Raw genomic sequence first — 72,089 nt, 5'->3', positions numbered from 1 at the left:
TGCTGTCGTCCTGGTTATACCAGACAGGGACAAATCATGGCAACGTGCTGGGGCTTGGCCTATGCCTACAGAGCCCTGCTCAACACTATCCAGCACCTTCAAAGGGAAAAAAATGGCTCTGGATCTGATGGCAAAGCAACAGACAACGCAGCTATGCCAACTACAAGCACAGCAGCTACTCAAACCCTGACAACAACAGACAACACAGCTACTCCAAGGACAGCAGCTACATCAACCCCAGTGACAAGCACAATAGCTACTCAAACCCTGACCACAACAAACGCAACTACTCCAACTTCAAATACAGCAGCTTCACCAACCCCAGTGACAAGCACAACAGCTACTCAAACCCCGACAGCAACAGACAATGTCGCTACTTCAAGCACCGCAGCCACACCAACCCCAGTGACAAGCACAGTAGCTTCTCAAACCCCGACAGCAACAGACAATATGGCTACTTCAAGCACCGCAGCTACGCCAACCCCAGTGACAAGCACAGTAGCTACTCAAACCCCGACAGCAACAGACAATGCAGCTGTTGGTGTTACTCAACTCCCAAGCACAACAGCTGCCCCAACCCCAGCAACAGACATTGCAACCACTCCAATCCTAGTGGCAGACACTGCAGCCACTCCAACCACAGTGACAAACACTGCAGCTAAACCAAATGTCCAGTTTGTGACAATGTCCGTTGCCCCTGTAAGCAAAAGCAGACGAGAGGCACAAAGCGCAACCCGCGAAGCGAAGAAAGATGAAGACCCAATGCCATTACTACATGCAACAGCATCTGAACAAGAGTTACTACTACGTGGGTCAGAGGAAGAGGAAGAAGAAGAAGAGGTCACTTCTCGACTCCGGACTTCAACCGAACCGCGGAATATGCGAAAAGATTTCACCCGTCTTCCAGGGGAGCACATTGTCACCTGGTTGCTCCGATGCTGGGACAATGGGGCCGACGGTCACGAACTAGAAGGTAGGGAAGCCAAGCAGCTGGGATCACTTGCTAAGGAAGGAGGAATTGACAAAGCAATTGCAAGAGAGAAGCGAGCCCTCAGTCTTTGGAGGCGGCTCCTGGCAGCTGTGGAGGAAAGGTTTCCCTACAAAGACGATATTATGAGTCGCTCAGCCAATTGCGACCACAACAGTGCACCGGCGGCAATATCACACCAACCGAGACTCCTTGATTCCCATCCATAAGCTGATCCGCAGACTGGAGAGCCAAGGAGTGATCAGCAGGACCCGCTCACCCTTTAATAGCCCCATATGGCCAGTGCAAAAGTCTAATGGAGAGTGGAGATTAACAGTAGACTATCGTGGCCTGAACGAAGTCACACCACCATTGAGTGCTGCCGTATTGGACATGCTAGAACTTCAATATGAACTGGAGTCAAAGGCAGCCAAGTGTTATGCCACAATTGACATTGCCAATGCATTTTTCTCAATCCCTTTGGCAGCAGAATGCAGGCCACAGTTTGCTTTCACTTGGAGGGGCGTCCAGTACACTTGGAACCGACTGCCCCAGGGGTGGAAACACAGCCCTACCATCTGCCACGGATTGATCCAGACTGCACTGGAACAGGGGCAAGCTCCAGAACACCTGCAATACATTGATGACATCATTGTGTGGGGTGATACAGCGGAAGAAGTTTTTGAGAAAGGGAGGAAAATAATCCAAATCCTGCTGAAGGCCGGTTTTGCCATAAAACGGAATAAGGTCAAGGGACCTGCACAGGAGATTCAATTTTTGGGAATAAAATGGCAAGATGGACGCCACCAGATCCCCACAGACGTGATCAACAAGATAACAGCAATGTCTCCCCCAACTAACAAGAAAGAAACACAAGCTTTCTTAGGTGTTGTGGGGTTCTGGAGAATGCACATCCCAAATTACAGTCTGATTGTAAGCCCTCTCTACCACGTGACCCGGAAGAAGAATGATTTCAAATGGGGCCCTGAGCAACAACAAGCCTTTGAACAAATTAAACGAGAAATAGTTCATGCAGTAGCCCTTGGACCAGTCCGGGCCGGGCCAGATGTGAAAAATGTGCTCTATACCGCAGCTGGGGAGAATGGTCCTACCTGGAGCCTCTGGCACAAAGCTCCAGGGGAGACTCGAGGTCGACCCCTTGGCTTTTGGAGTCGGGGATATAAAGGATCCGAGGCCAGCTATATTCCCACTGAAAAAGAGATACTGGCAGCCTATGAAGGGGTTCGAGCTGCCTCAGAAGTGATTGGAACTGAAGCGCAGCTCCTCCTGGCACCCCGGTTGCCTGTGCTGGGCTGGATGTTCAAAGGCAGGGTCTCCTCTACACATCATGCAACTGATGCTACATGGAGTAAGTGGCTGCACTAATTACACAACGAGCTCGAATAGGAAATCCCAGTCGTCCAGGAATTCTAGAAGTCACCATAGACTGGCCAGAGGGCAAAGATTTTGGGATGTCACCAGAAGAGGAGGTGACGCGTGCTGAAGAGGCCCCACCATATAATGAACTGTCAGAGAGTGAAAAGCAATATGCCTTGTTTACTGATGGCTCCTGCCATATTGTGGGAAAGCATCGGAGATGGAAGGCAGCTGTGTGGAGTCCCCTGCGACAAGTTGCAGAAACTGCTGAAGGAAAGGGTGAATCGAGTCAGTTTGCAGAGGTGAAAGCCATCCAGCTGGCCTTGGACATTGCTGAACGAGAAAAATGGCCAGTACTTTATCTCTATACTGACTCATGGATGGTGGCAAATGCCCTGTGGGGGTGGTTGCAGCAATGGAAGCAGAGCAACTGGCAACGCAGAAGTAAACCCATCTGGGCTGCTGCATTGTGGCAAGATATCGCTGCTCGGGTGCAGAACCTGGTGGTGAAGGTACGCCACGTAGATGCTCGTGTACCCGAGTCGGGCCACTGAGGAACACCAGAATAACCAGCAAGTGGATAAAGCTGTTAAGATTAAAGTGGCTCAGATGGACTTGGATTGGCAACATAAGGGTGAATTATTTTTAGCCCGGTGGGCCCATGACACCTCAGGCCATCAAGGCAGAGATGCAACATATAGATGGGCTCGTGATCGAGGGGTGGACTTAACGATGGACACTATTGCCCAGGTTATTCACGAATGTGAAACATGTGCTGCAATTAAGCAAGCCAAGAGGTTAAAGCCTCTCTGGTATGGAGGACGATGGCTGAAGTACAAGTATGTGGAGGCCTGGCAGATTGGCTATATCACACTCCCACCAACCCGCCAAGGCAAGCGCTATGTGCTTACCATGGTGGAAGCAACCACCGGCTGGCTGGAAACATACGCTGTGCCCCACGCCACTGCCCGGAACACTATCCTGGGCCTTGAGAAACAAGTCTTGTGGCGACACGGCACCCCAGAGAGAATTGAGTCAGACAATGGGACTCATTTTTGGAACAACCTCATAGACGCTTGGGCCAAAGAGCATGGCATTGAGTGGGTATATCACATCCCCTACCATGCACCAGCCTCTGGGAAAATCGAACGGTACAATGGGCTGTTAAAAACTACACTGAGAGCAATGGGTGGTGGGACTTTCAAACACTGGGATACACATTTACCAAAAGCCACCTGGTTGGTCAACAGTAGGGGATCTGCCAACAGGGCTGGCCCAGCCCTATCAGAACTTTTACGTACTGTAGAGGGGGATAAAGTTCCTGTGGTGCACATAAAGAATTTGTTGGGGAAGACAGTCTGGGTTATTCCTGCTTCAGGTAAAGGCAAACCCACTCGTGGGGTTGCTTTTGCTCAGGGACCTGGATATACTTGGTGGGTAATGCGGGAAGATGGGGAAGTCCGATGTGTACCTCAAGGGGATTTGATTTTGGGGGAAAACAGCCAATGAACTCAATTGTACGCTGTTGCCTGCTCTATAACACTTTTATAGCCCACCAGCTAGATATCTTCAGGTCGCCAGCAATTGACCCTGACTTCCCTCCGATCATTACCTCGACAAAGAATGAATTTTGAGGAAACCAGACGAGCTCAGCAGTGACCAGACAAGGTTGGCCGTAACATCAGCAGGCAACAACCCAACAGTACATACCGTCCCTCCTGCCCTGAAAGACTATTACAAGAGATGGAGCCTGACATCATGGACTGGATGAGTTCAGCAATTTTAGAGGGATTGGTCCATGGACTAGGCAATGATATCTTTCTCTGTGTGTGGGTGTGGGTGTATATATATGTGTATATATGGGACAGGGGTGATGGTGTGTTGAGAGAAGTGGGATCTGAGCATGACATGAATGGTATGGAATAAGAGGTGGATACTGTCCTGGGTTCAGCTATAGCAGTCGTTTTTCTCCTTCTTAGTAGCTGGTGCAGTGCTGTGTTTTTTAACTTTCAGCCTGGGAACAACGCTGATAACACTGATGTTTTCAGTTGTTGCTAAGTAATGTTTATTCCAACCAAGGACTTTTTCAGTCTCATGCTTTGCCAGGGAGGAGGGGAAATCGGGAGGAAGCAAAGACAGGACACCTGACCCAAACTAGCCAAAGGGGTATTCCATACCACAGCGTGTCATGCCCAGTATATAAACCGGGGGGGGGTTACCCGGAAGGCCCAGATCACTGCTCGGGTCGGGCTGGGTATCGGTCGGCGAGTGGTGAGCAATTGTATCCTCTCCCCTTGTTATTTCGCTAATCATTATTATCATTGGTGGTAGCAGTAGTGGTTTTGTATTATACCTTAGTTGTGGGACTGCTCTTATCTCAACCTGTGGGAGTTACATTCTTCCGATTCTCCTCCCCATCCCTCCGGGAGCGAGGGGAGGAAGGTGGGGAGTGAGCGAGCGGCTGTGTGGTTCTGAGTTACCGGCTGGGCTCAAACCACTACATATATGAAAATTAGTATCCCAATTCTACATGTTGTTTTATGTTTCATTGCTGAATAAATCCCATATCTTTATGATTTAGTATAATAAACTCTGTCCAGAATTTTGAATTTAATTATTAAATTAATTTCAGAATAGAGAAAAAAATATTCATTTTTGAGTATAGATATCAGGTGTTAATGATGATGTAAACATTTACTGGGTGTAGGTACATCTTCAACATTTTTTGTCCAAATATTCCTGAACTTTGCAAGGCTTTTGGAGGGTATGATGATTTAAAGCTTTCAGATCTAAGTGTGGGTGCTTTCCACCAGCAAATGTACAAGCACATCAACTTTGTATGCTCTAGCTTAGTGGAGAAAAATTTTGCATTCCTTATTCGTACACAACAATGCATAGACGTATGAAAACTGAAACCTCTATACTATCAGTATTATTTAATTGTCCTAGTCACATATCGTTTCATATCTATGTGATTCAGCTGGGATTAAATTGTCTGTAACAATTCCTACCTTTTACATACACTGTGGCATGAACTAAAGGTCAATGAGTGGTTTATGTGTCTTGAAATGAAAACTTGCCACTGTGTGCTCTTTTGTTATCCTCGGTAACAGAGTTGCTTTGAAAAATTATTTTCCCTACAATTGTGTAACAAACAGTTGTTTCCTTCTTTTGTAAGTGAGGATTTACCCAGATATCTTAAAAGACATGTAAACTGAAAGAGAGCACTACAGCATTGTAGCATCTTCAGATTCTTTTATAAAACTCTCTGCAGTGTTTTTATAGTAAGGGTGTACATTTTAAGATACGATAGGAAAAAAATCTAAAATAAAATTGTCAGAATAAAGTAACATTTCCTGAATGTTTGCCATATTTTTTAATCGATTATTCCCACATTTACACATTCACAAATGATTCACAAATGAAAGTAATTTCACATGTATTTTTTGACAATAAGAAATAATTGTTTTTCCTAAAGTCTCTTGCTGATGTCAACAGACAGATTTATATAGAGTTGGCAAAGTTATCATTCTGTGTTACATTATGAAAACACGGAATTAAATTGAACAGGAAGAGCTTACATTTACTTTTTACAAAGTATATATGCCTAAGTCAGTATTTATGGCTTCAGATTGAAAAAAACTCCATCAACACATAGACGAGTAGGTATGTGTGTCCATTTGACTGAGTTACATGAGTACACAGGTATGTTCTTGGCACAGAGGCACAGAGACTAAGCTGCAAATCCCTAAGTGGAAATCCTTAATTTCCATGTCTTTAATCTTTTCCCAATTTCTATTCTGTGCTGTTACATGTGATCAGGCAGAAACCGCAATTTATTATTATTTTTTTTTTAATCACTCTCCATCCTTTTTTGTTTTAAAGATATATTTCAAAGTAGGTTTTCTTCCCATATTGTCTTTGCATCCTTTTTTTGGTACTTAGAGTATTTGGAGGTTGGAGTCTGACACGGTAGCTATAAAGAAAAAGAAGGAGAAATTAATTAGTAAAACTGACTATTCCCTTGTGTATTTCCTACCAGGTCATATGATGCATCTGATATTTTTTAAAGAGTTTGATGCATAGACTTTTGCAAGATATTTACCTTTCACAAAAATCTAGAGCCAATTAAAAAATAGCGTTGATCAGTCAATCTGGTGAAATGCAATATGCTCTCTCTCATAACCTGCGGTCGTTTTGTAGTGTTCTATCATGAAGACACGTAAGTGGTTATTCTGCTTGCATTAAGTGGAGGACAAGAGTACAAAAAGATTGTGGGTGTTTAAAAGCCAAAAAACAATCAGATACCCAAGTCCAAAGAAGAATCCTGCTGATGCACAGCAACATAAATATTGTTAACTATGGAATACAAAGTGCAAAGTGTAGGGGAGGAAAAAAAAGTTCCATATTTTTAAATTATTTTACTATTATAGCTCACTACATTATCAGTGGCAAAATATGACTATATATGATTTTTCTTATTGCCCATAATGATTACTAGTGTCAGTGCCCTCTTGGCAGCCTCTACCTGGATAGTATTACATCAGTAGAAAAACCTCCTGAGATGTTCTTCCAAAGAATAGATCAAGGTACACTGCTGCTGAAGAAGCTGACATAGACACAAAAAGAAGGAAAAAGAAAAAGGCTTTTTTTAAAATTATTTTTTTCAGAATGTATAGTACTAATAGTGATTGACTCTTATAAAATTTATCCTTTAAATAAATGCAGAGAAGACACACTATACACTGGACACTGAAGGTTGGTTGTGGGGAGGACTACTGTCCTAGCTGTGGTGAGCCCAGAGGAGAGCCATGAAGATGGTCAGAGGTCTGGAGCATCTCTCCTGTGAAGACAGGCTGAGAGAGCTGCGGTTGTTCAGCCTGGAGAAGAAAAGGCTCCAGGAAGACCCTATAGCAGCCTATAGGAGCCTATAGGATGCCTACAAGAAATCTGGAGAGGGACTTTTTACAACGGCATGTCATGATAGTACAAGGAAGAATAACTTTAAACTGAAAGAGCGTAGATTTAGATTAGATATTAGGAAGAAATTTTATACTGTGAGGGTGGTGAGGCACTGGCACAGGTTACCCTGAGAAGTTGTGGCTGCCTCATCCCTGGCAGTGTTCAAGGACAGGTTGGATGGGGCCTTGAGCAACCTGGCCTAGTGGAAGCTGTCCCTGCCCATGGCAGAGGGTTGAAACCAAATGATCCTTAAGGTCCCTTCCAACCCAAACCGTTCTATGATTTATTGTGCCATTAAATCCTGCCCATATTTGTACTTCATTAGATGCTGGCATACAGGAGAACCAACTGTTGATTAGCTTAAATAAAAATAATCTTAATAGTGTTGTGATAGTCTTTACTATAGTCAAAATATTTATTGAATGTGGAAAATGGGTTTCATGATATTGGAATCAATCTGAAGTAGGTATGTCAAATTTCTCCTATTGGGATACATTTCTTTTGTAATTCAAAACTTTGGCAGCTGTTTGAATGAATGTCTCTGCAGATACGCAAGCACTAAATGGGGATTGTCTCTTAGAAAGTAATAATGTTTGACACCTATTCCTCACCAATTACAGGGATGAACATCTCTCTTGAAAAATATCTGTTTCTCAGGGAAGACTCTTTTATTCTTTGTTTCTTGAAGGTTTTCAGTTTCTTAGACTTACTTAGCAGGGGAGCTGATGTCTTCTAACTGTAAAGTGTTGTTTTTTAAAGTAATTTCCCTTAATTATTCAGGAGGTTTTGTACTCTTACTATTGGGAACCCACAGGGTGGGTGTTCATTTTCCCCTGAAAACTGTTTGGAATAATTGTAGTGACTAAGACTGTGACCACATTTAAACTAGAAACACCTGCCTGTATGGCAATACGGCCTAGTTACCTGACTGTTATAAAATCTTTCCCTGGAAGCAACTGTATATTCATTAGGATATCAAATAAATGGCTTTTGCTGCTACAGCTTTCTTCATCTAAGTAGCTAGAATAAACAATACTGGCAAATCAGATCTTCTCACAGTATAAATTACACCTATTTAGAAAGACGTGCTCAATTAACCTCAGATCTTGTCATAGTTGTTTGAGTTCTATAGGCTTTGATTGTTGATGTCTTCATATACAACCAGCAAAGCAAAGGAATAAATCAGTTGAATGCAAAGGATAACAAATTATACATGCTTTGGTAGCACACAAAGGAAAGCTTGTTTTGTATCTATTAGGGTGATTATCTAACTCTGTAGTTCTTTGTAGCAAATGCCTAATTATATAAAAGGCAGATTTTCTTCGATACTTCCGACTAGTGTATTTTTACATGAATATATCAGCAGCTTGCACTGAAGATGAATCAGGATAATCAGAACAGGCAACACACTAGATCAACTTACTTGGAACATTACTGCATCTGACTGAAGCCTCAGGAGGATTTGTATCTCAAAGGTAACAAGGAGGCAGCCAAATAGAGATTGTATTTGCTAAAGTGTGAATGCCATGTTTGTGCCTGATGACCCTTAGAGTATGTTTCTGTTTCTAAGCCTCTGACATGCTGGAAATAATGATAAAAGGCTGAAAGTCATTGTGAGAAATCTACTTTGTTTAAAATACGTAATATTGCAATATTTAGGTTTGCAATAACAGTACTAATTTGTCAGTATAAATCTTTTTTAAACCATATGGCTTACACTAAAAAAGGACAACAGAAAATATACTACAGTTTCAGTTATTTAAACTGCCATGCTAATAGCGAGCATCTGCTATTAGTCATCCTGTGAATTCTGCCTCACTGAACAAGTTCAATTTAATTACCTTTTAAAACTTTTACCAGGTACCTATTGAAATATTTCATTCTGAATCTTCAGATATGCTTTTTAATAGACACTTTTTCTTATGTTTCATTATTACAGGCATTTTTGTGTGTATGCTAATTTTCTTTTTTAGAATTGCGCCCTGAGGAACTCAATTCTAGTAAGAGGCCTGGAGCAGTTCCTGGTTCTTGCTCCTGCTGTTGGCCTGAGAGGACAATTTTCATTCTGCTACACCCTGCTTTGCTCCTGCAAAGGAGACGTTCTTTTTCCATGTTATGCTACAGCAATACAATAGGAAAAAAAATCTTAATCAGATTGTGCAAGCATTCAGTGCAAGCTTCAAACTATTTCACACAGGTCCCTGAGTTGCAAGGCACTTGGCAAATTTTTTTTAAGTTTGTGCCTACACCAGCAGGTGTAGGGTGATTTGAGATGGTTCTGCCTGGACTACTCAAGGAAATGCAGAAATGAGTATGTGCTGGAATACATAGCCTCCCTCTGTGGCTGGAAAGAGTCAGCTGTAGATGAATGAGGTAGCTGGCTGAGCAGTATAGCTGCCCTGCAAAGGCAAGATGTTTTAGCTCAAATGCATTTTCTTCAAATGAACCTGCATTGTTTCTAGATTTGAATTTAGTCCCACAAAGAGCTGCACTATACCATAGAGGTTTGTCATCTACACCTCTTCTAGCTCAGGGACTGCTGATCTTTATTGGGGTTTTTTTTCAGTGCAGATATATTTTACAAGGAATCATGAGTATTTTCTGCTTTTCTCCTTCACAAGCCCAGCTTAAACTTTTGTCAAATACTGTTGTTTCTTTAGAAATGCTGACCTTTTCAATGCACCAGCATGCAAACAGGCACTTACACATCTGTCTGCTTTGAGTAAAGACATGTTTGGTTCAATTTTGAACACCAGCAGACACTTCCTTTCATATTTCATCACCCTAGTTTAAGTTTCCTCTATATGTGGTACATGAGAGGTACTGAGATCATGACAGGCACAGAAGAGGAAGAATGGTATAGAATGATCCTTGTAACAATATCTCTATTGCTTTCACAGTAATATAGGCTATTTACTATTATGTGATGACTTTGCAACCACTGTATCACAGAATTGTATCTAAAGAATTCATAGCTGTCTTTTTTTTTTTTTTTTACCTTTTTCTATCAAGACATTAATGGGGAGTATGAATAAACTTTTATCCTGGCAATCTCTTTACAAGGGATTATTAAAGTGGATTATTTTTTATAGCCTTACTGAAGAAACCACTTCTGGTTTTGTAAAGTTTTGAATATGTGAGATTGCATCCCTCTCGTAGAGAAATAGATGATTTGGTTTTGTTCCCTATCCAGTCATTTTCAATAGCTTCTGCTTTTAAAAGTAAGTCAGTAAAATCTTTGTACAGATTCCCTTTCTTTTTTTTTTAATAAAGCCTTCAACAGCATAACAAATTGGCAAATAGGGTTTAAATGTAATCTGTGGCAGAAGTATTGGAAACTTTCAAAAGGTCAGCATAATGGTGAAAAAAAAAGTAAACAGAAAACTAGTACTTCAAACACCAGGAGCTGAGAAGGAGAATTTAGGACAGAAAAGAAAAGAAGTTGTTTGGACTTTCTTAAGAAAAAAATAAAAATAGAAAAAAAAAATAGAAGAAACCCGACTTCTTGTTTTTCATTATCTTTTCATTATCTTTTTAATTCTTATTGACTCTTCCAGGCAGCAGAAAATTTTTGTCCTTTGTAAATTAAATTCACTGGTGAGTATATGTCAGTCATGAAGCTGAACCAGCCTCAGGAAGAAAAACACAAGGCGGTTGTGTCCTGAAATGTACGTGGTTCCTCCTTCAGATTACATGGGAACTACTGCCTGCTTTGTCACATTTGATGAAATGGCATAGATCTGAAATGAGGAAGAATCTTCTTCTGTGAGAGCCAAATTATATGCCAGAGTAGTGGGGCAGATTCAAAATTATTTTCTTCCCTTTTAAGGGTTCTAGAATCATCTTTTTAAGAAAGGACCATATACATGAACTTGCATCCCAAGCACTGTAAGTGCAGCCTCAAAAAAGATACTATCCTGCATTAATTCCCCCCTTATAGGTTAGTTCTTACATGTGTGCTCTGTCCTTCAATAGACATTCATGCACAGATGCCCTCAACTGGAGTTTTAACTTTCTCTCTTCAAGACGTCTGGAATTTTGTAAGATGTCCATTGCAACCATTAGCTTATTTTCTATATCAAAATAACATTTCAAAGATAGCCAGTTGCTGATTATAGTTTTTGATCTCATCATGACTTCTCTCTTCTGGCAAGTGTATGTATGTCATGTGTTGATGCGTCTTTGTCAAGAATATCAATGATCTAAAGGGCACTGGAGACTACTTCTATTTTCCCTCTTCCTATCTTGGTGTCTGACTCTTGAGTCTTGCAGGAACCAAGTCATAAGGAGGGTTAGAAACTTATTGGTTTAAAGATTTTAGCAGAGAGTTTGCACGTAAGCTTTTTAGTCACATGATGAAAAAATCGTAAGACATCAAAGTACAAAGAAATTGTGAAATCATTTGTCTGATCTTACTTGGAGAGGCAGGAAGAAAAGTTTTTTACAGATTAGCATAATGCATGAACAATTATATAAGCATTGCTGGCCCAGTGGGAATATATATCAATAGGCATTTGTCTTCTCTCTTTTGTTTTCAGTTCCATCTTCTTTTTTTTTTTTTTTTTTTTTTTAATTCCTTCTCAGTTTAATCTTTTGTTTGGTTTTATATCAGTTCTGATTAGGAAATTTTACATTCCTTTATGATTCCATCAAATAACTTTCTATAGAACATAAAATTTCAATGACCGTGGTTTCCTCCAGTAACTGCTACAACAGTGTCTTTGAAAATTGTAGATAGTTGTTAATGTTTTTATGCATTACTTGTCCTCAACTTTGTTATTTACGTTAATTGACTTCATGTCAGGATGATTAGCTATTTAGGTATTCCTTTTTTCTCAGTGAGAGTCAGTGTGTAATTTATAAGAAAATACATACAGCTTTAGTTTATTCTTTAATATTTGTAGTTACATTTTTAAATATAAAATAAGACTAGACTGCATATAGTTAGCCCTTTCCTGAATATCTTTACATCAAGTAATTATTATGCAGCCTCTGCCCTAATTTAGAGCATCTGCTTGACAGATTATTTCTTTTTATGGATATAGGAATCACCGCAAGGGCAAGTAGAGTGATTTGTCCAAGGTGACTAAGCAATCTAGAGCAGCAGAGTCACAAAGATAACAAAAGTCCTCTGAGACACGTGATACTTTATCTATTGATGTGCTCAGCCTTTTTGCTGGAGCAAATTGCTGTTACTTGTGCTTTTTGTTGCTCTACAGAACCAGTGTAGCTCTCAGGGAATGATCCAGGCTTGGTTCCAGCTGGCACATCATCAACCAAATTCCTTACAGCAGTCAGATTGCATGGCCTTTGTGTGAGCCAGAGAAAACCCAGCTTCACTTTCAGAGTCTAGAATGAGTTTGAGAATGGAACAGTTAGAGGGAAATACCACAGCTTTTTTACATTTACACAGAGAACTAAGCAGCTGTAATATGAAAAGCATTGAGAGACAATAAACAAGAAAATCTTCAATTTTTTTTTTTTTTTAATTTTTTTTTGCTTGTTTAATGCAGCCTGTTATCAGGGTAAAACCCCACTTTTAGGATTGTAACAGCCCTGGTCTGACTACATGTACTTATCTCCCCTTTCCAGCCTACTAGCTCCACACATGATAAATGAAATCCTCAAGCTGTCAATGGATACATGCCAAAAAAGCTTTAAAACTCTCTAACTATATTTCTAATAATATTTCACTAAAACAAAGAAAGAAGAAAAACTACAGTCTACTTTTCATAATATCTGTTGTTTACTTAGAGCCAAGCCAAATATTTTTGGAGATAGTTTATCTGACAAATTTAGGTCTTGTGTATCATTCATGGAAAGACTGCATTTTTAATCATTTGTTCACTATTCAGAACTGACTGAACTTTTTGTAAGAGTAAATGCAAAACTGTGGATTACAACAGCTGCCAAGACCAAATGTTCAATGATCTTTTAAATCATGAGGCTTTAAGGTGATGAAAGGGAAGAGCAAAACTTTTTTGTTCTGGTTTTCCTTTTAGTTTTGACTTTTCAGGGTTGACAATAATGATGTTTGTAAAATTTCCTCAAAACTGTAACGATTAAATAAAAAAACATATTTTTTTATACTCTTAGTTATGTATGGATATGAGATATATGTTATTTTACCTAAATATATGTAAATATATTAGGGTAAAAGATCTAAGGAAACACGAGAAAGTTTCATCTCTACTTGTTTGCAAGGTAAGGAATTTAAAACATTAAATACTAAAGTGTTGTAAAAAACCACAGATGTTGGCAATTTAGAGGCCATCATAAAAACTTACATTTATTATTCTCTTATCAGTCATGTCAGTCATTGATCAGCTTAGTGCAATCACAGTTTTTTTTCCAGATATCTGTAAAAACAATAGAGGGCAGCTGTAAGCAGTCGACTGGATTCCAAATAGGGAAGGAAGTGTGGTTTTGGTTTGTTGTTTTTTTCTCTATATTATACATTAAACATCTGTTTGGACATCCCTAGGTCATGTGTCCCCCATCAGACCTGTGTGCTATTGGAAGAAATGAACCAATTTAATCTAGATGGGCTTGGGCAAACACTTATTTTGTCAAACTAGCCAGAATACAGGATATCAAATTTATGTCAACTTCTATGATTTTTATGTTCCATGTGGGAGAACAGACAAAGCTTAATCTGGAATGAAGCTGCTGATAAAAACTTCGTTCATTGGAGTGTTTGAACATATCTGAAATGGCAGAATACAAGTGATGTGGACTGGCACTTCGCATCATTTAACCCCACTATTTTCGATCTGTCACCGGAAGCCAGGCAAGGAGTTTAACATATTGTCACACCATGGCCAGATACAGCTCTGAATGAGATAGTTGGAGGGCTGGAGGCAACCTAGCCAGCTCTGTGCATCTGTACGAGCATCGCGCTGATAACACTATCTCACTTCTGGGCACCCAGTATTTCAGTTTGACACCTCACTGTGCTGTGCGGACATGCAGTATTCTGGGACAACTTGATTTTGGCTGCATGCTAACAAAAGAACATGAGATTTTACTTTGGTCTCTCAGACTATCTTTCCTCATAGCTGGAACACACAGATTTTTGTCATTTTCGGTTTGGGTGCTGTCTTTAGACAGAACATTTTGAGCATACAAAATAAAATTAGGACAAGATCTGCTTTACTTTTTTTCTATTCTCTTCAACCAACGGGTTAGACATTCTACTGTGTTAAAGAAAAATAAAACATCAGAACAACACATTCTTCTTTGTACAACCAAAAAAAAAAAAGCATACTCGTTTTATTAGTGAAATGCTGACAATTAGTTGTCATGAGCAATTGCATTGCTAACAGTTGTAACTGACTTTATATTTCAAATGATCCTCAGAAACTTCACTATCTCTCTGCAGATAGAATAACTAAGCAAAGATAAATAGTGATTATACTTAAAAGCTACAGTTACCCACCAAGGGAAAGGAAATGATACCTGATGTTTCAATGATTTGTCAAAAACCTGAAGTATTTAATACTTACTGGCTGACATAAACAATCAATACCTAATTAAAATCACTTCAGGCAATTTACTGCAGGCATCTGCACAGAACACAATGAACGTTTTTAAAAAAATTGGCTTGAAAACACGTTATAAACAGAAACCTCAAGTTTTATTAGATAATATAGTAACAATTTTTATTTTTTTTTTATCTACTTCTCACTGTGGCTGGAAATTTTATCATATCTGTGAAAAGGGTGGGGAGGAATCACAGCCTCTACCTTACACTTTAACTGTTCATAACTTCATGCACCTAGCGTATTTGGTTACTCATAAAGATCTCTGTAACTCTCCATGGGTGTTTTGTAACACAAATTTGAAGCAATGCTCCTGTTCAGGGCTAAAACCTGGAAGTTAGAGCCGTGAACAAAAAAGGGTAAGGAATACAATAGTCATTCTTTAGATAACATCAGGAGAACAGAGCCTTGGTTTTAACATGCAGCTCATGTATAAATTTACCAACAATCTCTGCCTCATCCTGCTCCGCAATGACTGACTTTCTGGATTTCAATCAGATTAGAAAACCTAGTATAGTGGTCAATAATAGAGTCAGTCACACTTTCTGGTTTTCAAACATTGTATCTTTTCAGAGTGAGCGAGACTTTATGAAACACTGAAACACTCACATCCCATTGAAACATTCCTGCTTCTCCTAAATTGTGAAATGACCATTTATTTGTGTTAAAACACCTCAACATTTTTACTGTATAGGAGAATAACAAAAGTGAGTCTGAAATATGTGCTGCATGTGTCATACAGAAAGTACCAATCATGATAGGATCAATATTTTTTCCCTTCCTGTTCTGACTGCTGTGGAAAAGGTTAATTGACTATTACCCAAAAGCCTAGCTATCTTTCTTTTATACAATGACACAGTATGTATTCTTGTCTTGGCATAGGATTTGATGAATCTCCAGCATCTGGCTTAAATCCCTTCTCTGTGAAATAAAGTATGCATCTACAATGGTGAACCAGTGCTTTCAGTGACACAGCTATTCAACAGCCAGCACATAGTTCTTGTAACTGTAGTTTCTAGAACTTGTTTCTTGCCTTGTTTAGAGAAAGAATTTGGTCAATGTCTAACTGGTTCTCAACAATACACATAATAATTCAATCCAGTTGAGTGCTTCTACATTCTTTGCAATGAAATGCTTCAAAATATGAAACAGATCACTGTGATGTGTTTTGTTTAGATGCTGACATTCTGCCAAGATACTGAAAATGGAAACTTACTTTCAGAAAATAATTGATCTTGAAAGGGGTCAAACTGCTTATTACATTTTGGTATTAGGTTGATTTATTTTGTTATTGCATTTGTGCTGCTTAAACAAATGTTTCAAATAAGCTGGTTTGACTCATAGATGGATGTTTTAATGTTGCACCCCCAACAGGGGTTGCATGGTGCAAATTTCTTACACAAAAATTCATTTACACTCAGCTTAAATACTGTGTGGCGCAGTTTTCTCTGCCGGCTACAGGGTATTATACACGTTTTGTATAACACTGATTTAGAACCAAGGGCTTTATATGCTGACTTTTTGTAACCAAACCTCAAAGTTTCCCATTTGAATGTGATTCAATCTACTCTAAACAAACCTTCAGGGTTTGTGTACATTTATTCAGAGTGCTACCACCACTTAAACAGGTCTCTAACAGTGACCTGTAGAGCATACAAATAGCTCACCACACGGACCAGGAGAGAGGTGGCACATCTGTTCACATACTGCTGTGGCCAAACCACAAGCAGGAAAGCAAATATTTAATGATGCGTTTCATGTTGATGCTTAACAGGAGAGACAAAACTGGTTTCTCTGTTGGAAAAGGAAAGCTAACAGTCAAATTGGTTCAGCTGTATAAACCTGTGAAAGTTTCAACATCTGGCCTGTTAGGTGACTCCTGCATAGGTTTCAGCAATGGCCTTTGGTGTTTGTGGGGAGGCTGTCTGTTCTGCAATGACAGGGTGAAGTGGCAGAGCACAGTCTGGGCATATGACAAGGTACAACAAGCAGGCTTGTTGCTAATTCTATGAAAAACAGCAACATGAAGCCAAAATTAACATATTCCTAGTGAAATGCATATCTTCCGTAATGAGGTGCTTCTGCCTCCATGAGGAGGTTTTGATATGGTTCTAGAAATCTAATTAAAAAATCATTACTTTAATACTAGGGTATGTCCATTAAGACATACTTACTTGCCTTATTAGGGTAGTTTATTATCTATCTACTTGATGCAGAGCAGGGAGCTTAGATTCTGCAGGTTGTATTCTTTGTTACCTTAAATCAATAAATAGAAGCACTTAATTTTGTGCTTCTTATCTGCCTTGGGCTAGGTGAAAAACTTCCTAACTATGTGTAGAGAAAGATTGTCAAGAATAATTGGAACAGGAGAACAAAGTGTTTTCTTTACCTACAGTCACAATATTTGCATATAGTTTATGTATCCTATACGCTGCACATAGTGCATGTAGTTGGATACAAGCATGACGGTGTCATTTCAGTATTAATTTGCAGTAAAGTTGTTAACTACTTTAATGAAATTCTAATGGCTGCTGGAGATGCTTTTGACTATTGAGTAGGTAGCTTTGGGACATGGAAAGAAAAGATAGTTACATAAATCAATGTAGAGAAACTCCAACATGGCTACTAGTATTTTAGAGCTATCGGTAGCTACAACTATAGAATTGAAAAAGTAGTATTTTTGAAAGAAAGGTGTATTTTTTATAGATTTTTTTCGATAACTGTGGTTGTCTTTATCCTGGTAGTGTGGAGGACGAGGTAACGGTATTCAAATTTAAGGTTATTTGGAATGTTTTCATTTTGTGATATTCGTAAAGTTCTTAAGGTAGTCCAGAGGTGGTTCTGCAGATCTTGCTGAACTCAGATCAACATTTGCTTCACTAACTATACTTTTTGTACTGCATACCTACAGTAAAGCAATTTAGAGATAAAGTAAATTAACTTTTAATATTTTTGAATATAAAATAGGTATGTAAAATGTCCACTCACTATAGACCTTTGATTTGCTGTAAGACTCGAGTGAGACAGGAATGTTTTTGCCATGCAAAAATAATTTGACACCACCTGTTTCACAGAGAAGATATTTTTGCTTTATCAGCTCCGTGGGGTAGGTATAGTATTTGTTTCAGTCCATTATCTTCAATCAGTTAAACATTTAACTGTGGTTTAATTACATTAATTTGGTGACTGCTTCACATTTTTCATGAACTAAATATTATTTTCTCATATGAGGAAATCAGGTAAATGCAGCTCTTATATTTTAATTCTGAGTGTGTTTAAAAATTCCTGCTTTTGTAAATAGAAAAGTTATACGTATGACAGTTTAATTTTTATTCCAAAAAATTAATGGATGACATAGCTACAATACAGAAAAGATCTATTTGATTCATTGGAATCAAGTCTCAGTTCATCACAGGTCCTTGATGAAACCTCTAGAATTATACACCTATGATTAATCTGAATTATGCTGTGAAACTTTGGTTTAGAAAACTCTCTACAGAGAAGCATTTTGAAATGAAATATTTGTATATATGCCTTGATATTTCTTAAAAGAATCGATGCTAATCTTGGAAAAACCCAGCTTAACTCAAACCAAACAAAAGAAACAAAAGCCCACTTCATATAAATTGTTCTGGAATCCTGCATGTCTAATAAAAATGAAGAAACAGGCATGCAAATAATAATATTTTCCAAAAGGGAAACAGATAAATGAAAATACCTCCTACATTCATATCTGAAATATTTTTAGTGAATTACCACTTACAATGATACTGTTACAGCTAGGTCTTTCCTAACATATCCTGATTTTTAAAATTGTTATTATTTTTCATTAATACTTTTGATTTTATCGCAGTTCTAAAATAGTATGATCTGTATTAAATTCACGCACAAGCACAAAAATAAAAGTCTATTTAATGCATTAACTCCCATGAAAAATGGTTTAATACAGATGAAGTAGTCATTGGAATCTTTCCTGCAGCCACAAGAAGCTGCTAGCTTATCAACTGGAAACAAAGCAGCATCATAAAACATTTCTCAGCAAAGCCAAGGAGAATGATTTGATACCTAAACTCTCCAGTAATTGAAAACATATAACCCATATACTTCTGAATTATAGCTGTGACTAATCTCTTATGAAATAAGATTTTTCTCCCTTATACTTGCTATACTGTAGAAAAGGTGTCTATGAGTTAGAAGGATGCTTTAAGATATAGCTGTCAATCAGGATAAGCAAAGTTAGTCCCTGAATACTAGTTCACTCCCCTCCCTTCAGCGCCTTGCAAAAGCTAAAAGGCAAATTGGAAACTTACTTACATACAAAATTTCATTTTGTGGTCTTTCTTGTAGTTACATTGTCATTCCTTCAGTTGATTACATTTATGAATACAATAATAAAGAGTCTACTAATACAGTTATGCACATTGTCATCAAACATTTCCTATTTTACGTGAGATAGAGAACATGGTGATACAGGTATAATATTAAAACTTGGTTTAAGGCAAGTCAGTTAAATGTGAAAAGTTAAACGTGATGTGAGGCCTACCCAGATTACAGAAAATACTGTCACAGCTGACAGGATCTGGCAGATGTGATGGACGAACTTCCAAAGACCTACTGTATAGCCATATCCACATAATTAGAAACTTCTCAGAGCTTTCTGAACATCTTAGTGCAGGAACTGGGATGCAAATCTCCTAAAAAGGTTTTTTTAGACATTGGTTTTTGTCAGACATTTCTTTTTATGTAGTATACTTGGAACGATTTTAGGAACATGGGACTAGCAAGGATATCTTGGATCAGACTTTTGTGTCCTTTCTACAACTGGCAACAAACATTTTTTCATATTCCCTTTGTAGCATAAAACTCTATCTCAGATTGCCCGATTCTGTTATGAGTCTTTCAAGACAGTTTCACCACTTCATTCTCAGTAGGACACCATGCTGTAATTTCCAGCACAATTTCCACTGTGTTATATATTACTGTGAAACAAGGCCTTACAATTTTGTATGAAGTATTGTTACTGATTAAGGATAGTTCTAAAACAAATAAAAAAAATATACAACATGTTATGTCATTGTTCGTAACAGGATTCTTTTAGTGTTTTTTATTAGCAGATTAGCATCAGGAGAGATGTTATAGCGTGGGAATTTCTGCTTTCAAAATCTTTTTGAATTCTTTTAAAAAAAGACATATGGCAGACACATTTTTAAAACTCTAAAGCTCAAATATCAAAAGACGAACAGAAATATTCACATAATTAACAGATTTTTAAAAGCCCTGCTTATCCTTGGCTTAATTATTTTTTATTGTGATGTATACAACTCAGGATTTTATGATGTTTCATACTTATAGTTTTATCTTACAAAAACAGTTTCATTCACTAATTTGAAAGCAGTGATTTAATTTTGTTGAAAAATAAGCTTCATAAATATAGTTAATTTATTCATATGCTAATCTTTCAGATAAAGAAATGTAATTATATTGAATTCTGTCTTAAGGAATTTCTTAAATAACCTGTGAAAATGACTGGAAACAAAAAAAAGTAATCCAATACTAGCTCTTTTAACACAAACCAAGGGAAAAATAACACACTAAATTAACTTGTGAGGAAAAGATGGAGCAAAATTTCCAAAGGCAGTAAAATTCTAGAAGGCAAACACAATAATCATTTTTTTTAATCTCCCCAGAATCTACTGTCTTGACATCAGTGAGTTTCCTTAAGGCATATACTGTAGGAAGGATCAGATTTCTGAGCAGATTTTGCAACCAGTTAAGAAGGCACTGCTACAGGCTGGGCAGAGAAGAGATTCAGAGCAGCCCTGCAGAAAAGGACTTGGGGGTATTGGTTGACGAGAAGCTTAACATGAGCCGGCAGTGTGCGCTTGCAGCCCAGAAAGCCAACCGCATCCTGGGCTGCATCAAAAGAAGCGTGACCAGCAGGTCGAAGGAGGTGATCCTGCCCCTCTACTCTGCTCTTGTGAGACCCCACTTGGAGTACTGCATACAGTTCTGGTGTCCTCAACATAAAAAGGACATGGAGCTGCTGGAGCGAGTCCAGAGGAGGGCCACGAGGATGATAAGAGGGCTGGAGCAACTCCCGTATGAAGACAGGCTGAGAAAGTTGGGGCTGTTCAGCCTGGAGAAGAGAAGGCTGCGTGGAAACCTCATAGCAGCCTTCCAGTATCTGAAGGGGGTCTACAAGGATGCTGGGGAGGGACTCTTCCTTAGGGACTGTAGTGGTAGGACAAGGGGTAATGGCTTCAAACTTAAACAGAGGAAGTTTAGATTAGATATAAGGAAGAAGTTCTTTACAGTGAGGGTGGTGAAGCACTGGAATGGGTTGCCCAGGGAGGTTGTGGATGCTCCATCCCTGGCGGTGTTCAAGGCCAGGTTGGACAGAGCCTTGAGCCACGTGGTTTAGGGCAAGGTGTCCCTGCCCATGGCAGGGGGGTTGGAACTAGATGATCTTAAGGTCCTTTCCAACCCTTACGATTCTATGATTCTATGATTCTAAGAATTAAGTCTGAAAAAAAAGACAGCAGAGCTTTCTTTCAGACTATAGTAACTGAAATTCTGTGAGTTCTTAGAGGAATAGAAATCAGGTCGTGGATGGAAGCTACTTTTTTTTCTCCACATCTTTTCATTTTATGTATTTTCTGCTGCCTGGTGCCTGTCTGTGTTCTTGAATGATTGAATCACATACCTATTAAATCCTTTTTGACAGCCATGCTTAGATAACTGTACTTTTACTTGTGTTGACAAAGTGGGGGAGTATTTGTTCCACAATCTTTTGTTTCTCATTCAGTTCAATATTGGAGTTACCTTGCACTTCAATTAAAAAAAAAAAAAAAAAAAAAGGATGTAACTGGGACATGTATTCTTTGCTACTTTTGACCAGTATTTTCCCCTTTGTATCTCTTTATCCTCACACTCAGACTTCCAGATTTTCCTGCCCAGAAGTTTATGGGAAGACTACTTTGTGTCCATGCTCCAGTTGAGGGTGTCTGATGCCGAAAGAATGTGAAAGATTAAACTTTGCTAATGACCCCCTAAATCACTCATCATTAGATAAATGCCAAAGTAAATGTTTAAAAAGAAAACCTAATTTTATCACAATAAAAATATGACAAAATAGCTGCTATTTTTAAAAGATAATGTAGGAAAATAGACACTACATGGTCATATAACTAGTAGTGTGTTGCTTGGTTTTACATTTTCCCTGTGTTCTCTTCAGTTTACAAGATTGTCAAATTAAGCTAACTCAGGATGTTTCACACACCTCCTCAGGAGATGAAATATATTCTTTTGACAACCCCTGTCCTTGGGGTCTTTTTCATTGAACTGGGTGCAGATTTGAAATATATATCTTTCTTCCTGAACAGATTTCTGTTGGGTATAAATTCACACCTGGGGCTTCAGCCACCTTCTTCCTTGCTTCTGCCATGAACTACCAAATTCAATAACATGGTGACTTATCTCCTAATCCCTGAATAACCTGTTGCAGTGATACAGTCCCACAAATATAACATAATGCTGACTTTTAAAGACCTCTCCTAGATGATTCTGTTTCAGGAAAGCCTAATATGTAAGTTATGTAAAGTTATGTAAACAGATCTATTTACTCATTGCATTTTTTTTCCTCCTGTCTAGATTTGTATCATCAGTGCTTTTTCAGTTCTGTGGACTTAGAATATCAGATCAGTAAAGCTATCTTTAGAATAGATAAAAGACTTTAAAAAATAAGATAAATATGGGCAAACTGTTCAAAATTGACTCTTACAAGATTTCTACAAGTCTATTTTTATCGAACTTCATACTTTTCAATCACTCAATGTTTTCATATTAAAAGATAAAAGAATTTCCATGAGATTCTTTGACCTGGTTTAATTTAGTATAAATGTTTAATTTATGATAAATGTTAGGGGAACAGGATTTTACCAGCATGGAGATTTTAAATGTAAGATTACATGAATAGCATTGGGAGTTCTGGTTAGGTTGAAACACCAAAATATTGGATTAACATTTAATCTTTGCAGAATTCAAATGAAGAAGTGATTTTTATTTAGAGAATTATGGCCAATTTTGAGTTTGAAAAATCCATTTCACTGTACTGAACAGAAAAAAGGAATCTATTAAATTCAACTTGCTGTAGAAAGAATTGGCTTTAGTAGGTGTGTATGTGTTTGAGTGGGTTTGTATGTGTGTGTATGTGTACATGTACATACATATGCATGTATGTATACATACATGTGTTTGCATGTAAAGTTAAAATACAAATACAAAGGTCCCAAAGCAGTGACATGCTTTCTGATTCTTATCCATGCTTGAACGGTCATAGCACCTTCAGGTTTACAATATGGTGGTATGCGTGTTGTACATAGGTGACAGGAGTTGCTTTCTATGTCTGCTGGTACTCTGACTTAGAAGAAGGTGAGAAAGCTGAATGTGATACAAGAAAGCAGAATACCATGATTTCAGACCATGTAAGATCTCAAAAAACCATATCCATCCTTCCCAAATGCCAATCAGCAGTCGTTTTTTTGAAACTGGGTAACTCCTAGGCTTCACGGCAGAAGAGAACCCTGAATCTGAAGGAGGTGTTGACTTGAAGCCTATATTTGTCTATTGTTGTTCTCCAAGGCACTTAAGAATGTGAGTAAATCAAGACACAAGCTTAGCTGCTGTCTATTTTTCACTAAGTAGATAAAGGCATAAAAATTTGCAATTTTTATGAATGGAGATTTTAAATACTGGGATTTATTTCTTCATGTTTTAAATATTAAGGATATCAGCCCATTCTGATGGGATGAGACCTGGAAATAGTCAGCAGCTGAATCAGTCAGGGGACTTGGCAATCTATCTTTCTTTGTCAATCAGTCTTCTAAGCCATACATATAGTGAAGTTTGCAGTTTTTGCTTATTTATTAATCTGAGTTTCTGTGATTTAAATCTCTGTGATATAAGTGTCTCTGATATAAGTCTCTGAATTACCTCTGCTGAACTAGTCAGTTATGTTTTTTTTATTTTCAACTGTTTTGAGAAGCATCTTTTCACTATTTTCCCCTTCCTCTTCTTCGTTTTTATATAATTTATGCTGGATGTATTCTATGCTTTACAATAACCACAAGAAAGTCAATAAATAATTCTTACTGAAATGTTATGTATTCTATGTCAATATTAGATGCAAAGAAAATTAAACTGCTTCATTTATAAAAATAGAAACTGGACTGTTAAGGGAATTGATATATTTCCAGGACTTTCATTCTTAGTTTTGATGATCATAAAGGCACATCATATAAATGAGTTATTGAACCATTAAGTAGAAATATCAGAAAAACAAGTGAGTCTTTAGACCTCTACAATGTGATTATAGAGGCTTGTGTGAAATTCCTATTAAGAGCTGTGCAGCCACACTAACAAATGTCAAAGTGATTTGGTCAACTAGTTATAATCTGCTTTCAAGGGCATCTGCAAGCCCCATGTTCCCCCAGGGAATAAGCAGCCAGCTAGAATAATTTTAGAAATTTTGTCTATGATGAAGTGTGCAAGAAACCTTGCGAAAAACCTTGCACATGCTTTGACTCGTGGAATGATTTGTCTCCCTTACCAGGAATAACCCGCTGCTCTTCTGGAGCTTTTGTTTTACATGACATTTCTCAGAATAGGATTCTTCAGCTCCCAGGCTGTAAATAGCAAGTCCAGACCGGAATCTGGACTTAATATTGGTATTGTGGGGAAGGAGGTATTTGAGGTATTGGGAGCTCTTCAAGTTTTATCCAGCTGTAATATGAGAAAACACATCAGAAAAGCTGTGAATGATGGAAATTGAGTTCAACACTAATTTATGCAAATAATTTTATTCATTTAAGGAGTTTGATTTTCAGATTTTGATCTTTTCAGACGTTTTATCTGTTTATAATTTCAGCGTAAGTTAATATTTTAAATCCTTATTCTTTTAAAGGTCCCATTAGAGGACATCAGCTCTTGTCAAAATGCAGGTGTAGACAGGAACAGAAGCCAGAGAGAATTAAAGTGAGTAAAGTGTGCTGTCTGCTATAGTTCTGTATTGGGTTTACATGGCAAAGTTTTGGTAGTAGGGGGCTGCAGTGGTGGCTTCTGTCAGAAAACATCAGCAGCTGTTCCCATGTTGGACAGAGCCAGCTCCAGCTGGCTCCAAGACAGACCCACCACTGGCCAAACCCTAGCCAATCAGCAATGCTGGTAGCGCCTTTGTGTTAACATATTTAAGAAAATGTGAAAAGTGCTGCACAACAGCATCTGGGAAAAAGAAGTGAGGAAATGTAAGATAAACAACTCTGCAGACACCAAGGTCAGTAAAGAATAGGGGGAAGGACGTGCTCCAGGCACTGGAGCAGAGAATTCCCTGAGGCTTGCGGAGACGACTATGGTGATGGAGGGTGTCCTTCTGAAGCCCATAGAGGTCCATGGTGGAGCAGATATCCAGATGCATCCCAAAGAGGACCCCATGCTGGAGCAGGTGAATGTGCTTTGAGGGAAGCTGCAGCCTGTTGCAAGCCCATGCAGGAGCAGGTTTTCTGGCAGAAATGACCCTTTTGGGAAACCGCACTGAAGCAGTTCTTGCATGATTGCAGCCCCTGGGAATGACCTACACTGGAGAAGTTACTGAAGAACCATAATGCCACAGGATGGAACCCATTATGGAGCAAGGGAAGAATGCGAGGAAGAAAAAGAGGCAGAGATGAAGCATTATGAACTGACTGCAACTCATCATATAAATGATGAACTGCCTGTAACCATTCCCCACTCCCTTGCACTGTTCTGGGAGAGGAGATGGACGAGTTGGTAATGAAGTTGAGCCTGAGAAGAAGGGAGGGTGGGGGGAAGGTGTTTTTAGATTTATTTCTCATTATCCTTCTCTGTTACTTGGCTGTAAATTAAATTTATCTTCCCCAAGTAAAGTATGTTTTGCCCGTGATGTTAATAGGTAAATGATCTTCCTGTCCTTATTGCAACTTGTAAGCTTTTTGTTGTATTTTCTCCTCATATGCTGTTGAGGAGGGAGCGTGATAGAGTGGCTTGCTGGGTACCTGGCAGCCAGCCAAGATCAACTCACCACAAGTTCTCATCTTTCTTATACGAAGGCATGTCAAGAGTCACTTACTAGGATAACTGCTTTGATTTTAGACCAGTTAATGTGGAACAAAATCTAGTGTCCCCTAGCTGTTAGGATAATTAAAAAAAAAAAAAAAGAAAGCAAAATTTAACTGAACTGTCCCTAATACCAAGGTCAAGGAGAATGACTTAGACCTCAGACCCTCTATGTAATGTGATTTTCAACTTTGCTTTTCCTCTTTTCTATCTTTGCCTCTGTGTTAGCAGAGAAGAGAGCCGGGCAGCACAAAATAAGTTTCCTGCCTCTCTGAGGCTTCCATTGCTGACCTCTTGTAGTACTGCGATTGACTTATATCCCCACTAAGTACTACTATATAGCACTGTGAAAACAAAACACATAGCCAAAATATCATTCTATTTACACAGTCTGAAGGATACAGACAATGAAATAAAAGTCATGTTTTTGAAAGCTTAATGCAGGAAGATGGTAGAAATATCTGAACTGAAAAGTTTGTTTGATTTGGCAGTTTCTTTGCCCAGAGAAATTTAGGAAACAGCCATCTTTCTTTTCTTCAAATGTTTTTTTCGCACTGAAGAATGACACAGACCTGCTTACCTCAGGATTACAGAGGCAAAAGGCTATAGATATACATTATACTTAAATCATGCTGTAAGCAGTTTTTGTCTTTTGAATCTCAGAGTACTATTATATTGAATTTCATCAGAAAACAATGTTCTTTTGTTCCTTTCAGACTCAAGGGGCTACTTTGCTCTCTGGGATGATGTGAATAGTCTGAAGGAACACAAAACTACTATACCCAAGGGAAATGTCTGTCTCATATTACCCTGCAAATCAGAGTATGTATTTCAAGATTGCTCATCACCCAACAAGCCTCATTCTGTCTTCAGCCTTTGTCAGAACTTAAGGAACAGACATGAAACAAACATGATCTTGCATGGTTTAAAAAGAGAACTTGATATTCAAGTTTTTATAGTAGTCATCAGACAAATCACTTATTTTGGCTTTGTGCTCACATGCATACATTCCTGTGAAAATTCACATATTTGACTCCAAACTATGCATTTCATAAATTCCCTTAGTCAAAGACTTACAAAATATTTGCAAAAATTAAACATAGAAAAGTCAAAGTCCAAAAATGAACAAACAAGGGGTTCACATTCACACTGACTGGAAAAGCTTTTTGCCTCATGTTTCTTTTTAAATCAGGATGGGGAAAACATTTATGGATTGGCAAAAGAGTCAATCACAAGATTTAATGTCCATGGTTTTCATCTTTATTGGTTATATTAAGTAGCATGTTCCAGTTGTTTTGCACTGCATGGGGAACACAGAAGAGCCATTAACAATATTTACTGGTCCATTAGTCTGGTTAGATGGAGAATTTTCTTCATGGGGTTGCAAAATCCTGCCCAGCACAAAGTACCAATGAATCTGCACAGCACAATGAAAGGATCATGTACAAAGCTAGAAACTCAGTATTTTTAGATGAATTGGTTTTTGTATCCTAGTCAGCAAGGTCCTGGTTGTATATCTTAATATCTTAGCCACAGTGAATTGGCATAAACATCTGACTGCTTCTTCTATTTATTCTCATTTTCTCTGTTGCAGAGTATAGGGCAAAGTACTTAAAAAGGAGTGTATTGATTTGCTAGTCAAACAATAATCTACATAAAATTATAAAATTAGCAGAAAAATAAAACATAAAGCTTAAATATATCCAGATCTATGTCACATGGATTTTATATACTGGCTTTAATGGAGTTACTCCATAAGTACATTGTTGGATGTCACTAAACCCACAGCATTCAATGCAGAGCTAGTGGTTCTCTCCCACCGAGCTCTGACTCACACATTTAAAAACTAGAAGGATCACATAAGCCCATCACCCTTCCAGCCTCTGGAAGACAGAAATCTAGAAGATTCTGAACAACCGTGCTGCTCAGCGGGACTGTATACATCTTCTCAAAATAAAAAAGGTTTTCTTTAAGAGGTTAGTTCTGTGGCATGGGCAAAATCTCCATGTACAAAAAGGTAGTGGGAGAAAAAAAAAAAGTGCATAATTTTGTGACTAATCTTAATGAATTCTGAGTTAATTTACATTTGAGGTGGATATATGGGACATTTTTACAAAAAATGAAGTGTATAATATAATACCTGTACTACTGTTACCTGCATATCTTTCAAAAAATTAAAGAAAGTTGTGAAGTTCTCATAGTAGTGTTTTTGGGGTTTTGTTTTTGTTTGTGGGGTTTTTTTTAAGAATATAATATCTATTTTTTTGTGTTTCCTTTTTGAAAGTAGATATTGTGAAAGTTTTCTTACAAGCTTCATGACCTCTTTCAAAGCAATCCACCTACTCAACTGCACAAGACCACAAAGTTCAAAACATTATAATACACGCAAATACCTCTATAAATCAAAGTTGTAGAGAAACAAATTTTTTAAAAAGTCCATCTGTTTGTTTCTTTCTTTTCCCAGTGGTAGCAGCAAATTCAAGCAAAAGCTGTTGCATTTGTAATCTTATTTTTTACTTTTATAGTCCATTTTAGAACACTTATTCCAGATGAACACATTCCTATCTGGCTGGGACTAGAATAGCATACCCTAAGAAAATATATCCTTATTTCCAGCTGATTATTAAAGGTGGAAATACTGGTTATAATACATTGTGAAAAACTACAGAAATAGCCAGGACACGCCACTAGTACCAGAATACATTTTTCAGAAAGTTACTGTCTAGAATGGTTTCTCCTGCCTCACTTGCCATATTTCTTTTAATACAGTGGTTCTCAAAGTAATGGTTTGCAGCCTCCAAAATTGAATTTCCATCATAAATCCAACTAACTCTCTCTTTCTAGTTTTCCATCATGGGGGAGGAAGAGGAACAAAAAGAAAGAAAACAAAAAGGTACTTAACTGGTCTTTGGTCCCAGGATAAGGTTATTGCACTGTGCTGACTCCTTCAAGACTTCCTGAGAAGAGTCCAAAGCATTTAGAGTAAGAACAGTGACAGATTCCCTTTGTGGAGCGCTTGCAAGCAACCATGAGGAGAGGTTAAAAAGTGCAGAGTTGCAGATCCATGCTCATATACCTTTTATATATTGAATAATCAAGTGTTAGATTTAAGAGATGTTCTTACACTATAGGGTAAGACTCCTCTTATAAACACCTTTGAGTTTCTGCACACATTACGGGCTTAACTATTTTCCTACTTTAGCAGCATGTAAATGCAACATTGTTTAGCCAGATTACTCCGCGCTATTACCAGCTGCCACATGGAGACCATGTTGTTACTTTAATACATGGTACAATATTTCCTGGTAATACTACAAATGGTTCCTGTCACTGCTGTATTATTAAGACCTTTTATGATATTTAGATATTTTTTGTTAGGGTTTTTAATTTTTTTTTTTTAATTTATTACACTGTGTGTTTACACTTTGATAGCTTTTCTAAAGCAAATTATAAACAGAGATGTCTTTTGCACTATGTACATAAAAGGAAAGGCTTGCCTGCTGTATGTTCTAGCCTCCTAGGATTCAGATCAGAGAGCTGGCCTAATTCGCTGTCATTTAAAACCAGATGTATTTCCTGGCACACAGTCTTGCAAAAGCAACAATGGTATCTATCAGATGGTACTCAGGGAAGCTTTAGTGAATTAAGTTAGATACCACAAATAAGTAGGAACAATGAAGAACTGAAAATAAGTCTTAAAAAGGAACCCAGATAAACAAGAGAGATTTTCCTCTACCATCTACTAGATGTTCTGAGTTCAAAGGAGGTCTTTAATATAACTTTGGCAACAGGGCAGAGAGCTATTGCATGCTTTAAAAATAGGTGCTGATGCTATGGTACCGTTTACACAGATCTAGTTATTGTTACACAACACAGTTATATTCCTTGCTTCCAGGAAAAGGACAGTTTAAAACTACATTCACTGGTTTGGAAATGTAGCTTTTATATAGCTGGAAGTTTATGGAGAAAATGAACTTTGCATTGCTTCTGTATGGCTTCTGAGCTAGTGAACTTAAGGCAGTTTGCTCCAGATCAGTCCTTGGCCCCTTGTATTTTTTTACAGATAAAACAGGATAAAGTGAAGGAGAATGGCAGAAATGCAAGGCAGGGTTTTGGTGTTGTGGTGTTGGGCATTTTTTTCTATTGTTGTTTTTATTTATTTATTTATGTATTCCTTTATCTATCTTCCTGGTTCTTTTAATAAAATTTGCATAGCCAGCTCCATGCCATGCTGAAGAATTTAAGTGTAGCATCACGGATATATACAGGACTCAAATATATCTTATGTTAGGTAGATATCCTCAACAGTTACTTGATAAAGCCCCAGCTTGAAATAACCTCAAACTAAAAACTTCTAATTTAAAGATCAAGCCACCTACCCAAACCAATAAACTCTACTAATTCCTGAAAACTGAGAATGTACATCCAGCTCTTTCAAACCTTTGTATTGTGTAATTCATCAAACATATCTTTGCTGAAAAGGTGAATGTAAAACTTCTGTGCTTGGGCTGGTGAACAAAAGAAAGATCTAACCTTCAGGCTGAGAGAAACATAATTTTATTCTCTAAATTGTATACATATCACCAGAATGTTTCTGTTCAAAGAGAAGGTCTAACTAAACAAAAGAACTCAGAGAATCAATTGAGTAGCTGTGAATAATTTTAGGAAAATTAATAGCAGAGTTTGGGAATAGATTTCTAGGAGGAAATTCTAACAAGAGTATCCTCAAATAAATCTAACTCAAGAAAGGCAATTAGAAAAAGAAAAAAAAGCTTTAAAAACTCCTTTTGCAAGCAAAGTTTTTTACCCCCAAAAGGAGAAATGTTAGATTCACCACAATGCAAAGCCACTGTGATATAAATTCCAAAGAAAGGCATACATGTGATGTTCAACACAGCACAGTTTGACAAAATTTACAAGAGCAGTATATAACAAAAGTAATTTGCAACACTAACTCCATGCAAAACCAGAAAATACAATTAAATAGGCCTTTTCTTCTTTTATGTTTTTGCTTCACTGCATAAATCTGCTGATCCTCAGGCATTAGATAATAGTATTAGGAGCTGCAGAAAGGATGGGGATGGGGAAGGAAAAGTCTGAACAGGGAAATGCCTGTGAGCATCACTGAATTTGTTTCTGGAATTGGAACATCTCCTATATTTTTTGATTGATTCTGGCTATGGCAGGAGTTAAGAATTCCTCTTCTCTTTGTCTATCCTAATATTTTAACTCTCTTCCTTTCAAAGACATTTTGTTTTTCTGGGTTTTTTTTTATCTATTTCTTTCACAGTGACTTTGTTTCTTTCCCATATTGTTCTAATCTGCAGTAGTCCATCTTTCATTCCCCTCAGTCTCTGATTCTAACCCAAAAAATTCTAAAATACTTATTGGTCTCATCCTTCAAACATCATGTGAACAGCATGAAAGCAAGCTGCAACAATTCAAAGCCGTGTCTGTGGTACTGGGAGTGGTGCAATACTTTCCCTCCCAGATACTGGGGTGCTAACAAATATATGCCAGGTTTCTCAAATACCTCTCAACTCCTCCCACAGAGACTACCACTTTCTTGACGTTGTATACAGTTGTGTAAGATTAAATGTGCCAAGGCCTCCTTCATCCAAAAATCATGTGTGGGAAAGTGCATCTTAAATTTGTAAGCACTACTGTGGTTTTGAATAACTATGACGCATGATTACTACTGTGCTCTCTGTCCTTGCTGGACATTGTTCAGATCCATGGGTATTAATTCAGTTTGTTTATCTTGTACATTTCTGAAACTAGTAAATCCAGGGGAAAAAAAAGAATAAGTTAAAACTGAAGTACACTAGAGGGCACTAAGACCTCCGAGCTAATCCTGGGAAAATTTTGCTGTACAAGAAGCTTTCAACTGTATTATTACACCTTTCACTAATTTTGTTACATGTCAACAGTCTAGAGAAAAGGTCTAGGAGTGACTATCACCAATACATTAAAAAAAAAAAAAGTATTTATCATCTCTTTCATTTTTATCTGAAAATTCTATATAACCAACCTAATCCATCATAGAGGATACTTGAAAAATATGTGAGACTTTTTTAGATGTCCAGATACAAAAAGAGGAAAATGAAGAAGTTAAAGAAAAAACCAGAAGAAAGGTAGCTGAGAAGAAAATCATAGTCAAATTTATTTTAGTGTGATATTTGATGTGAAATACCTGGTAAAGCTTCCTTCTCCTGCTATATTTGATTGGTGCTACAGACTGCAAATCCATTGGAAAACAATAATCAAAGATTTGTAGCAAAACCAAAATAATTAGCTTGTAAGAAAATATACTATGACACTTTAGACTGACACTTGTCAAAACAATTTATGACTGATATGAATATTTTAACAGAGACCATCGAGATTCTAATGACAGTAATGAATTGTTAATTGGAAATAGGTAAAAAAATGGTAAATACAAAGGAAAAAAAATAGAAATCTGAACCATAACAAAGATAATTTTTTTTCCTAGAAATTATACAGGAAAAATAACCCTTAATATAGGAAAAATAGTAATGCAGGAAAAAAACCAATTATTACCATAATTTTAAAGGACCCAAATAAGACCTCACTTTAAAAAAAAAATAAAAATGTAGAATTGTTGATATTTCACTAAACTGAAAAGAAATATTTCTTCTGCATAATTCCAAAGCACAGTATGGTATGACATCTACACACAGTAGAGTTGTATCCTTTCAGTGACATTTATGATATTTATCTTATTCCTAAGATGATTTACATGCTTAAATACTTTTAGATTTATAGACTGCTTTTTTTTTGTATACTATTTTCCATAATATACCATTCAGCCTTGGGTATGTGATTACTGGAGAAAGACCAAATAATTGAAAGGTAAGAGGTGAGAAACAAGGAATAAAAATGATCACAGAGCAGCATTTCAAAGAATGTTAAAAGAGCTAAGTGAGTACAGTCTGTATAAAAGACAATTAAAAGAAAGTATGATAAGCATCCATAAATAATGGAAAGACCCCAAACCACTTTCCAGTCTTCTTATGGAATATTTAATAACTCCTATTAAATTAAATGTAGTTTTCAATTTAATGTTAAGTTATGCAAAATAATGACAGCAATAATAATTTTCTATGGATAGAGTACAATAAAAGAGCTTGGTGAGATCTAGGACTATTTATTCAAGGAGATACTATTCATGGGAATAGAACTCTGCATTTCTACCTCAAGGAAAATGGAGCTGAGACAGGAGACGTTAGGGGTGGAACTGAGACAGGAGACATTAGGGGTTATAGGTGGTTATGGATTATCACAAAAAAGGCACTTTGTCTTATTTCGTACAACTTTTAGAAAGCAGCGATGAAGTCCTTTGGCAGACAGTGGTTGTGTCTTTTCTTCCATTCTGGCAGCTTGATATTTTTTGTAGCCAAGATGTCTTTCAAGAAACATTTACACTCAGCAGAGAAAATTAGAAGTGTGAGGAGCTGTTATTAAGAATCTAAATAACAATATTCAGGGTTATAAGAATAATTTGAAATTGGAATAATTTTTTCCAGTTTCCCAGCCTAAAAAATGGTAGACTTATTAGGTTTTCTTGTCAGTGTTTCTGTGTTTGGTACCTAAGTTCCTGAGGCATTCTTAGCAAACATTTTTGACTGAGACTGTGACTAGGATTAGGTGCATGATTCCACTTGCTTTCCAGCACAGCTATATATGGACCCCTCTCATATTAGTTCTCATACTCTTGTAACAAAGATGGTCTCAAAATTATTACTAGTGTAGAACTTGAACTCAAAGAAAGATATAATGACACAAAACATCTTGCAAGGAAGCAGAAGATATTGAAAGAAGCAGAAGAGCTAGCCTGGAGGCAAAAAGAAAAACAACAAACAAACCAAACCTTCAAATTGAATTTCAGGATGGGATGGTGAAAGAAACAGTGCAACAAACAAACCTGAAACAAATTGGTTAATAACGGACTGATAATAACATTTTATTCCCCAGGTTATTCATCCAACTCATTCCACTGTAAAGTGAAATGGGTTCACCCAGACAGTTTTGAACAGCACCTGCTTTGGATGCTCCCACTAGAACAGCCCTTCTTCACTGATTACATACAGAGCCTAAGGAAGGTAACAAAGTACTTAATGACAGCCATTAGCTGGAAAATAGCTGAAAGAAATATAACCTATCTTCTGAGATGAAGTTGTGAGGCAACCAAAGAAATAAGTTGCTTCAGAGTGAAAGATTTAGCTATTCAGTAACTGTGACTGGATAGACTGACAGGTGAGATAGGAGGGAACTACACTTTTCCCTGTTAGCAGGAGATGCCAAACCTGGAGCAATATCACAGATAAATGGTTATCATTATAGAGTTTGACTGTATAATTTCTGGTTAACAGAATCAGAAACATGGGAAACCAGTGTGATCTGCAGAAATTGTAGTCTTCCATAGAAATCAGAAACTGAAATAAATTCTTAAAATGGCTAAAAACTCATTAAATGCTTTTTCTGAAATTTGAAATTGTTACTGAACACTAAACTCCTGTCAAACACCCAGTCAAAAAATGCAAAAAACTCGCCAATTTTTTTCCATTTATAGTGCTATATCTCTAGTGAAGGAGAGGCAGGTTCTCAATTCTTGCCCTTTTCCTGCCTTAGAAATAAAATTCTCAGGATGTTTCATATTAAAAAAAAAAAACAAAACCCAAACCCAAAACAAAGACCAACCAAAAAAAAAAAAAAAAAAAAAAAACCAAAAAACCCCTGTATTTTCTGTCAACAATAGTTCTACTTAAAATTCTGAATAGTGAATGTGTTTTAAGAGTCTTTGGCAGTCCTGCATATGGGAAAAATAATCCAGCTAAACTTCTGGGAGCAAAAGAAACAGGAAGAAGACCTACACTTTTCACAAAATTTAGACAGCATTTGAGTTTTAGCTAGAATATTTCAATTTTCAGCTTGTTGATGAAAAAAATTTCTTCTAAAACCCCTCCAAAATCCTATGATCTTTCTTTAAAATCTGCAATGAAAGGCTTTCAACCCACATAACAGTGTTATTTTCAGCTCTGATTTTTATTAGGGACATTTATTGTCCAATGTAACCAATATAATCTATGTGAAAATCCAAGGGACAGATCACATCTGGTTTGTTAACGTATACATCATAGTTGGAATAATATTAGCATGAAGGTTGGCCAGATGTTTGCCATGTCCTGGCAGCTTCAGCCATCAAAGGCCGGGCTCTGGAAGGAAGGGAAATTGCCACTTGCTTGAGCAAATTTGGTCCCTGTGCAGCTGGGCAGACACAAAGAGAAAGATAATCTAGGAGGGATATTGTAACCATGGTAGACATAAAGAGTTTCCTAGAAAGGTAACAGAGTTAACACTTGCAGGTAAATTTTATTACAAAATTATCTTGAAATGGATCAGCTTTTCACTCTACCTGTAGTTTCTTCATGCTGCAATTCATTTTGACTTCAGCGACAAATCTGTGGAAACCAGAACACTGATTGCCTAACTTGCTTCATGAAACATCCTACATGGAACATTCATAATGATTATGTTAATACAGAGCAAATGGAAATAGTTTATAAAAATGTGACCATGCTTGATCTTCCTGACCGTTGGCAACAAAAGCTTTTAATTCACCATTATTCACCTCCTTCAAACTTTTCTCTGCAATGAAATCTAAAAGTTAGTAGATTACTTTTCTTATTCTAAATCCCTGTACATATATGAAAATTGTTTGATTTGAGGGTACTTTAAGGATAGTTTTCACATTTCCTCTTCTGCAAGTTTAAGCAATAGTTGTGCAGCACCAATTTTCCTTTTCTGCAAGATTATGCAGTGTTCAGATGTTTAGTGCCAAAAAATCAAATGTTACTAATACTTATTTTTTAATATCCTGCAGTCATTCCTGCTATTTATCATTGTATTATACTACTGTTTTAAACAATCATAATAGTTACCATATTTTAAATTCATGAATGTGACCACAGTATTTAATGTAAAAACATAATATATGCTGGTGCTAAAATAATTGGCTTCTTTGGCCTTATATGTATTCATCTTCTTCCCATCTGCCCACTCCCTCACCAGTCTTAGAGTCTTAATGATGTTTTCCTATGCTTCTGTAAGATTATATGTGTTCCTCTCACACTTCTTCATCTTATTTCTCAACAGTTCTATTCTCCTGTTTCTCTAAACAGAGTCTTACTCCACGCTTTTTCAAATCAAACCTTAAGTACTTTAAATTTTTCCTTTGTCTAGAATAACGCAATCTCAAAGTGCTTTTCTTTCTTCCTTTAGTATGTCCTTCAGTTTCAAGTCTTTCTCTCCCACCTCACTGTCTGTCATTCCCTGGACTAAACATCAAAGTATTTCCACTTGAAAGTGGTAATTTAATAATTTCTTTTTCTTCTTTCTTCTCTATCACCATGTTAAAATTTTCATTTTGGTTTGGTTTGGGTTGTTGTTTTTTTTTTTTGCTCACTAACGGACTTTGCGACTTCTTAAAGGCAATCTATCTCATGCTTTGGAAGCTTCTGGTAAAGCTTCTGAAGTTTATATTTGTAACTGACCAACCACTAGGGACAGGAGCACAAATCAGAGAGATAGAATACAGCTATGGTTCAGTTACACCTGAGAGGAATCCAGTTTGCATGGTTCAAGACTATTCAATGATTAGATCCAAAGGATGCTATGTGGGTGAATTTGAGAGTGCACTTTTGACCCAAATGAAAATGCTTTTTTAGACCACATGAATTCTCATTTCTTCAGCCCAAGGGTAAAAGCTACTTAGCTTTAAAATACTTTCAAAGTACTTTCTTGAAAGTAAGGTCATATAATTTCCTGTTGATCCTAGTAACTGTTCTTTTGGCCTTTTATCATGTTTTTTTCCCTTTTCTTTCTTTCTGTTGTATATGACCTGTTCTTAAAAACCTTACATGATGGGGACTGATTTCTTAGTTTACCTAAACAATATCTTCTGTCACTGTGACAAAAAGTAGCACTGCTGGATTATGTATTAATTGCTTCAGAGTTCTGTCATGCAATGCTGTCAAAAAAGCAGAAGTAGCAATCTGAATGAATACTGAAATGAGAAATTATTTTCTCCTGTCTCGGTTTTCTTTGCGTTACAGAAATTAGAGCTGTTACTGGTATCATTAGAATGTAGGTGACTTCAGAGAAAAGTGTAATATTTATATTGGTTTTTTGTTTCATGAAATGACACTTTCCGAAGCTCCTAAAAGAGAGCCATCATTTGTTTTCACTATTATAACAGTTAGAAAATAAGGTTACAAGAATCCTCAAGGGGTCATTTAACTTCAAAGGCAAGACTAAGTTTACCTGTACATGAGAATACTTGCCTGGTTAACACTTACAAACCTCCAATAATGGAGGTAGAATCTTATTGCTCAAGCTATGCTAAGAATTAACTATTTTAACCTTAGAAAAATTGCTAATGTTTGAAATGCCTTTTTAAATACCCTACCTAGTTCATTATCTCTGCTTAGCAAGCTTCTGTCTGCTCAGTAAACAAGAGGAACAATTATTCCTTCCTTTGGGAGATGGTTGGCACAAATATTTGAAAAGAGCTGTTGAATGTCCTTTCATTTTCTCTGGACTATGAACTCCAAATTCTCGGTCTTCCCTAGTTGATCATATTTCATAGATTATTCTCTAACAGTGCTCACAATTGATACACAGCTTTCTGATATGTGTCCTGAAATATAATATTTTACTGGGCACTTTCACCAGTAATGAGTAGAACAGGAGGATTCATGAGTTTGGTAAATGATTTACTATAATGCAGGAAGATCTTTAGGCTTTCTTGACCTGTTTTGATCTGGTGGTTCTTGGCCTTCATGCTAGCCCACAGCCGAATAGGATGACTGTGGAAGACATACAAACATGTTGGGATATTAGTGGAGAGATCATTGCCTCAACTTCTGCGTTACAACTGAGAGAAGTCCTAGAGAGATGATAGTTCAAAAATTAAGGATCTCTTGCCAATATTGATTCCAGACATATGAGCCCTTAGTGATTCAGAATGTGATGGTGACCAGGAAAGGTGATGAATTATTTGTTTCCAATCAGTCTGAGCAGTAAATCAGATTTACATGCAACAGTGCCTAGTTGTTTTTGAGGTAATTTTGGTTAGATGTGTGTTAATTAAGATGCAATGTATGTCGCATATCCTGGCAGTGACCAGGCTTTATACTGCTCATAATGCTGAAAAGCATGTGAGATCATTCTGAATCCTGTTCAGACACAACAGCTAATTTCTGAATGATTTCAGTTTTAGCTATCCTAGAGTTACTGAGGAGCTCTGAGTACCTTTCTTTTCTTTAATATCTTATAAGAAACCTTATAAATGGGTTACAAACTACACCTTCTTCTGTCAAACTGGGAGGCTAGCAAGATTGATAGTCCAGAGGTATTTTTCTGTGACTGATTTCCACACTATTCATGATCTTGTCAATCTATAAATGGCCTTCACTTTCTCTCCTGCATGAGATAGTTTTTTGGCAAAATCATAGATGTGTCTCAAGACAGAATAAGAGATGAGAAATAAGAAAAAGAAAAAAAAATTAGAATCTAAACTGAAAGCTGCCAAAGGACTGGAGGACTGGAAATCCTTGTTAGTACTGCCTTTCTGATACAGTTTTTTGGCCTACCATGAATATAATAGTGACCTTTTTAAGTATGTGACACATGTTTCCAAGCTTGTCTAGAAATATTATCATTTACTTGGATTTTTTTTAATAAATTATAAAGCAAACATAACATTTCCTAATCCTTTCAAAGGCTAAAGGCAGTTTATTTCTGATAATTCTGATCAGCATAAGAAAAAGGCAACATACTAATATACATGCTATAAAAAAGTTTTACTGAGATTTCAACTTTATGAATATTGAGATGGACTTATCAGCTCAAAATTATTAGTTAGCATTAACTTAGGATGTTTTGAATTTTATTGCTGAACTGTTATTGGTTGTTTGCCATTTATCTTAAATCTTGCATTTGAATAAAACACAAAAGAAAGATCTAGCAAAAACTTCTATTTGTCTTAGTTTTTCTAACATATGTAGTATACCATGAATAAGAATAGAAGCTGGATAATTTCTGTGTTAGATTGTAAACTAAAGGATATGGTTTCTGTTACTGGAGAAATGATAGAAATTAAAATTGTACAAAGTAATTTTTGATATCTTTTAAATACTTTTTTTAATATATATATTGCTTGGTATTACACTAGTATCATCCCCCAAAATGACAAATGTGTATAGAGAAAATAATAAGGTGTTTTAAATTAAGTACTCTGCTAAGACATTAATGAAATCACAGTAGACGCTTTGTAACACTTGCTAAGCAAAAGCCTGACAACATTAGGATTTAAGTAATGTAAAATTTCCTATTCTATTGTATATTATTATCTTTGTATTGAGGTAGGTATTTCATGTATACAAATGAGATTATCTAGAAGTTGTAAATATCTTGTTAAAGGAGAAACTATTTTCAGGAGATGAGACTGATTTATCTCTTGCTTTCTTTTTGCTAACACCAGAATGGTTCTGAGCATTACAATGAGTAGACCTTTATTTTGAGGTAAGCATTAAAATATTTACTTAAATAAATCTTTAAGATTGTATCTCATTGCTTCCATTCTGCAAGTATTTCGTATATTAATTTAATTTTAATATGACTAATTAGAATGAAAAAACTAAACCAGGATCAAATATAGATCAGTGTGGTGGGTTTTTCTGGGCCACCAGCTAAGCACCCATAAAGTCTTTCACTCACTCCACAATCTCCCCTTGCATCCAGTGGGATGGGGAGAAGAAGAGGAAGAGCAAAAGTGAGAAAAACTCACTGATTGAGATAAAGACTGTTACTAAGCAAAGGAAAGAGGAAAAAGGACACATGAATCAAAGGCAATCAATCACTCACCACCTCCCACAAACAGACCAATGCCCAGCCAGTCTCCAAGCAACAGCTGTTTTGGAAGGTATACACACCCTTTCTCTTCCTCTATCCCAGTTTTATTGCTGAGCATGACATCATATGCCGAGGAATATCCCTTTGACCAGTTGTCGTGGTTTGAGCCCAGCCGGTAACCTGGAACCATACAGCTGCTTGCTCACTCCGCCCCTTCTTCCTCCCCCTGCTCCTGGAGGGATGGGGAGGATAATCGGAAGAATGTAACTCCCACGGGTTGAAATAAGAGTAGTCCAGTAACTAAAGTACCATACAAAACTACTGCTGCTACCATCAATAATAATAATGATAAGGAAAATAACAAGGCGAGAGGATACAATTGCTCACCACCCGCCGACCGATACCCAGCCCGACCCAAACAGTGATCTGGGCCTTCCGGGTAACTCCCCCCGGTTTATATGCTGGGCATGACGTGCCATGGTATGGAATACCCCTTTGGCTAGTTTGGGTCAGGTGTCCTGTCTCTGCTTCCTCTCCCTCCTCCCTGGCAAAGAATGAGACTGAGAAAGTCCTTGGTCGGAGTAAACATTACTTAGCAACAACTGAAAACATCAGTGTTATCAGCATTGTTCCCAGGCTGAAAGTTAAAAAACACAGTACTGCACCAGCTACTAAGGAGGAGAAAAATGCCTGCTATAGCTGCACCCAGGACACCAGTTTGAGTCACCTTTCATGGCTCTGTCGTGCCCCTGCACGCACACTCACTGGGCAGGGGTAGTGGTGCATGTGCGCAGAATTAGAAAATCTAGGGTCTTTGCAAGCACTGTTCACCAACAGCCCAAACATTTTATGACTAAAACCATCACTGTTTTAGTCATAAGTGTAAAACACAGCATCATATGGGCAGCTGGGAAAAATGTTAACTCCATCCCAGTCAGGCTCAGTACAATCAATTCAAAGCTATTTATGTATCAACTCTATTAATGTGTAAAATATGAGATTATTGCTTGAACATTTTAGGTATTTTTTGCACACTTTAGCACAGAGGTGGAATGATAGTATGTCGTCACATCGCAGTGTTCATGTCTCAGATGCAATTAATGCTGACAAAAGTCACGTTACCAGCTGAAATAAGTGACAGCTTAAATTAAAAGGCAAAGTCTATGGATCTTCATAACTCATCTGAAATTAGGAAATGAGTTTCATTATGCTAGACTTCCTAAAATCAAAACAAGTCAAAATAATTAGTCACCACAAAGGACTTAAATTCTGATCACACATTCATTCGTTTCAAATAGAAATCCTTCCTTGCTGAACTTCGGTTAGCCATCTATGTCATATTTATTAGAATATCCTTTCATTAGATAGGAAAACTTATTTAGCTATAATAGGAAGAGTATCAATATTTGCTGAAATTTGAAATGCCTAGAATTCTACTTTGATTTCAGTACTTTTCATATTTCTTAGAAAACTCTCCTTTCTATATTTCCAGTTCATTTTGATTTAATGAGAAATCAAAAATAATCCTTTCAGACATTCAAGAAGAGTAAGTACACACACACACACACATGCACACATGTCGTGGTTTGAGCCTAGCCGGTAACTCAGAACTACACAGCCGCTCGCTCGCACCCCTTCTACCTCCCCCCGCTCCCGGAGGGATGGGGAGGAGAATCGGAAGAATGTAACTCCCACAGGTTGAGATAAGAGCAGTCCCGCAACTAAGGTATAATACAAAACCACTACTGCTACCACCAATGATAATAATGATTAGTGAAATAACAAGGGGAGAGGATACAATTGCTCACCACTCGCCGACCGATACCCAGCCCGACCCGAGCAGTGATCTGGGCCTTCCGAGTAACTCCCCCCGGTTTATATACTGGGCATGACGTGCTGTGGTATGGAATACCCCTTTGGCTAGTTTGGGTCAGGTGTCCTGTCTCTGCTTCCTCCCGGCTTCCCCTCCTCCCTGGCAAAGCATGAGACTGAGAAAGTCCTTGGTTGGAATAAACATTACTTAGCAACAACTGAAAACATCAGTGTTATCAGCGTTGTTCCCAGGCTGAAAGTTAAAAAACACAGCACTGCACCAGCTACTAAGAAGGAGAAAAATGACTGCTATAGCTGAACCCAGGACAGTATCCACCCCTTATTCCATACCATTCACGTCATGCTCAGATCCCACATCTCTCAACACACCATCACCCCTGTCCCATATATACACATATATATACACCCACACCCACACACAGAGAAAGATATCATTGCCTAGTCCATGGACCAATCCCTCTAAAATTGCTGAACTCATCCAGTCCATGATGTCAGGCTCCATCTCTTGTAATAGTCTTTCAGGGCAGGAGGGACGGTATGTACTGTTGGGTTGTTGCCCGCTGATGTTACGGCCAACCTTGTCTGGTCACTGCTGAGCTCGTCTGGTTTCCTCAAAATTCATTCTTTGTTGAGGTGATGATCAGAGGGAAGTCAGGGTCAATTGCTGGCGACCTGAAGATATCTAGCTGGTGGGCTATAAAAGTGTTATAGAGCAGGCAACAGCGTACAATTGAGTTCATTGGCTGTTTTCCCCCAAAATCAAATCCCCTTGAGGTACACATCGGACTTCCCCATCTTCCCGCATTACCCACCAAGTATATCCAGGTCCCTGAGCAAAAGCAACCCCACGAGTGGGTTTGCCTTTACCTGAAGCAGGAATAACCCAGACTGTCTTCCCCAACAAATTCTTTATGTGCACCACAGGAACTTTATCCCCCTCTACAGTACGTAAAAGTTCTGATAGGGCTGGGCCAGCCCTGTTGGCAGATCCCCTACTGTTGACCAACCAGGTGGCTTTTGGTAAATGTGTATCCCAGTGTTTGAAAGTCCCACCACCCATTGCTCTCAGTGTAGTTTTTAACAGCCCATTGTACCGTTCGATTTTCCCAGAGGCTGGTGCATGGTAGGGGATGTGATATACCCACTCGATGCCATGCTCTTTGGCCCAAGCGTCTATAAGGTTGTTCTGGAAATGAGTCCCATTGTCTGACTCAATTCTCTCTGGGGTGCCGTGTCGCCACAAGACTTGTTTCTCAAGGCCCAGGATAGTGTTCCAGGCAGTGGCGTGGGACACAGCGTATGTTTCCAGCCAGCCGGTGGTTGCTTCCACCATGGTAAGCACATAGCGCTTGCCTTGGCGGGTTGGTGGGAGTGTGATATAGCCAATCTGCCAGGCCTCCACATACTTGTACTTCAGCCATCGTCCTCCATACCAGAGAGGCTTTAACCTCTTGGCTTGCTTAATTGCAGCACATGTTTCACATTCGTGAATAACTTGGGCAATAGTGTCCATTGTTAAGTCCACCCCTCGATCACGAGCCCATCTATATGTTGCATCTCTGCCTTGATGGCCTGAGGTGTCATGGGCCCACCGGGCTAAAAATAATTCACCCTTATGTTGCCAATCCAAGTCCATCTGAGCCACTTTAATCTTAGCAGCTTTATCCACTTGCTGGTTATTCTGGTGTTCCTCAGTGGCCCGACTCTTGGGTACATGAGCATCTACGTGGCGTACCTTCACCACCAGGTTCTGCACCCGAGCAGCCATATCTTGCCACAATGCAGCAGCCCAGATGGGTTTACTTCTGCGTTGCCAGTTGCTCTGCTTCCATTGCTGCAACCACCCCCACAGGGCATTTGCCACCATCCATGAGTCAGTATAGAGATAAAGTACTGGCCATTTTTCTCGTTCAGCAATGTCCAAGGCCAGCTGGATGGCTTTCACCTCTGCAAACTGACTCGATTCACCCTCTCCTTCAGCAGTTTCTGCAACTTGTCGCAGGGGGCTCCACACAGCTGCCTTCCATCTCCGATGCTTTCCCACAATATGGCAGGAGCCATCAGTAAACAAGGCATATTGCTTTTCACTCTCTGACAGTTCATTATATGGTGGGGCCTCTTCAGCACGCGTCACCTCCTCTTCTGGTGACATCCCAAAATCTTTGCCCTCTGGCCAGTCCATGGTGACTTCTAGAATTCCTGGACGACTGGGATTTCCTATTCGAGCTCGTTGTGTAATTAGTGCAGCCCACTTGCTCCATGAAGCATCAGTTGCATGATGTGTAGAGGAGACCCTGCTTTTGAACATCCAGCCCAGCACAGGCAACCGGGGTGCCAGGAGGAGCTGCGCTTCAGTTCCAATCACTTCTGAGGCAGCTCGAACCCCTTCATAGGCTGCCAGTATCTCTTTTTCAGTGGGAGTATAGCTGGCCTCGGATCCTTTATATCCCCGACTCCAAAAGCCAAGGGGTCGACCTCGAGTCTCCCCTGGAGCTTTCTGCCAGAGGCTCCAGGTAGGACCAGCTCCGCGGTATAGAGCTCTCCCCAGCTGCGGTATAGAGCACATTTTTCACATCTGGCCCGGCCCGGACTGGTCCAAGGGCTACTGCATGAACTATTTCTCGTTTAATTTGTTCAAAGGCTTGTTGTTGCTCAGGGCCCCATTTGAAATCATTCTTCTTCCGGGTCACGTGGTAGAGAGGGCTTACAATCAGACTGTAATTTGGGATGTGCATTCTCCAGAACCCCACAACACCTAAGAAAGCTTGTGTTTCTTTCTTGTTAGTTGGGGGAGACATTGCTGTTATCTTGTTGATCACGTCTGTGGGGATCTGGCGGCATCCATCTTGCCATTTTATTCCCAAAAATTGAATCTCCTGTGCAGGTCCCTTGACCTTATTCCGTTTTATGGCAAAACCGGCCTTCAGCAGGATTTGGATTATCTTCCTCCCTTTCTCAAAAACTTCTTCTGCTGTATCACCCCACACAATGATGTCATCAATGTATTTGCAAGTGTTCTGGAGCTTGCCCCTGTTCCAGTGCAGTCTGGATCAATCCATGGCAGATGGTAGGGCTGTGTTTCCACCCCTGGGGCAGTCGGTTCCAAGTGTACTGGACGCCCCTCCAAGTGAAAGCAAACTGTGGCCTGCATTCTGCTGCCAAAGGGATTGAGAAAAATGCATTGGCAATGTCAATTGTGGCATACCACTTGGCTGCCTTTGACTCCAGTTCATATTGAAGTTCTAGCATGTGCGGTACGGCAGCACTCAATGGCGGTGTGACTTCGTTCAGGCCACGATAGTCTACTGTTAATCTCCACTCTCCATTAGACTTTTGCACTGGCCATATGGGGCTATTAAAGGGTGAGCGGGTCCTGCTGATCACTCCTTGGCTCTCCAGTCTGCGGATCAGCTTATGGATGGGAATCAAGGAGTCTCGGTTGGTGCGATATTGCCACCGGTGCACTGTTGCGGTCGCAATTGGCACTTGTTGTTCTTCGACCTTCAGCAACCCCACAACAGAAGGATCCTCTGAGAGACCGGGTAAGGTGGACAGCTGCTTAATTTCCTCTGTCTCCAAGGCAGCGATACCAAAAGCCCATCTATACCCTTTTGGGTCTTTGAAGTACCCTCTCCTGAGATAGTCTATGCCAAGGATGCATGGAGCCCCTGGACCAGTTACAATGGGGTGCTTTTGCCACTTCCTCCCAGTAAGGCTGATTTCAGCTTCCAGCATAGTTAACGCTTGGGATCCTCCTGTCACTCCAGAAATATAAATGGGTTTCACCCCTTGATACTTTGATGGCATCAGAGTACACTGTGCACCGGTATCTACTAGAGCCTTATACTTCTGTGGGACTGATGTGCCAGGCCATCTGATCCACAGAAGTATAAGGCTCGCTTCAGCAGCACATATACTAAAATTGGAACGATACAGAGAAGACTAGCATGGCCCCTGCGCAAGGATGACACTCAAATTCGTGAAGCGTTCCATATTTTTTTGTCCAGTAAACCCGATTATCCCTCTCCTCCACCTGGCTGGAGGCAGGGCCCCTCTAATAGTGATCATAAAATTCTCCACTTCTGTCTTGTAGAAAGGGATTAGTATTCCTTATCACAGGAGCTGGAGTAAAATCAGCTCTTTCACTCCATCTGGGAAACTGCTCACCAGAGACTGGAGCAGCAGCTTTCCTGGGAGGATCATCCTTGACCATTGTTCTCCTCTTCAGTTCACGCACCCGTTGCTCCAGAACTGAGGTAGGTTTTCCACCCCACTTTCTCATGTCTTCTCCATGATCCCGCAGGTAAAACCATAGGGTGGCCCGTGGCGTGTACCTCCTATATTTTCTTTCTCGAGCAGTAGGGCGCCTTCTGTTAATAGCTGAGACATGGGTTGGTACACGTGGAGAGCTGGATAGATTGGATAAATCGTCTCTCAATTGTTTGAACTCCTGGGACAGTTTTTCCGCAGCTGAAATGATGGAAGGGGTGAGATTGTCTTCGAACTCTCAGAGTTGACGAATCAGGCAATCCACTGTTGGTGATATTCCGTCATTCCAGGTCATTGATGCCAATGTGTGGGCATATGATGATGGCGCACTCCGTGTAAGTTTCCGCCACATGGGTCATGTACATTCGAGTTCATCTGGATCTACGGATGTGTTCCTGGAATCCGGCCTACGATAGATCATCTCTATAATGGCTGATTCCCTCAGGGACTGGATGCCTTTCTCTATCGTGGTCCAGTTGGCTGAGCGATTCGTAATATCTTCTTTGTACGGAAACCTTTCCTTCACACCTGCCAGGAGCCACCTCCAAAGACTGAGGGCTCGCTTCTCTCTTGCAATTGCTTTGTCAATTCCTCCTTCCTTAGCAAGTGATCCCAGCTGCTTGGCTTCCCTACCTTCTAGTTCGTGACCGTCGGCCCCATTGTCCCAGCATCGGAGCAACCAGGTGACAATGTGCTCCCCTGGAAGACGGGTGAAATCTTTTCGCATATTCCGCGGTTCGGTTGAGGTCCGGAGTCGAGAAGTGACCTCTTCTTCTTCTTCCTCTTCCTCTGACCCACGTAGTAGTAACTCTTGTTCAGATGCTGTTGCATGTAGTAATGGCATTGGGTCTTCATCTTTCTTCACTTCGCGGGTTGCTGTTTGTGCCTCTCGTCTGCTTTTGCTTACAGGGGCAACAGACATTGTCACAAACTGGTCATTTGGTTTAGCTGCAGTGTTTGTCACTGTGGTTGGAGTGGCTGCAGTGTCTGCCACTAGGATTGGAGTGGCTGCAGCGTCTGCCACTAGGGTTGGAGTGGCTGCAGTGCCTGCCACTAGGATTGGAGTGGTTGCAATGTCTATTGCTGGGGTTGGGGCAGCTGTTGTGCTTGGGAGTTGAGTAACACCCAACAGCTGCATTGTCTGTTGCTGTCAGGGTTTGAGTAGCTACTGTGCTTGTCACTGGGTCTGATGTAGCTGCGGTGCTTGGAGTAGCCACATTGACTGTTGCTGTCGGGGTTTGAGTAGCTACTGTGCTTGTCACTGGGGTTGGTGTGGCTGTGGTGCTTGAAGTAGCCATATTGTCTGTTGCTGACGGGGTTTGAGAGGCTACTGTGCTTGCCACTGGGGTTGGTGTAGCTGTGGTGCTTGGAGTAGCTACGTTGTCTGTTGCTGTCGGGGTTTGAGTAGCTGTTGTGCTTGTCACTGGGGTTGATGTAGCTGCTGTACTTGGAGTAGCTGTGTTTGTTGTGGTCAGGGTTTGAGTAGCTGCTGTGCTTGTAGTTGGCATAGCTGCGTTGTCTGTTGCTTTGCCATCAGATCCAGAGACATTTTTTTCCCTTTGAAGGTGCTGGATAGTGTTGAGCAGGGCTCTGTAGGCATAGGCCAAGCCCCAGCACGTTGCCATGATTTGTCCCTCTCTGGTATAACCAGGACGACAGCACACCTCGTTTAAGTGTTTTACTAGTTTTTCCGGATGTTGCACTTGTTCAGTGGTGAAGTTCCAAAGCACTGGAGGGGCCCACTGGCCTAGATACTTGCCCACACTATCCCACACACCCTGCCACTCATAACTGTCCAGCCTCAGGGAAAATCTCCTGGTGGTCCTCCTATATCGTCATCTAACCCTAGACCAGATTCGAACCCAATACTGCTTAACTTTTGAGATTAAATGAAATAGGATGTTCCTACGACGGGATGGCCGTGGGTAAAACACACTCCGTATGTTTGCCAACATGCTGATCCCCAGCACAATCAGCAGGCAGGTTTCAAGGGTATTCAAAGGCCATCTAAAACCTTCAGAACTCTCAACTGCTGTTGCAAATAGGCTGGTGGGGGAACGGGGGGTGAAAGAGAATGCTTCCTTCGTAAGTTTACCCCCCGAGGAGAAAAAAAAAGATATGCAATTGCTAAAATATTTCATTATATACCTCCCAATGTATAGAGGTGATGGCCACGCTGGAAGCACGAACCAGACCAGTTTCATGATCAATGAGTCTATTGTATTACAAGTCATTACCATGAAGTACAGTGAAACAAGAACCTTAGCCCAGGCCCCCCAGCCGATAAACGCTAAAACAGCAAAGAGTGGCTGTAAGTAAGGTACAACATGCTGAAACTCTGAGATCAAGCGCAACAAGTCTGAGAGCCAAATAATCACCATTGTGACGAGTAGTAACAATGAATGCTTATCACAAATATGATTAAACACACTCTGGTCAGATCTGTCGTTATCTCAACCTTTCGACCCCCACATTGGGCGCCAAAAAGAACTGTCGTGTTTTGAGCCCAGCCGGTAACTCAGAACCACACAGCCGCTCGCTCACACCCCCCCTTCTTACTCCCCCTGCTCCTGGAGGGATGGGGAGGAGAATGGGAAGAATGTAACTCCCACAGGTTGAGATAAGAGCAGTCCCGCAACTAAGGTATAATACAAAACCACTACTGCTACCACCAATGATAATAATGATTAATGAAATAACAAGGGGAGAGGATACAATTGCTCACCACTCGCCGACCGATACCCAGCCCGACCCGAGCAGTGATCTGGGCCTTCCGAGTAACTCCCCCCGGTTTATATACTGGGCATGACGTGCTGTGGTATGGAATACCCCTTTGGCTAGTTTGGGTTAGGTGTCCTGTCTCTGCTTCCTCCCGGCTTCCCCTCCTCCCTGGCAAAGCATGAGACTGAGAAAGTCCTTGGTTGGAATAAACATTACTTAGCAACAACTGAAAACATCGGTGTTATCAGCGTTGTTCCCAGGCTGAAAGTTAAAAAACACAGCACTGCACCAGCTACTAAGAAGGAGAAAAATGACTGCTATAGCTGAACCCAGGACAACACACAAAACCAAAGCTTACCAGTTAATTTTTTCTGATGTACTTTAGATGTTGTATTCATCTTTGTTCTTTAAAGAACAAGAAGAAGTTAAACCATAACACCTAAAAAGGAGCATTAAGACTTGGTTTATCCTGAATTTACACTGTAGCAGAGTACATTGCTACAGAATGGAGAATAAGGTCTGCAGGGAATTAGCTTTGGCAGCTGCATAAACACGATAACTGTATTTCTCAGTTGAAAAGGGAATAATAATGAGTTTCTTTAAGTAGACTGAATGAACATAACAAAATATTCATGCAAATTGTTAGAGCCATGTAGCAACCCAAGCAGACAAGACTGTAAGGCAGAGTTTTCAATAATTTCAGCAGAACTCTGAGCCTGTGCAGATGCACTACACAGCATCACTGTGCTATCCCACTACTATCAACATTAAGGAACGTCTCCTAGGGTGGCCAGAAGACCAGCATTATCCTTAGAGACAGACTTGTGAAATGGATTTGGCCAACTATCTGCACAAAAAAGTTTGCATACTCTTTTCCTTGTGCTACACTGAAGTCAATAGACCATCTCTGTGTAAGACAGTGAAATAACAAAAATTCGTAGGTGTTAGGGTGGTGGATATTTTGTGAAAAAGAAACAGAGGGTGTAAATTCTTACACCTTAACCCCACGAAACCCACCCATCCCATTCTTTCCTGCAGAGAGAAGGGGGCTTTATAGTTGTGGCAAAAAGTAAAAAAGTGCTTGAAAGTTCAATTGCAAGAAGTTTTTTGAGCTAACCTACTAATTTTGAGCTAACCTACTGATGCTTTTGCAGAAAGAATTCTACGCTATGATGCTCTTCCACCGAAGCCAGAACACCATATTCTAAGACACAGTCAGGAAGTAGCCAACTGAATACTTAGAAAAATCAGAAAGAGTGGAAGAGTGATGTAGTGATTTAGGAAACCTATGCACAAATAGTAAACCCTTAAATGGCAAGCTATCTGGATGCTATAACATTTCTACTATAAATTAACTATCCCTTATGACTGCTTTTAATCCAGATCATTTCAGCAATCTACTTTAAATAGCTATGTAAACAATCTTGATAGGTTGTAGAGCAGATGTGGAAATCAATGGCCAGAACGAACAGAAGAGTCCAGAATTTTTGTTTTTCTCCATTGCGGAAGCCAGCACATTAAGAAACAATGGTTTAATAGGTTTCTTTATGTAGGACTATGTATATCCTTCATATTCACTCTGTAAATGAGGAAAAAAGGAGAGGTATCTTCATACTGGGGCGAAGGGAAAACAATGTGAAGAATCATTGTTACACAAATGGATCTAACTTTCATGACAAAGTATTAAAGGAGGTGTTCACTCTTCTTCCTCATGTTCTTCAAAACTGGCTTTTTCTACATAAATTGTTCACTAGCAGTGGCCTCACCAGGAATTTATTCCAGTGACTAAAAAGGAGTCAGTGGTTTAACAATATCATTTATGAGATCCTTTAGTATTTGTTAATTAAATATATTATAAAATAAATATATTTAAAAGCCTGCATAATAAAATTCTATGTCTTCTAAGTTTCTGCAATAATTCATTGCCAATGTTTCTGGTTAATGTGACGAAGATTTTGTTGACTAAGTGCAACATTCATATCTACAAATACCATATACACAAACAATAGGCATGATTGTATTATGGACAAAATCTCTATTGTAAATCACAGTTGTTGTTGCTCTTTTCCTGCTAATTTGCCAGACACCATGTCAATATTTGGCAATATTATTAGTTTGAAATTTTTGGGGTCACCAAAATTTCCTTTGAGTTATAATTAGATCACCATTTACCAGTAAATATTCTGCCACAGATTGTGTTCCAAAAATATTTTCGATCCTCTCTGTTAAAACTTAACTTTTTCCATTTTCTTGGTGGTTTTTAGTAACATCCATCTGAAAGTTTATATTGCCTCCCTTTTTATCTCCTTTCCTTCTCCCCTTTCCTCCTCTCTTTCTGACCCAGAAACAGTAAGAGCACCCACAGCTGGTATTCACACAGAGAATTTTCTATTTTATTGTATCTATCTGCTCTTTCTGAAGATACAAATGCTGCAGTATCCCAAATGCTTCAGTAAAGACTCAGATTGTTTTTACACCTATGCTTAACACCACTAAGGCACTAATGAATGAAGACGTACTTAGAGCAGTTCAAGGAGTCCTTTTGAGTCTCAGAAAGTTGGTTGAATAATATACGGGGGCATCAATTTCCATATACACTGAGTTTTCTTCTAGCACTAGTAGGGACATTTGGCACATTCTTATGTAGGATCTCTTTTGGATAAAAACTCCATATAGAGCAGAAGGTCACTGTAGAAAGAAATAGTTAGTAAGTATGCCAGAATAACAAGTTATAAAAAGTTATGAAATACACCAAAGCACTAAGCTAGTTCCACAGTCTCAGTGCTGAGGCACTGAGCTCCGTTGCTGTTGCTTAGGCACACTCAGGCTCACTTGAGCCAGTTTTCTTGCTACTGATTTGGCCACCTTATTTAGTATATCACATTACATAGACAGACTCACTGAAGTGTAGCCTTTGGAAAATGTTGTCCAGAACAGTCAGAGGATCTTTGCTATGTAAGGTCCAGATTCAAGACTACAAATAGCAGTCCCAGCTAGCACATCTGTTTACAGTAATTTCTATATTTGACACCTTAAAGAGAACCTTTTTTTTAATGCTTTATATCTTTAAGTAAGTATTATACTCTCCCATCCACAAAACCACAATTTTAAGAAAAAAGATCTGGATTAAGAGGACTTTTTTTCAAATGTGTTAGAAAAACATCTAATGTAGTTTGTCTTCTTTTTGTTATTATTTTTTTTGGTTTGTTACTATTGTTGTTGAACAGAAGAACACACTCTGTGATTCTTAATCTATAGTGCAAATGTGTAGTATTGGGTAGTCATAATTCACAGGCTAAATATTGTAGTAAGACTTTGTGGACAACTAAGGAATATTACATATGCTTGTGGCAGTCTTAATCATCTCAGATAGATACAAGTTTACTATGCTTGTATAATGTATATTATACACAGGCCAAAGAAGGGGGAGTGAAGAAAAACATTACCTTTAGCCATATCCCTTAGCACGGGACTCCTGATAAATGAACACTAAATGAAGCAAAATGCCTTTATTCAAGATTTAGTGTTTTGCTAAATATAAACAAACTTGAAAAAGCATGGATTTTCACAGTTTGCTTTACTTTATTTGAGAAAATGTTTACTCTTCTGACTTTTATATTGGAAGGAGAAAAACAGTTGAAAGTGAGCTCTTAAGACTGCACTGTGAAAACAACAAAATGGACAAAACCAAAGAAAGAGAAAATGTGTCCTGAAATCAAGAAGTTATCTTCATTAATTAAAGTTAAGGAATATAAAAGTCAGTGGTCCAGAAGCAGGGGAGAGAAGATTTCTGGTGATCACATTTCTAACAATAGGAATCTTAGGGACTGAGATAAACAGGTGAAAAATAGAAGAACTAGAAGGTTGTAGGAGATCTTAAATACACCAAGGGTCTGTTAAAAGATATAAGATGAGAAGGAAAAAGAGTAAGAATGAAACGTGTTTATCCTAGGACTAAAAATATTAAGAAATACATAGCATCTGGCGGTTTCTCTGGCAAATGGAAATGCACAAGGGCATGGTCACTAAAAAAGGAAGGAAGATATCACTAAATCCTTTCACTGGATGAACTAGAAATGAGGTGGCAAATCCTCAATGCTTTGCACCTTTAATCATCTCCTAGGTCCCAGCCTACTTAAGATTTTGAACCAGAAACAGCATTCATTATTGCAACTGTTGTTCTGCTGCTCAAAGCCAGAAAATTGTATTTTCATGTAAAGGCTAGATTACATACCACAACAGCGACAATCTTTGGCACTTCACTGACAAGAGAAGTCTTGCCTGACCAGATACCTCTTTGATCACCCCCTTCTTGCCTCCAGATTCATGTTGCTATCACCTTCCTTGTGCTGGACCTGGTGGTTTTTTGACTTTCAGCAAGCTGATTCACCACCTTGAGTCGAAAACCAGTCCAGCCATCATTGCTATTGTTATGGCATGCTGAGTTGCTCATTTCAGTAAAAGATCACATGGGAACCAGAGCAAAGAGGGAAAGGAGGGATGTGCTGGAAGTGCAGAGGGACCTCTCAGCTTCCCTGTGTATAATAATGTCTGAGTAAATACATTCTGTCATTTTCTTAGCTAATTACTGAGAGTGGTATTCAAGTTTTTGATGTTCTTGGTTATGAAAAGTGAAGATTATAGTTGTGATAAGCATTTACCAACAGCAGGCATGATAAAAAACAACCATGAAGACTCTCTTATTTCTGTACTGTCTTCATAAAATAGATGGACAATAGGAACTCTGCTGACCTGATGGCCTGCTTCTTCTGTAGAACTCAATGCTAGCTACTGTTGTGAAAAAAGAAAGTCCAAATAAATTCCACTATATAGGTTACATTTGCATAGATATGAACCTGAAAAAGATGTACATCAGAGCTGTTTCTGTCTGCCATTTGAAGACTTAGAGTAGGCGTGGATCATAAAGGAAGAAAAAGTAAACAAATGAGTCTGGGAATAATTGTCAGTTCATGAAACATAGGCCCATCCTGTAAATAATTCAGTATAAGTCCCTAGCAAAAGGAAGCAATGCTAGCTTCCTGATTTGCATGTGGTGGAAAATGGGTATTTTAGGCAGAAGTCTGACACTGCTTTGCTCTTTTAAGGAGCCAAGGGAAAATAGATTCTGGTTTAAAAAATTTAAGTATATTCCTTCTTATATTATACTCCTTTCACAAACAATACAATGATAATTTTGTTTACAGGAGCACCTTCCCTTCAAAGCCATTATTTGTATTAATATTGTTTTGTTTGAATATCCATAACATTACCAGTTGTATTCCTGAATAATACTGCATAAATGTGAAGTGTTTAAGTAATATCCATAGTTACAAGTAAATTTTGTCTTTCCTACATGATCCTTTCAGATGAGCTCTTTTTAGTATCAGCTTTCTCATAATGGTATCTAAAAATGATTCCTTTATCACTTTTATCTATCAGGACACCTGATAGATGTTCTGTCAATTCCATATGCCAAATAGAAGTAAAATAAAGGCAATAAAGTAAAGAAAAAATGTTCAAAGGTAGAATTACAGATTAAAGGAGTTTTTATTTCAATAAATCTATAACTGCTCAGAAACCTCTAGAGATCCGATGCATTTTTTATTTTCTTTTTTTTAAATTACTCACCATCTTAGAATGCTTCAAAATCCAAAGGTAACAACATCAACTGGCTTCCTGGTTTCAAAAGTGTTATAAACATTTTCAAAATAAAAACAGTTGCTAGTTTAAGATGGATGGGGTTTTGCCACTCATTTTGAACTTTCTGTTATTGACAAGGCTTTGAGAGTGGTATGGAAGGATTTGCTCTCATTGTATTTATAGCCTAGCCAAAACAGAACTCATGACCCAATATTTCTGAATCAAAGGATGACCTGGAATATAGAATTCCACTATGGATGAGATAAACCTTCAACTTTTTTTAAATTCCCACCTTAATAAGGAATCTGATATCATCTAGGTATTTTTAGGAATTACCAGCTTTTGTAGTCATTGTATTTATTAATGAGTCAAACGAGAAATCATCTACTTTTATTTTAAACTGTCACTGATTTTAATATGCTTCGAGTCAAGAAATCATAGGCCATTTGTATCTGTTAAAAAAATAAAATGTACTAGATATGTTAACTCATTAAAAAAAAATCAAGATGGTGGTGTAAAACAAAACCCTTGTAACTATAGTTCTCTTGCACGGCCACAAGACCGTAAGGGGTTTTTTATCTGCACATACCTCCACACCAGACTGAAAAAACCAGTTTGTGTATAAAGATTGTAATTGTAGACCAAATTTGAACTTAAGCATTGTTTTCTTACTTTGAAAGTTCAAAAGTTCATGACAGGCTCATGGAAACTTTATCTCTTTGTCTTTTGAAAATGTAGACCTTCCAAGGGCTCCAGCTCAACAAGAGTTCAAAGCAATTTATAATTCTGTAATAGTTACAACCTAGATTTCTGGCACTATAGTGAGAGTAAGGGGTGGCATCTTTGAAGCAGATTAATTTTGCATGGACCATTCAAGCCTGATGTTAAATCTTGATAAATGAATTCTTTGCATTTTTATCCTAAGTCGTTTAAATCCAAAGTATAAATGAAACACCAGAACTAGGAATATAACAAGCAAACAGATTTTATTCAATTGCATAGTACACCTTACCTGTGAAGACTTTAAAATTTGTGGTCATGTTTCTCCTTCATGTGAGTAGGCAAGCACTAAGTAGAAAGTGTTCAATTAAAAGTATGTCACTGTCAAAATGGTGGTGCAAATACCAACCTGTAAAGGAGTTACTTTCTCATTAGTGTGCCCCATGTGGTACACGTTACTCTGAATTAGGATAGAGTTAAACTCGCAAAAGTCCTTAATCAGTGAACATGAAAATCTAGCATTTTTCCTCTACCATCCTGAGGCTTGAATGGTTGTCAAAACAGTTACTCTGTATTCTAGTTCAACTATGTCTTGCCTATGTATTTCTAGAGGTCTGGTCACCACGTTATCTTACCTGGGGACCAATTCTGCAATGAGCGAGCATCCTCTGCTGATTAGTGGCTCTCCAGTTAGATTAATATTTCAGTTATCTGTTGTTATTTGAATAGTGTCCTTACATTGAATCTCCAAAGTGTTTTGGAAAACAAATCTCATACAAGTCAACAAAAAAATCTTCTAAAATATAAGAAAGCTAGACACAAAAAGGCTTGAACAGAAGACCTAGGCACTGGCAGAGGTTCCTTTCTGTGATCTGGGGTACCAGTCTGAATGCTCACTGGTAAATATAGCTTTGAAGTAGGGAGAATATTTTCCAGCTGACTAATTGCCAGATAGCTTTATTAAAAGAAGGCTATAAACATGGTATGGTTTAGGGTGCTGGAAAATATGGAAGCTGTTTGTTTCCATCTTTGGGGGAAAAAAACCCTGCAACGAGCAGTTGTCAATTTTATAAACAGACACAAATAAAATCTTTTTGCTGCATTCTGTGTAGCTGTGTAGCTGATGGGGTGTAACTTTAAAATTATTCTGGTCAATACCCAATGTTAAATAGCAAGCAACATGATCTTCTGCCCTTCCTCTCGGTGTGATGCTCATCTGTTCTTGTAGATTGCTGCTGTCTCTCAAGTCAGCTATAGATATTGCTGGCATTCTGTCTTGCTGATAATTCTCAGATCCTTGATCCTTTGTTTCTTTTTTTATTTTCAGGATCAGTGGACCTAATAAAATGTTCTCCTTTGAAAATTTCTGAGTAGCCGTTTAAAAGTCAAGTCAAATTAGATATAATTTTCTTTGGATCTATTGGATCAGTTGTTGCCCTGTGCAAAGACATACTTTTACCATTTCTGTTGAACACTCCATAACTTCCTTTACTCCTAGCCAATATCAGTTAAAAATAACGTCTCATACAAGATTCAGCCTACCCACTATCAATTAGAAAAGCACGTTTGCAAGGCTTAGTTAATTGGAAGTTGCCCAGCAGGATTACTCTGAGAACAACGATATATTTTCACTCTCAGTTCTTGTTACTTAGTAGGCCATAAAATGATTCTTACTCACTATAAGAAGTTCAAATAACTAAAATAAGTTTCTTTCAGCTCATTGTTCTTTGAAGTTTTAATCAGCTAAAAATGCTGCTTAATATTTTTCTTACTACAGTGCATGCTTATTTCTAACACACATTCATTTGCATATCAAAAAGATCTATTTGACTGATGCTTTATCACCCTTTTACAAATATTCCACTTCAGTTAGAAAATAATAAATTGCATTAACAGATGTACATTTTCTGATACAATTATTTTGCAGAAAACAGAAAAGGTATGAAGTATCCTGTCAGAGGTGCATAAAACCCTCTTACTTAGCACTCCACACACATTTGAAACTATTTTTCTTTTGTTATCAAAAAAAGAAAAGTAATCTTTTATCCAAATCAGTGGTTTAAGCAAAGCATTGCTGTGAGCCTCAAAGATAACACAGCCTGGCATTGCCTAATTTATCAGCCCACATTTGCAGTGGCAAGGTTTCTGTGTCTAACTGGGCTTTAGTAGAATTTCCATAAACAATTGAAATACAATAAATCTTCATTATTTTTTGGAATTAAAATAATGAATTGCATTGCACAGAGCAGTATGGTATCACAGTATTAATTATTTTAATACTACCTCAGTTTTTTAGTTCATAGAATGCAATGGATTTTATAAAAGATGACACAATTGCATGGCTGATGTTGTCAGAAAAGTTGCTGAATTTCTGGTGTGTGGAGAAAAATGAAGTGTAAAAAGAAGCTGAGGCCAAAAGAGGAGTGGAGATAGTATGTAAGTAACATATCTTGATTGGTAACTTCACTGGTTACCACAGAAAGCACAAAGAGATGCAGTAGTACCATACCAGTAATACTTACCATGGAGATTCAAATACTCTACAGTTATGTTCAGTATTAGATTTTTTTCCAAAATACCTCTGTTAATCTTACTGCAAATCTCGGAAAAGGTCTTGCCTATGCTTCATCCATCTGCTTACTTACCTATGTCTTTGATAAGTGGAAAGACTCTAGAACAATTGTTAACAATTGAATAAATTAACTACTCTTCCCCAGGAGCAGAACTTAGGGTTGTTGAAACTTTATAATTCCGTAAGAACACTTTAGCATAGCATTTAGCACGGAGTTTAGTTCACTGTCTTGGGAAGAGTGACAGTATTAACATCTGCTCAGCCAGCAAGAAAATAGGTTAGTAATATACTAGAATCCCCACTGATACTCTGACAACCTGCTTCCCTTCTCCAGCTCTTCGGTTAAGATTTTCATTGACCTGTTGAAATTAGGACAAATAATTTTCCTGGGGAAAGGTGGTATGCAAGTGTTTTGAAAAAAGAGCAAGAATGGAAACAAGGATGCCCAGGTTTCTTTGCCTAAGACCACATTTTAGCACCTTCACACAGTTCTATTTTCTTTCCTAGACTTCCCACTTTCTTTTCCTCACTTACCCACCACTGAAGCAGAAAAGAGACATTGCGTTTCATGAAACATATGCTAGGAATACTCCACGTGCCCTTTTAGTTCTCTGTGTTTCCAGGACTCTCACATTTGTCACAAGCTGAATCATCATCCTTAGGCTGCACTTGCCGTGCAAGCAACCTTGTAAATTACGTGAATAAAACTTTGCAATGGGATTCTCATAGCCCTCGCAAAAAGTAGCCTGACTTTGACTGAGCTGGTAAGAAATCCATGCATTTCTTAGCTGTCAGCTACATTTTGCCAAGGTCCACAGATTGCAGCTTAGGAAGGGATGTGTAAATTGGCCTTTTAGCCCTTCTGATCTCAATCCTCCTGGCTCCAGGCTGCTTCCTCATGTGACCCAGAGATTGTTACCAGTTGAGCCAGCTGGCAATGGCCTCAGAGAGCTGATATTTTTTCACTTTGAATTAGATCTGCATAAATCCCTCACCATGTAGGCCTCTATCCAGAACAATGGACATTCGTTGAAATGTACTTGAAAACCCAGTTTACCAGCTAGATGAGGCAGGGCAATGACAGGAGAGGCTCCCATCAACAGAGGTTTCCATCAGGAGCTATGGTCCTGTAACATAAACATTGGCATAGCAAAGGAGAGACACTGAAGCAGCTCAGTACCTCCATGGGATTTCCTTATCATAATGGCATAAAGACAGTGGATTGTATTGTGCATTGTACCAAAGGTTTTGAATAGTGCTTTAATTCCTTATGGCACGAAGAGGATTCCAGAGGAAGGTGGCTCCTGTTTAACCTGCTGTTTCAGCTGTTTTTTGACTCTCATGTACAGATGTTTCTATATTCTCCACAACTGACTGTCATGCATATGGCTACTGATAGCAGTGATCTTCTATCCAGAGTAATCTATAAAACTAGGAAAGATGGTGAAGCAGAGACACAAATGTGTGTTTAATGACTGTGATTTATCTATTAAATCCCCAGAAGAGATGATTATATCATTGGTACTGCTACTACTCATAGTCTCAATCAGTCTTAATATACAGGGAATAATTTTCCCCTATCAACTTTTAATATAAATAGAAAATATAAAAAGCAGTATTAGGTGGTAGTCTCACAATTGCATGGTGTCTTATACACAGCCCACACATAAACACAGAGACTGGGAGCACTTTCCTGTCTGTAGGTCAGAGCAAACCCCTCCGCCATGTTCTGACTTTGTGCCAGTGGACTTGCACTGGTCCCAGGCCATTCACCATACTCTGCGGTGCAGCAGAACTCACTCAGTTCCAATATGCATTTTTTTGTTGCCTACACTTCATTCAGTAGAAAGATTTATGTGTCTTGTCTGTGTGTCTGTTTCCTCTAGCTACAGGTTTTAGTGTAACAGGAGATTATTATCTCTCCCTAAAGTAATTTTGCACTTATATTTTCAGTGATTGCAGCTAAAAAGTTATACTGCTGATGTTGTGACAGATTTGGTGCAAGAATGTGTGACTGCAGTGAAATACAGTGAAGCCTTTGTTTTTCAGTATGGCACTTTTTTGAACTCTATGTGGAATAGAAAGTTGAAGTTTATTTAGATCTTACTGAGATGAACATTCAGATAGTATAAAGGTACATTATACTTTAAGTCTTTAATACTGAAACCTAATGGCCCATCAGCTTTTCTTCAACCAACAGATTCTTTCTATCACCCCAGGTGCTTTTTGAGTAGGGCTCATGCATATCTCTAGCTTTCTCATGGGGTCCATCACGTATTCACATTTAATTATTTTCATGCTGGTCGGATTTGGCTGTGGGATGCCCTAAGCAGTGGGAAGTCAGTAGGAAGCAGCAGCTGAGCACATTTCTGCTGCATGACCTGTTACAGTGAAGTGCTGTTGGTTGCCTGTTTGGCAGGGATGGTGTAAACATGCTCACTCCAGCTGGAATCCTCAAGGCATCTTGTACCCCAGAAATGAGTCTTTAAAAAAACTTGTGCTGCTCTTTGACGAGATTGCAAATCCAGCTGATAAAGATAGGTTTGTTTTCACAATGTTCTTCAACGTCTCTGAGGTATTTAATTTATTATGGGATGATAATTGGGTTAAAAAGAATAAAAAAAGGCTAAAGAAAATAAAACTGGGACACACGAAAGTGGATTAGAGGCTGAAATAATGACAGGCTGCAAACTATAACACCTCACTGGGAAATGTCATCAGTTAGAGACTTCCTTCATGTGTTTTTTTTCTGAGAGTAGTTCTCACCTCAGACTCATTCAGTATTTTTATTAATAAACTGCAATAAAATTTGAAATCAGGATAAAGACTGCAGATGACAGATGGTGGGGCTCTAAATTATAATAATGAAATGTGATAGAAGATAAAAACATAAAGTCTTTCTTCTTACAGTCTTGCATTACATCAGATATAGGCTGGAGACAGCTAGATCATAGCTCATAAGAAGGAAAAAAAATATGGCTTGTTTTATTTCTTACTATCTGCTCAGTGGAAATTTTCAAAATTCAAAAAAACTAACAGAAAATACTTTTAAGTAGATGAAGAGTATCTCTTCAAAAAATTCAACAAAACAAAATATCTAAATACTACCTTCTTGTAGCAATCTTTTGCATTAGACATTTTAAAATATACTGTAGAATAAAAATGACAAGAACTTCAACAACATGAGTCTTTTCTGACAAAGAAATAAATTATTCCCTTGTGCCAAAATATATTTTAATTTCTGCAAGTATTTATAAGTATACATTTAAGATATTTTAAGACTTTTGGTTTTTTCTTTATTTTAGCCTTAATAAAAACCAGAAATATAGGCCTGCTGCAAGATATATTTATGCTGAAATATGCATGGTCCCTGTGATTTAGAATTTAGAGTGTTTTTCATATGTATAAGGACATAAATATCAATAAAACAGTCTTCATGGGCCTTTGACACATATTTGTGATCTGTGAAACAAGCAGTCTGTCCAGCAAAAAATACTCTGGTTTAAGGCAGTACTCATGAGCACATGTGCTCTGTTTCCTTCTTTTCTTTTCCTACTCCACTATGTATGATGTAAAAGAACCAGAAATGACAGGAGATAATGCTATGGGTACTGTGGAAATTATTTATTAATGTAAGAATTTAGTTACTGAGAGATGATATACCATAGGAAGAATAAGACTTTATTGATCTATCGAGACAATAAGAAGCACACAGAAATATGAAAAATAATGCCTTTCCAGGTAAAAAGTTCAAATCATAAAGTAGTAAATAGAATCTGGTTGTTAACTTAAATGATCTCATATCTTGTCTTTATCTTACTACAAATCTTCTTTTCTAAAGGTAGAACCTATCAGATTTAAATGCTAAAATACATCCCTAAACTGTTTTTATAAAAAGTTATGTCAATCTGGAGCGTTCTTAAGGAACTTATTTCCTTCCCTTGCAAGGAGTCTAACCATGATCCTGGGAGGTGCAAGGTGAAAACTTTAAGCATCTTGGGAAGTTTCAGGTCAACCAGGAGTGTACGTGATAGTGTCTTCAGAGTAAGAGCAGTCACAGTCTAAGTCATGTCTAAGTCTAAGTCGCAGTCTAAACTACAGTCTAAGTTCCTGACTTATGTCTATGTGCAAGTTAATGAGGGCTCTAGGATAATCAGAAGCTTACCTCCAAGTCCCTTCACTCTGGTAGTCCTAACAATAATAATATTTGATTTCTTCAGTTAAACATATCCCACTATAAATATGCAAAATACTATTGTTGCTGAATTAAAAAAACCTATGTCTTCTCTAAAATCCTTGAAAACTGTATGGACAAAACCTACTGTATTGACCTTAAGCTCCAGAACAAGAAAGGTGTCCTGTATTTGAGATACTTTTCTTATCCCTGTTGAATGTGAATTAAGAAGACAGAAAACAGCAACTGAAAAATACCCTTGAGATCAGTTATCAAATTCCTCTTCTGTTACAAACAAAATGTGCTTTTACAAGCATTTGAATGGACAAATTAAGCATCTTCATGCACAAATAGATATATTAATGAGCAGAAACTAACTTCCATCTGTTAGGGGAATCAACGGAATTCCCCACTCCTATCTCCAATGTTCTCCTCTATCGAATTACCGTCATTTGCCAAATTCAAGTTTCTAATATGCATGAAGAATTTGTTACACATAACCATGCAGAAAATATCACAATAATATCTTTACCAAATTCACCTCTGCAAGAAATACTGTGCAGTCCATGAAGGGATATAAAAATATATGATGAAGTATAGAACTAAATGAAGCATTAAAAGGTGGTGAGATATTGTTACAAACATTAACTTCACAGCGAAAGAAGAATATAGTGTTTGTGAGAGTATGGCTTCAATTTCGATTTGCTTAATCCTAAAATAAGCATAAATCAGTAAACTGGGAATGTCTTACTCAAGTATGTTCATAAAAAAATGCAGCTTTTGTGTAGGAAAGTTTCTAGTGAAAGATGATGTTTTTTTGCCATCTTTACCATCAGGCTGAAAACAAGATGCTTTGCCCTAGATCAGTCCATGTCTTTGTGTCCATTGGAAATTCTGTGCTGCCTCAAGGAATTTTTAGCTTCGATATTTGATGTGCTAATATTGTTCATTGACTTTTACAGGGGTGTGAAGGAGTCCATGTCATCTGGCCTATGACCTTCAGCTAAAAAGCAAAGAGTGGAACTCCAAAACTATTTCCATTAATAACAGAATGGTCTAGATAAGCCTATGTAACTGTAGACATCACTCAGTTTAAGCTGTTTGTCAATTTTTTAATTATTTGAAAATCTGTAACTTTTAAATAATTTGAAGAATTTTCCCCAAAATTCAATAAGAAGAGTACTGTTGTTTCTTCAATAGAAGGATGGCTTAGTGTTTCAGGTAGGATAAAAGTCCTGCTGATCAGCAAAAGTAAGAAAGTGTAGCTTCGTTGTAGGATCCTGACAGAAAGATATAAATTTAGTTCCTACACTGAAGCTAATGAATCATACTTAGTGACAGGATGTGCACTAGGAAAATATTTCCATAATACTAATACTAACACTAACGCTAACAATCTTAAATTTCCTTGATTCTATATGTGTTAAAATTCACATATAACTTATTTCTGCTTCAATTAAGTATTTCAATGGCCTTTGCATCTTCTTTTGTAGTTTTTGAGTAGTAAGTTAATATTATTTATAGTTATCATCAGTTTTAAAATGATTCAAAATGGCATTTTTCATAGAAATGATAGTTGCAGAATATGAATTTCCAGACATAAAGTTCAACATTAATGTGTGTATATTTTGTTATTAAATGTAAGTAAACTCATATAACTTAGTGAAATAGAATACTCTCCAATATTAAATTTGAATAATGCACGATTTTTTTTTTTTTTTTGCTTCACTGTGGAGAAAGTGAATCATGAAAGTGAACTTGAGAAGAAAAAATATCCAAGAGATCGTCTCCCATTATCAAACATTTAAAAAATATTTTATATAGTTAGTACATTTTTTTCTTCTCTTTTTCTTTCTTTTCCTGAATAAAGGTAGCACCTGTACAAATTAATTTCCCTTGAAAGAATTACCTTTTCAGGTCCACATGTTTGGTTTATCTGTAAGAAACTTCTTCATGGAGTTCTTCTTTTTTTCCCTGTATACCATAGGTGAACTGCAGGAAACATCTTGAGCCCTTGAATTGAGAAGCAATAAAATATTTTGTTATCACCTTCTGAAATAATGCCTGAGTTGGAGCACTGAACTAATAAAGAATAACAACTATGGTAGGACTTTTAATGTGAAAAGAGAAAGATATAAATTATTTTAGAAAAGGAACCAAAGAGAAAATAATATCAGCATTTCTACCTGCTAAAGATCCTTATTGGATATGTTATTTTGCATTTTGAATTAGTGCATATGGTAGTAACTATTATTATTCGGGCATCAACTGCTATCCTTGAATAGACAGAATGACAGTGCAGTTATGTATAATGCTAGAGGTTTTTAGATCATCAGGTAAATGTACAATAAAAGCAAACAAAGTAGCTCATGAGAAAATTAGATCAAATGGAAATAATGCTGTTTTCTTTCTTTTTTTAAGTTTTTTTGTAAAATTCTATAGTAAATGCAGTCTTTTGCCATTACTGTAATTTTTGCCTCCAATAAAAATATAGCAGCTGTCAATAAAATGTAAAAAGTGCAGGAAATAAAACTAATAACAATAAAAAAGGGACTAGTGCAAAGAATTCCACAGCAGAGAAAATAAAGGAGCTGTAAATGAGCAGACTTAAACTTGTATAAAAGATTTGGAAAGTTAATTCTGTGTTTTACAAGAGCTGGTCTTCCAATGCCTATCATTCAGTGACAAATGCACTGTATGGTTCCTAATAAGCTTTCAGTATTACCTGTGCCAACTGAACCCTTTCCTGTTTAATATGAAGTTATGGCAAAGCAATTTGCTTTGTGGATTAAAAAAGGAATCTGAAGAGCTCAGACAGAGAAATCCAATTTCATCTCCAGATAGCCACTGCACTATATGCCTTCCATTTTAATGACTGACATCCTATTTCTACTTTCCCAGCATCACAGAAGAAACTGGCTTTCCTGCCTAGTGAAGAATCAGGTAATTAAAAAAAAATTAAAAAAATATTTTTATATTTTTGGGGTTTATTTTGTTTGTACCATGATTGCAACACATGCACATATGCGTGTTAATGCCTCACTTCCTCTACCATTAATCTAGCTAAAATACAGTTACTAGGTTAGCGAACTGTAGGCTTATATAAATTCTCTCTGTTGTTCCATCAAGCTTTTCTGATACTACACCATCGATCCATCACGTGTGAGATGATTGCAGATTTCTAAGAAGTAAAACACGTTTTACTTTAAGACTAAAGCTGTATCTAAGTCTCTGACAGACCCATGAGCTTCTCTATCAGCCTACAACACATTTTAAAAAGTATAATTTTTTTTATTTTTCCTTGTCCTGTTATAGGATGTCAAATTCGGGGGGAGGAGTGGAGGGTGGGGGTGGATAGCGGGGTTAGGTTGATCAAAGTCTGTCCTCAGAAGAATTACCCCAGTTTTACATGCCAGTTTCAACAAAAGAACCAAATTTGATGCCCAGTTGAAAAAAATATTGGGAGGAAAATTTGCAGGTTTAGGAGGCAAAACTTTCATTTCAGAAGCCTCTTGATCTTATAAGTCCAATAAAATTTCATTATTTCATTGCTAAATATTTGAGGAACTTTTCATTCTTTACCAGTCATAAAGGCTCTGTTTGGCTACTCACATCACTATTTGTATATGCATCTGTTTATACGTTCCAATCAGAAATAATTACACTTAAAATTTCCATTGCAAAAAGAATTGCTTATTAAAAAAAAAAAAAGTGTAAGTTGTCTTTTAGTGAACTATGGAAACCAAGCATTTCATGAAGCAGTAATTCAAACTGGTTTGCAAAGAAATGTTCTTAATCAAACAGAACCTTACAATCTAAACTCTCACTCTTTGATCTACGATTTTTAAGAAAGGACCTCTAAACTTCTAGCTCCCACTGAAATGCCCAAGTACTACTGGCAAGAAACTCCTGGATTCCCACGAGGATTTCTGGATCTTCAGATTTAGTGGTACCGAGTACAATTTGGTATTTGGAAGGGAAAGCCCTAGGATTTTGTGGCAATAAGCCTGGGGCTTCTGAACCCCAGCCCCTGCATAGCTTTGACCCTGGCAGCCCAGAGAGTTAATAATGATGTATGCAGAAAGCAGGCAATGGAAAATTGCTGGATTTCTCGGAACATGATTCATTCAAAATTTAAATAATACTGAATTTTGCATGTAATAGAAGATAAATAATATGATTTCAAATAGATCAAGCATTTGCTACATTTGTGGAGAAAAGTTACACTCAACAATCCAAGAAGTGTTTATATTTTAAACAAATCTTGTGGTTGTAGTGTTTCACTCCTTGTTTCTTCTGTTTTTCCGTTCTGCTTTTTTCCTGATATTTCCTATTTTTTTTTTTCTCTTTAGCTGTAAGAAATGCACTCTGTCGGCCATTAGTAGTCTCCATTTGATAGTTCACCATGGTATCTCCCCGAATTTTTCCCTGTATATTGGTTTTACAGAGTATAATCTTTGAGCATTTTATTTTTCACCCTGGGAGCTGATTGCTAGCACTGGTTACTTTGAAAAACTTTTTCCTATCTGCTCAATGATTTTTAAATCTTAGAAAGACCTTTTTTTTTAATAACATCATCTCTTTTGGCATTTTCTTCAACAAATCTTGAATTGTTTATGTTATTTATTGGTTTTATTTATCTTTGTAGCAATCATCTGGAGAAATATTGAATCTTATCAGCTTGATTTTAGTGCCAAACTCTAGTTCCAGTGAAGCAAATGAGAGTTTTGTTATTTTAACATAAAGGGACTGAAAACTGACTTTTAGCTGAAAAATCTTGGCAAAATAGAGGTATGAGAATAAACTCCTAAGTTAATGCAAGATTTCCTAACACAGCAACTTAGATTCTGAACTCAAAGCTCAACAACAAGTAAAGCAGTTTTAGGACTACTCAGGCTTGCTATGACTTGGGAGACTGTGACTCTTAAAACAACCATTTGTTAGTAATTCTAAGCATGACAGTGATCAACAAAATGTGACCTGATAAGAGACAAGAGGTGGGCTGAATACGTATATACCAATTTTGCTCCAGGTAGCTGGTGCTGCTATTATGTCCACTTTTCAGTTAAGATTTTGGAATGGGTGCAGTTGCACACAGTATCTACATGGAGCTAAGGATTACTGCTATAATTAACAGACTGTTGAACTGCAAGTTATTAATCGACTGCCAGTCCAAATTACCTAGTACACTGCTATAATACTGTTTCAATTGAACACCTATGATATTAAATCTCTAATTTGTGTAAATAGGTGTCTCCTTAAAAACAGTGAAATTATGGGCTTGCAACAGCTGAGAATTTTATCTACCATGTTTTCTGAATTTCAGACCCATGTTCTTTGCTGAGTCTCAGATCTCTTAAATGGCATGATGTTTCCAGCTCAGACTGTTACTTCATAATATCAACCCTGTATTTGAGAAGATACTTACATCCTTTTAAGATATCTTAACATTTGTGCATTTCAGACAGTGATATTTTCTGAAGGGAATGTGAAATACGCTGTAGAGTACCATCAAAACAAAAAAAACCAAACCAAACAAAAAAACCAGCCCCAAAATAAATAAAAAAACCAATCCTTCCCTGACCTTACCCACAAAATGTTCTAAAATATATTAGAAGGGTTTCTGACACTGAAGAAGTGGGCTTCTGCAAACTTGCTGCTGATTTCTTCTTTGAATGGTTGCTGACGAAGAAATTTATCTATAGAAACAAAGCAAACAGGATACATTTTTACATCATTTACATCATTTTATAAGTTGCTAAACATACCTTAAATGTAAAATATGAACTTTTGAGTTTGCCAGGAATAACTTCTCAAGTCGAAGTGGTAGAGCATGGTTCCTATTGTACACAGAGCGCTATGTCAGAAAGTGGGGGAGTAAATCTGCAGATCGTTCCAGAAATACACTGAACACACCTTAGTTTGCAAACTAAGCTTTGCACAGTCTGTGAAAAGTTCATGTGCCCTAAGCATTTGTGGTTAGGCCTGTTGTTTTCAAAGAATAACCTTTACTTGAGCTTCCTACATCCAGTTAAGACTTCAGGATATGTGCTTTGGTTTCAATCATAGAATCACAGAATCATAGAATAGTAAGGGTTGGAGAGGACCTTAAGATCATCTAGTTCCAACCCCCCTGCCATGGGCAGGGACACCTCACCCTAAATCATGCGGCCCAAGGCTCTGTCCAACCTGGCCTTGAACACCGCCAGGGATGGAGCACCCACAACCTCCCTGGGCAATCCATTCCAGTGCTTCACCACCCTCACTGTAAAGAATTTCTTCCTCATATCTAATCTAAACTTCCCCTGTTTAAGTTTGAAGCCATTATCCCTTGTCCTACCACTACAGTCCCTAAGGAAGAGTCCCTTCCCAGCATCCTTATAGGCCCCCTTCGGATATTGGAAGGCTGCTATGAGGTCTCCACACAGCCTTCTGTTCTCCAGGCCGAACAGCCCCAACTCTCTCAGCCTGTCTTCATACGGGAGGTGCTCCAGCCCTCTTATCATCCTCGTGGCCCTCCTCTGGACTTGCTCCAACAGCTCCATGTCCTTCTTATGTTGAGGACACCAGAACTGTACGCAGTACTCCAAGTGAGGTCTCACAAGAGCAGAGTAGAGGGGCAGAATCACCTCCTTTGACCTGCTGCTCATGCTTCTTTTGATGCAGCCCAGGATATGGTTGGCTTTCTGGGCTGCAAACACACACTGCCGGCTCATGTTAAGCTTCTCATCAACCAACACCCCCAAGTCCTTCTCCACAGGGCTGCTCTGAATCTCTTCTCCGCCCAACCTGTAGCAGTGCCTGGGATTGCCCCGACCCAGGTGTAGGACCTTACACTTGGCTTGGTTAAACTTCATAAGATTGGCATCGGCCCACCTCACAAGCGTGTCAAGATCCCTCTGGATGGCATCCCTTCCCTCCAGTGTATCAACCAAACCACACAGCTTGGTGTTGTTGGCAAACTTGCTGAGGGCGCACTCAATCCCACTGTCCATGTCACTGACAAAGATGTTGAACAGGACTGGTCCCAACACCGATCCCTGAGGGACACCCCTCGTTACAGGTTTCCAACTGGACATCGAGCCACTTACCACAACTCTTTGCGTGCGGCCATCGAGCCAGTTCTTTATCCACTGAGTGGTCCATCTATCAAATTGATGTCTCTCTAATTTAAAGACAAGGATGTCGTGCGGGACAGTGTCAAACGCTTTGCACAAGTCCAGGTAGATGACGTCAACTGCTCTGCCCCTGTCCATCAGTTCCGTGGCTCCATCATAGAAGGCCACCAAACTGGTCAGGCAGGATTTCCCCTCAGTGGAGCCATGCTGGCTGTCACCAACCACCTCATTGTTTTTCATGTGCCTTAGCATGCTTTCCAGGAGAATCTGCTCCAAGATTTTGCCAGGCACAGAGGTGAGGCTGACCGGTCTGTAGTTCTCCGGGTCTTCCACCTTCCCCTTCTTGAAAATGGGGGTTATATTACCCTTCTTCCAGTCATCGGGAACTTCACCTGACTGCCACGATTTTTCAAATATGATGGACAGTGGTTTAGAAACTTTATTTGCCAGCTCCCTCACAACCCGTGGATGGATTTCATCAGGTCCCATGGACTTGTGCACGTTCAGGTTCTTAAGATGGTCTTGAACCTGATCCTCTCCTACAGTGGGCCTAAGGTCTTCGTTCTCACAGTCCCTGCATCTGCTTTCCAAGACTTTCGTGGTGTGGTCAGAGCATTTGCTAGTGAAGACTGAGGCAAAGAAGTCATTAAGAACCTCAGCCTTCTCCAAATCCATGGTAGCCAGTTCTCCCAATAGCTTCCGGAGAGGGCCCACGTTGTCCCTAGTCTGTCTTTTATTTGCTATGTACCTATAGAATCCTTTCCTGTTATCTTTCACATCCCTTGCCAGATTTAATTCTAACTTGGGCCTTGATCTAGCCACAACAGTTTGAAACTGTTTAATTCAAGGGAATGCAAATCAATTCTGAGAAAATACAATTAGTCCAATAATTTCAATGTCCACTATGCTTTGGTCCAGAAATACAATTGTGGTGACCTTTCAAGACTCCAGAGAGCTGAAGGTGACAAGAAACACAATTTAACTTCCAGACTTCCCTTGTACTTCTTTTTCTTTTGCCCACCTTCCAGCTTGAGCTCTCTAACTAGCGACTCCAGGTGTCTGAGTTTTACAAAGAGCAGAAAGGAACACCTGTTTAGCATGGAACAAATGTAACACTGTTTCTATTAACAGACCTATAAAACAAACAAACCAGCTCAAAACAAAGAGATGAAAGAACACATTATAAGACTGAATTGGCACAAGTGATGCATGTTCTAATAAACCTTTTTTCTCATTTCTTTTCCTGTTTAGAGAGAATCTGAAAATGTTGAATCTTAATTATGCAGGCCATATCACTACATGTATTGTTTACCCTAAGTACTGAGTGGTCCTGCTCAAATGTCTACAACTGTAACTGGCATGCTAATTCTTCTGAAAGAAAACATTCAACAGAATTCAATAACCTGTTTCCTGTTTTTATTATTTTTTAAACTAGAGTGAGTCTAATTACTGTAAAATATTTCTATTGATGTAGCTTCCAGCTGTTAGTTCTGGGGGATAGATTTTTGCTGAGAAAATAAAATACAGGAAGTAACTCTGATTATCTTGGATGTTGTGAATTTCATGCTATAGCTGTCAGTTCTATTAATTCCAGTCCATACACCTGAAGCTCAAAGCTGACTGTATAGTCAAATATCTATGCATGTAATGAATTATTGCCCACAGGGAAAATTTTGTTTTTTTCTTTCTTTCTGTTATTTCTTTTCTAAGAAGATGGTTTTCATCTTGGATAGGATGACATTGAGGTGCTGGAGCAGGTCCAGAAACAGGCAACAAAGCTGGTGAAGGGGCTGGAGCACAAGTCTGATGAGGAAAGACTGAGGGAACTGGGATTGTTTAGCCTGGAGAAAAGGAGGCTCAGGGAAGACCTTACCGCTCTCTACGACTAACTGAAAGGTGGTTGTAGTGAGGTGGGGGTGGGTCACTTTTCCCAAGTAACACGTGATAGGACAAGACGTAACAGCCTCAAGTTGCACCAGAGTAGGTTTAGATTGGCTATTGCGAAAAATTTCCTCACTGAGAGGGTGATCAGGTATTGGAATAGGCTGCCAAGGGAAGTGATGGTATCACCGTCCCTGGAAGTTTTTAAAAACCGTGTAGATGAGGCCCTCACTGGTATGGTTTAGTGTTGGTCTTGGCGGTCCTGGAGTAATGGTTGGACTTGATTATCTTAAAGGTCTTTTCCAACCTAGTTGATTCTATGATTCTATGAGATTGCTATTGCACTGATACTGCCTTGGACTTTCAAATGTAATTTATTGCGAACAGGGGAAGATCAAGCATGATTCTTCTGTGAAATGGAAAAAAATGCCACCCATTATTGATCAACAGTTAATCTCTGTTGCTCAAAACACCTCTGATATATATTTTTCTCTCTTTAATACTAAACGAATAATTCTAGTGTTTCCAGGGCAACAGAGGTGGTGATTTCATTGTCCTTATTAACCTGTGCATAAAAATCACTGATATTTTTCTACAAGTATGTCATACATGCAGCTGACTCTATAGTTCTAAATGATATTTTTTGAAACGTTTAGTTCTATGAAGTGTATTGCAGACTGGGAACAAATAGAGGGTGCAGTTATTTAAGTCAAAGAACAAACTTGTAAAAAATAAAAAACCAAAAGGCCAGACAAAATGAATTTTAAGTCTCAAACTAATTGGCTCTCTTTTTGTTATTTCACACTTCCAAGGTTTAAGTAAATGAAAGCTCTTTGCAAAACCTGGATAATAAGGATGATAATAGGATTCTTATTTTAAGCAGTTTCTTTTGGGAAAGTGTTCATTTGGCAAAACCAAGCTTTTTATGGGGACCTGCCAGTTTTGATGGATCTTCAGTTAGAAAACATTTCTTGGGTCATGAGTAGATTTGCCTTCAAAATACCAAGACCAGAACAACAAATCGGTTGTGGAACTCACTTGACTCTGGCAATCTCAGCTACATCTGTCTCACTGCCTTCATTCTGGTACAATTCCTCTCTGCCTCATCTCCCCATTTACTGGTTCACAGCTGAAGTTTCCATAAGTGGAACTGTTTCACATCCATTAGAAAGACAAAGTCAATGGCTTTGATTTTTTTTAACGGAAGAACAAAAGAAAGTGGTCTTCTACATGAAATTTTGAAATGTTT

General features: G+C 38.4%; 1 long non-coding RNA gene and 1 other non-coding gene across 3 annotated transcripts; both read left to right on the top strand.

Annotated features, from left to right (window-relative positions):
- The first annotated feature begins 45,641 nt into the window (after nt 1-45,641).
- Nucleotides 45,642-45,744, top strand: LOC115605977. Its single transcript, XR_003990777.1, has one exon. It is a non-coding gene; the product is annotated as a U6 spliceosomal RNA (small nuclear RNA).
- LOC115605133 lies at nt 45,644-64,564 on the top strand. 2 transcript variants are annotated; one of them, XR_003990518.1, is made up of 3 exons: nt 45,644-45,746; nt 53,612-53,615; nt 64,554-64,564. It is a non-coding gene; the product is annotated as an uncharacterized LOC115605133 (long non-coding RNA). The 2 variants fall into 2 exon arrangements; XR_003990517.1 differs by lacking the exons at nt 53,612-53,615; nt 64,554-64,564 and adding exons at nt 56,470-56,471; nt 60,325-60,335.
- Nucleotides 64,565-72,089: the final 7,525 nt, after the last annotated feature.

The sequence above is a fragment of the Strigops habroptila genome, chromosome 3 (assembly GCF_004027225.2).
Source record: "Strigops habroptila isolate Jane chromosome 3, bStrHab1.2.pri, whole genome shotgun sequence".
Lineage (NCBI taxonomy): Eukaryota > Metazoa > Chordata > Aves > Psittaciformes > Psittacidae > Strigops > Strigops habroptila.
Note: the sequence above shows the minus strand (reverse complement) of the source record. Positions and strands in the feature narration are given on the sequence as shown.